The sequence below is a fragment of the Archocentrus centrarchus genome, chromosome 14 (genome assembly GCF_007364275.1).
Source record: "Archocentrus centrarchus isolate MPI-CPG fArcCen1 chromosome 14, fArcCen1, whole genome shotgun sequence".
In the NCBI taxonomy this organism is placed as follows: Eukaryota; Metazoa; Chordata; class Actinopteri; order Cichliformes; family Cichlidae; genus Archocentrus; species Archocentrus centrarchus.
Genome location: NC_044359.1, coordinates 13,986,933 through 14,059,021, shown reverse-complemented (window position 1 = coordinate 14,059,021; position 72,089 = coordinate 13,986,933). Strand labels below are relative to the sequence as shown.

Below are 72,089 nucleotides of genomic sequence, written 5' to 3'. Positions count from 1 at the left end.
AAAAAGAGCAAAGAAATGCACACAATGGACCTCATTAATATACACAAAGTGCAACAATACAGCAAAAATAATCCGATACAGCTGTCCTTAGACTCTTCAGCAGAGGATTAAATTTACTTAAGTTTTCATTTGGATGCATCCAGACAGTCAGTTACATCAGCCTCAAGACGGTTAGACTGATGAGAGCACTTCATGCCTCTGTTGCCTATTTTTTTTTCTTTTTTTTTTTTTTTGCTATTTGTGTGTGTGAGTGTGTGTGCGTGTTAAAAGGAGACAGAGACAGTCTGTCAAAGAAGGTCCAGCATGTGCTTGGCATGCAAATCAGGACATGTCTGTGTCCACTGGATGTTGCTTTTGCTGTCAGAAAAATTTCCTGATTCGATGGACCAAGCTGTCATGCAGCTCACATCAGAGAATCTCACGACCCCGATCGCATGAGACCTGCTGGCTGATTCGCGACTCTTGCTGCATCAACATAGAGATCCCAACGTACCATCACAGGTCATATAATGTAAGCTGTTAACGCCAATGCGAACATGACGTAGAACTGCAAACCTGCTAAAAATAAATGATGCGCAACTACAATATACACATGGATGAATGTAAAGTAATTACAAAAGTCTCCCATCAATGACTAATCAGTTACTGTGGTGAATTCCAGCTTTTCCAGTTGAGTGGCACTGATGTTTTCAGTGCAGACCTTTTCAGCTAAATTTAGGTAATTTAAGCTTACTTAACAAGTGAGGCAACGGGATCAGAAAAGAACAACTCCTCCAGGCAGATGTGATTAAATGCCACAAATTATTTGATACGTTAAGAAGGTCTCAGAAAAAAAAAAAAAAAAAAGCTGCAGTAGTAGAAATGTCTGCTAATTTCAAAGTGCAGCTCATCTGTTTGTTCTCAGCTGCTAATTCAGATCTCGATATGAATATGAATGAACCTTAATTATTTTCAGAAGGAATTAAATAGCACCAGTGTCTGACACGCCTTCTTTCATCACATAATTTGATGAGTAGAGTGCGGTGAAAAATACTGCTGGAGATAAAGTCTGAATGAAGATAGGTGTGACCACAGGGATCGCCCGTGTGCCTGAGATGTTGATATTTTCTGTCACACTTCATTTCATTAACTGTCTCCATCATTTTTCTTATCGAGAAGAAAACATCTTGACTTTTTTTCCCCCTCTTATTGTAAATGGAAAGTCTTTTATTTGAAATCTGAAAGTTGCTGTCAGTAGCAAGAACCATATGTTACCTTGTCAGTAACTTTAACTTAAAACTGAAATATCAGCTGAGGAACTGTTTCACTTCTTGTTAATATGCTGTACACTGTGTACGATATTTAGAATATTATTTATTTGGTCATAATTTTGTGCACATAGTGTAAATTCTACACGTGTGCACATAGTCATCTTTTTTTGTGATCATCTATTTTGTAACCATTTATCTGTTGCGAAGAATCGATACTGCACATGCTGTTATACATGCTGGCATGGAACACATACAATCAATACAGCCAAGAAAGAAAGAAAACCAAAGAACTGATAAATGTTACACCCCTCTGCAACCCCTACTGTCTTTGCAGTGGCAGTCAAAGAGTTTTCAGTTGCTGCCTTGGTTAATTGTTGATTGGCTACACTCGATGAGGTGTGGATGAAGGCGTGCCTGAGGCTGGCTTTGGAGACTCACCACTTCTTGTTCAAGTTTGTTTGCTCTTTGTTTTCATAGATTAGGTGTTAAAATAGCGCCTCATTTTGTTTTATTCCAGTAAGATGCGTTCAGCTGTTCCCGTGTCACAGCAGGTAGCTCTGCATGTTTTATTTGGCAGATTTTTTAAACTGGATGGCCTTCCTGACTCAGACTTCCAGGGATTTGTGTCTCCTCACAGGACTGAACAGTTCTCAGGCAAATGTGTAACCCACTACAATATGTAGCCTCTGTTTTATTTAATTTTATTTTAATGCAGCGATGGGAGGTGGGGCTTATTAAAATAATAACTATATGCTTTTTTCATGGTATACAGCTTAATTATCTAGGATTAATACTATTAGTAATATTATTAAAATATTGGCATGCATTCCCTCCTTGTATGTCTTTCTTTTCCTCTTAATCTAGCAGCACATGGGAGGATAGTCTCTCAGCTATGATGTGTCTCACAGCTCCACACACAACAGGAAGCAGTCGCTTCAGTCTCTTTTGTTTTCTTACATTAGTCCAATATATACAGTATAGTATTCACAGGTGTGGTACAGATGGGGACGAGATAAAAAAAAAGAAAACAGAGTGCACCAGTCAAAGAAAGCAATCAAAATAAACAACAGTAAACTGAAAAAGAGAAAATTAATACCTGACACATATAATAAAAATAATGGACGGAAAAGCTGTGGTGATTACAATAATGGGAACTGACACTATTATAGTGTGTTTATGATGACAGAAATTAAATAAGTAAATAAATACTGACGTCATCATCACCAACAAAGCAATAATAAGAACAATATCGCTAAAATTATAATTCATACTTTTATTGTGTAAATAGTAAATTGTCAATATTAAAAGGGAGGACTGGAATTTTTATGAATAAGTCATTAAAAAAAGTTTACATTGATATTTAGAAGTGATATGTAGTCTTGGGAGGGTTAGGAATTGATTGCAATACAGTGGCTTGCAAAAGTATTTATACCCCTTGAACTTTTCCATATTTTGTCACATTACAACCACAAACATAATTATATTTCACTGGAATTTAATGTGAAAGACCAACACAAAGTGGTGTACAATTGTGAAGTGGAAAGAAAATTATACATGATTCAAAACATTTTTTACAAATAAAAAACTGAAAAGTATGGTGTGCAAAAGTATTGAGCCCCCCTGAGTCAATACTTTGTGGAACCACCTTTTGCTGCAATTACAGTTTCAAATCTTTTAGGGTATGTCTCCACCAGCTTTGTACATCTAGTGACTGTGTGAACAGCAGTTTTCAGATCTTGCCACAAATTCTCGATTGGGTTTAGGTCTGGACTTTGACTGGGCCGTTCTAACACATGAATATGTTTGGTTTTAAACCATTCCATTGTAGCCCTGGCTTTATGTTTAGGGTCGTTGTCCTGCTGGAAGGTGAACCTCCGCCCCAGTCTCAAGTCTTTTGCAGACTCCAACAGGTTTTCTTCCAAGATTGCCCTGTATTTGGCTCCATCCATCTTCCCATCAACTCTGACCAACTTCCCTGTCCCTGCTGAAGAGAAGCAGCCCCAGAGCATGATGCTGCCACCACCATATTTGACAGTGGGGATGGTGTGTTCAGAGTGATGTGCAGTGTTAATTCTCCGCCACACATAGCGTTTTGCATTTTGGTCAAAAAGTTCAATTTTGGTCTCATCTGACCAAAGAACCTTGTTCCACATGTTTGCTGTGTCCCCAACATGGCTTGTGGCAAACTGCAAACGGGACTTTTTATGGTTTTCTTTTAACAATGGCTTTCTTCTTGCCACTTTTCCATAAAGACCGCATTTGTGCAGTGCACCACTAATAGTTGTCCTGTGGACAGATTTCCCCACCTGAGCTGTGGATCTCTGCATTTCAGCCAGAGTCACCATGGGCCTCTTGGCTGCATCTCTGATCAGTGCTCTCCTTGTTCGGCCTGTAAGTTTAGGTGGAGCACAAATAACCTGTTTATAGGTTATTTGTGCTCCACCTGTTTAAAGCTAAAAATTATATTGTTATTTATTAGGCAAATCAGATGTTTTAAAGGACTAGATGTTACAATCCCTGATGATTCAGCTTGGTGTTTATAAGTGGGTTGTGAAGAGACAGCTGAGTTGGGTTAACCTTGTTGATGACCACTTATTGATGCTGACACTGATGATGGCATAACACAACTTTTTCCTCTTGTGTGCGTCATCCTCCCGAGGAACCATCAGCTCAACGACCAGAGAAGCAGATCCGGGTGCAGGTTGGTAACAGCAAATTCTAAAATGAAGGTGAATCTCTGGGTTAGGTTGACACACATTTCCAAGTCCCTAGCTGCATCCAGCGGGCCTGCATCTGATCTGCATCGGATGAAGGTTGTCTGTGGAAAGATAGGCTGGGCAGCTGGTGGAATGGTATTGATGCTGGTTCTTCTGTTCTCCAAGCCAGAGGCTAGACGTTTGAGCACCTGATTGTGCCTCCAGATGTATCTTCCCTGAGTCAGACTGACCTTACAACCCACCAGAATGTGTTTGTGGGTTGCCGGGGGTGCGCACAGGGGACATGCTGGATCCTCTCTGATCCAAAGATGAAAGTTTGCTGGTGAGGGAAGAACATCATATGTGGCCCTGATGATAAAACTTAGCCTATTGGTCTCCAAGTTCCACATCTCGCACCAAGTGATTTTCTTTCAATGCCCTCTCACGGATCCACTGGTCTTGCTGTGTTTGGGAGACTGCTTTGGCACACCTGGAATAAATTCACATTTCTATACTCAAATTTGAGCCGGCACACTGAACTTGTCTGAAAAGTCAGAAATTAATCAAGCACAACATTCAACCACTGAAACTAATTTTTCCTTTCACAAAGGAAAAATGTACCCCTGCTTTCACTGTCATGTATTTACTTTACTATTTCTTCAGTTCTTTTTGTAAAAACATATTTGAACATTCATGGATTACAGTAAAAATCTTATATTATCATTAAAACTATCATTTTGATTAAAAAAGCTTCCATATGCTGATGGATTAACCATTTTGATAGTCGCCAATGCTGTTAATTTAGGGTTGTTCTGCTATGTTCCAGAAATACCTTTTTTTGTCCACTGATGCAAAAATGGTGTCGAGCGAGAGTCTTTCAGCCTGCAGAAGCTAAGCAGGAGGTGGCCAAACGTTAGCAGTTCAATGCTCAGGAGGCAGAGAGGGAAGAGCAGGCTGCCGAGCCCCAGCTCCTCTAGGCTGCATGTCGAAGTATCACTGGGCAAGATACTGATACCCGAGTTGCCCCTAATGCATCCACTGGAGTGTGAGTGTGTGCATGTGCTGCTTAGGCACAGAAAAAATGTGCTTATAATAATGTGAGTGTGAATGGGTCAATGAGGCTTGTAGTAAGAAAGTGCTTTGAGTGCTCAAATAGAGTAGAAAAGCGCTATGTAAGTACTAATCCTTTTACCTCCTTGCTTCCATCCTTCCAGTCGACATGTAGAAGTCTCGTTGGCCGTGATAATGAACCTCAAGAGTCATGAATGAATACCTGCACTTTTGTATTTATCATTTCATTCATAGGAAGAATCATTAGTAAGCACTAAATCATGTACAAGTGCAACATAATTGTTGTACGCATCCTTTTCTGAGCACAAAAAAAGTGAGATGGCTTCCTTGAAAGTCATTGTATAGATTGCACATAGCATTCGAGCATGCACAGATTCATGGACAAGATTAGCCTGGCTGCACATGCAAGGGCACTTTAGTAATTCTGCTGAGACTGCTGTCCATAATTATCCCATGATTTGAGAAAACAAAAGTTGTTTCATTAAGATAAATCGTTAAACTGTTATGAGAAAATGAGTTTTGTCCTCTGGAGATTGCAAAATAACAAATTTGTGATCTTGAGATAACAGTATTAAGAAGAGTGATGGTACATGCAGCACTTCTCTGCTCTGGCACTTTACAGTTAAAGAGTATGAATTATCATAAATCTTTACACTTCACACCTGGTGAGTGGAATATTAATAGCTTTCTAAAAATTGCACATTTTGACTTGCCATTTATTTGTCTTTTCCCTCTTTGGATGAGGAAAAACAATGCAAAGATTTTGGTTATTTTCTGTAATTAAAAATCACACACAGATTTTTATTTTTTTTTTTACATGCATTCAACTGATAAATATAAGTCCAACATTCACTCTGCTAAATGACACTAAATATTCACTAATACTATAATTTATTATAGTATTAGTACATTAATTCATACATGCACACACTTATGCATTCCAGTCTCACTTAAGAACGCTGTCCAGCCACACCTATCCTCAATGATAAGTTTGGAAATTTCTCCTTTTTGCTTTAGTGAAACTGGAGCACCTTTGTACGCTGTAGCTACCTCCCTTCTCTGAGGTAAATCCTTCTATGACTCACCCTGCCCTCGTTTTGCCCTTTTGTGCTCCATGTGTGCTTCTTTCCAATTCAGCCTGGCATCTCCTTTCCACTGAATTTATTTGTCTTCAAGACCAGAAGAAATGATAAGTGAAAAATGCAGCCAAACCTCACTAAAACAACAGTAAATGCCAATTTTTGAAAATGGTGCTGTGGCTTGAAGTGAGAAAATGGTTATGTAGCAGACCTCTTACGGTTGCTTGAATGAATGGACATAAAAAAAACGTTCTTTAAAGAGAAGCAGAAGATGCGCATTTCACGTGGGAGAAGAACACACTCTAATACATGGGAGACATTATGAAAACAAATACTGATTGAAAAAAAACAACATTATAAAAACAATGAATTATAAGTCAAAAAAATAGCTAAATGTGCAAATGCTCCCAAAAAAGAAGAAAGATTGTGTGTGACTCTCAGAGATGGAGAAAGATGTAAGAATGAGTGTCAGTTAGCTTTGCACAATAATAGCTGGTAGAAACGTCCTCCACAGAGCTAATGCTTACTTTTATACTTGGAGTACATTTCTGACCCTGTGCTTTTTCACTTTTACTTCAGAAAAGACACTGAATCAGCACTTCAGCTTTCACTAGAATATGTTTCTAACACAAGCATCTGTATGTCTACTTAAGTCACAAATGACTGCACTTTTGCCACCTCCGCCTGTGGATAATTGCTTTCATCTGTGCCTTGTTCCTCTCCTGTGGCCTGCCCCTAATCAGTCCCCTTTGTGTCTGTATATAGTACTCTTTCTGTTTCGTAATTTCACTCTTTGTGCTAATTTTGGAGTCCTGTTTTTTTGGATTCATGTTCGCTTACTTTTTTGTTCAATTTTTATCTCCCTATTATAGGTCCTCCATGCTATATCATGACAGAGAATTGGCTTTATCTCTGTCTCTCTTTCTCCCTGATTGGGCTTCATTACCAGGTGAAGTGATGGTGTGATGAGACTTGTATGCTGATGAATAAAGGCCGAGTTACAGGATAATTAGAGGCAGAAGAGGAGATAGGATGGGTGCGTAAAGTCACAAGTATTATCTCAGAATGAACACTGCTGATCTGACTTTTAATGAGGCCCAAGCCGAGATTAATGATTTAAATAACATAAAATGTGATGCCTGAAGAAGACTTTGTTGGAAACCAGGGTCATCTGAGATTCCTGATCTGATTTAAAAAAAAAAAAAAAAAAAACTTAGCAGAGATTGTGATTTAATATTTTTGTGGTTTTTGCTTGCATTATAAATCATTTAATATTAGCCAAAATAAATCCAAATGAAAATGCTGCTGATATAGTGAAAGTGTGAGGTGATTATTTCAAGACCTTCTGCTGTTGCATTAAGGATTCCTTTCTAAGCATTAATCTGATTCCTTGGACAAACGCTGCTACCCCTTAGAGCTAACTTCTTAAATTTGTCATTTTGGTGATCAGAGAGCTGTGAACTGCAGTTAAACTCAATCCTGCCTGTGCTGGCAGCTTCAGGCCATAAAGGAAACTAAATCAGAGACACATGAAATTAACACATTTGCAGGCAGCAAGTGCACATGAAACAGATCCAGACTGGTATTTAACATCATCTCTTAGTAATCCCTGCTCTCATGGAGTACAATTTGCTGTCTGCAGCACACAGTGTGTTGGCATCCATTCCTAAATATGACTGACATCTGACCAGGGATTATCCCATTGCCCCAGTTTCACTGGGACAGGCAAACAGAGAGTGCTGTGTTGTAAATAAGCTGCACAGACAAAGATTGGAGCGTGTGTGTGTGTGTGTGTGTGTGTGTGTGTGTGCGTGCGTGTGTGGGTGCGTGTGACCGCCTGAATGTTTGAATCAGTTCATGTCCATGTGTGTTTTTTTAAATGTGCTCAAGCATGAATGTCCAGACATATTCACATTAGTCTTTGCGTGCATATGTTTTTTTTTTGTTGTTTTTTTTTTTTGCTTAGGAGTCATAAGCCGCTGTCTGCTTCGACTCAATGGGTGTCTACAAATATAAAGTATTAACAGGGAAAATAAAGCAGATGTGATAAATTTGTTTGTAAGCCTGTGACCGAATGAGATCCTGAAATAATGTAAATAATATAAATCCAAGGTCAGGACATGATTGAGTCATATTTTCTGTTTTGTGGAGACGGCCTGATTATTATGCTTCCTCTGTAGCTGTTCCCAGAGAGAGCGAGACACACACATCCCTTAACCCAGACATTTTTTTCTAAATAATTGAACTGTGCTCAGTATTTTGAATATTATATGTACCGAGCTCAGCAGGAGCACCCCAGCAGCAGTGAGGGCTTGTGGACTTAACTGACATCTCCTGAATGGATGAGGGGAAACGAGACCAGAACAAAGTACTCTCACAAAGAGAAACACAACTTAGTTGCTCTGATAATTTAATCTTAATATGTTGATTTAGCTAATTAGAATGTTATCCACGCAAAGTACATATATATAGAGATATGATAGTTAGCTTCACACACACACACAGAGCAGGGGACTGATAGGCCGGTGAGTCTTGTAATGCTTTCAAATGAGACACAAATTTATGTTCCTTTGAGATTTCCGGCGCTTTAAAATAAAATATTATCCACTCATCCTAGTACATCATTATGTGTGCAGTGTTCATGAGGATGAACCTTGCATTTTTAATGCAAATGTGGATTGTTAAATATTTTATGATCTTCTTAAGCACTGTATATTTTTTGAATTAGTTGTGGCTGGTTGTTCAAGCTGCTCGCTAACGCGCCCGGCGTTTCAGAGAGACCACCTGCAGCTGATTTTAGATTTCATTTTTCAGAAGGTCATACAGCCAGACAAAACAACACATGCACCACAGATTTCAGATTAAAAAGACGATAGGTTAGGGCACGTACCACATGGACTTAAATGCCCTTAGCAGCTGAATTCGTGCTCTGACTCTTTCTTTCCCATTTGCTGTCTATCTCTACTGCAATATCTGCATAAAGGCAAAAGAGAGAGCCCTTCTTACAATATGCTCAATGCAGTATGAAGTGTTTTTATTTACTTTTTTAAATTAATTTGTTCAAATGCTTAAAATAACCATCATGACATTTCTTTGCTTTCAGACTAAAGATTTTAGTTAACTTGCCTTTTAACGGTTAAAAATATTTTTAATAAACTCAGCACAGTAAGGACATTTGTGTTTGGTCAGTTATTTCTTTGTGGGAAAGATGCTTCTTGGCATTTTATAACATTAAAAAGCCTGTTTATTTCCCCTTAAATGGTGCCACATTTGTATGGAAAATTCATTTGTGGGTTGAGCAGCAGAGTTTTGTGTGTGGGTTGCATCCATGAAAAACTTGCCGAATCTTCTCTGCCAATGCCAAACAGCTTATTCTGCTACTGACTCTTGTTTGGTGTCGTTTATTAGTTTGGATGATTGAAGCCTCAGTGGAAGATGTGGAAGAACCACACAGAGCCACAACAGCCTGGCGCCTCCTCCTCATGCCGGTCACCAGCTTGGTCACACACTGCTGTGCGATGGCATCTCATTCTTCAACCAGCACACCCAAGGTGATCCCACAAGCGTTCACTGGGGTTGAGGTCAGGCCTCCTATGAGACCAGAGATTGGCTGGGTACAGAGCTGTCGGCATCTCATCCTGCAAAACCTGACTGCAGATCTGTAGAAGACTTCCTACAGCGCTGACAGGGTCAGGTCTTCTTGTGGCGTTGTTTTCTTGGGATGCCCACTTCATGGCCTGTCTCTGACAATCCCCCATTATATGAAGATGGCACTAGGTCTCACTCCAAATAATGCTGCAACATTGTTTTGCAGAACACCAGCTTGAAGTTACCGTATGGCACGGGCCCTATCCAGATCAGTCAAACATGGTACGCTTGGAGCAGACACCAACTGACTGCTGTAGCAGGGGCCATGCTCATAGGTGCTGCTAATCAGGTGCCAGTCGACCAGAGAAGATTTAGCAAGTTTTTCATGGGCTCAATCCACATACACAACTCTGCTGCTCAGTGCACAAATGCATTTTCCTTACAAATGGGGTGTCATTTAAGAGGAAATAAACAGGCTTTCCAGTGTTATAAAATGCATCGCCAAGCACTGTTACAACAAAGAAATAATCAACCAAACACAAAAGTCCTTACTTTTTGTGCTGGGGATTTAGAGGGTCCTGATAACTCTGGTTTTGTTATTTAGGTATGTGGTGGTTGCTAAATATGTAGCACCCTTTTGAACAGGAATAACAACAGGGACTCTTTAGAACTCACCAGTGGGTGTAATCCATAGTGCGCTCAGTGTGTGTATTTGATGGTTTTATTTTCAGTCTGAAGATTCCAGTCGATTCCGATGGAAGAATATATTTTTACCGGGCTCGATGCAGAGGCTGATATTGATTCCACCTTGTGAGTCTCTGTGCGTTTGTCTCATCACAGCTAAATGTGGTTCTGAAGGTACTGTCCCAGCAACCATCACAAAGGCGGCTTCGAGCACTTTGACAAGTGTTTATGAGTTTGTCTCTCTGTGGACTTGTTTTCTGAACACATCAGCACTGCAACAGGATGTAGTCACTAAAGTTTAAGGACATGAGTACTGCATACTCACAGCTGCATCTCAAAAATCTGAATATTGTGAAAAATTTAATTAAAAAAAGGTAAACTTTGATGTGTTTTATTTTTATTATAGATGTATAACAGTGAAATATTTCAAGACATTTTTGTTGTACTTTTGATGATTTTATCTTATAACTTATAACAGCCTTGCCTGTCTTTGTCTCCAAACTGCACAACCTGAGCTGTTCTTCTGTTCTTCTTCATTTCTAATCTTGTCCATTCTGGTAATTTCCGACAAAAATCTTAATATCTGCAACTCTGCCACTTCCAGCTCAGCTTTCCTGTCTTTTTATCAGTGCCACCGTCTCCAAACCACACATCCCAGCAGGTCTCACTACCATCTGTCACAGAGCACCCGCTCATTTCTAACTGCACTGTCTTCTTCACTTCTGTTTGCATCGTCTGTTGCTTTGGTATTTTTCTGTTGCCAGGTATATAAACTCATCTACCTTCACTAGCTCTTGGATGATCCCTTTTCCACCTGTCTCACTCTCACTCACACACATGCATTCTGTCTTACTTCTACTGACTTTCATTCCTCTTCTCTCCAGTGCACACCTCCACTTCTCCAGGCTCTCTCCCACCTGCTCTCACTACAGATCACATTGTTGTCTGTGAACACTGTAGTCCATGGAGACTCCTGCCTGACCTCATCATCAGCCTGTCCACCACCACTGCAAACAAGACGGGGCTCAGAGCTGATCCCAACTCCACCTTTAACCCATTGCTCACTCCTACTGCACATACTTCTCTGCCACACCTGACTTTCTCATACAGTGTCACAGTCCTTCCCTTGTAGCTTATGGCTCATAAAAATAAAAAAAAAATCCAGTATCTCAGATTATTAGAATATTTTATTTTGAGTTTGAGAAAGTTACTATTAAAAACACCCAGTCAAGTATCTTTCAGTCTACTTCAGTTCATTCAACTACAATCATGGGGAAGACTGCTGGCTTTACAGCTGTCCAGATAATGCTCATCGACACCCTCCACAAAGAGGGTAAGCCACAAAATATCATTGCTAAGGAGGCTGGCTGTTTACAGAGTGCTGAAGCAAAACATATTAACAGAAAGTTGACTGGAAGGACAGAGTATAGCAGGATAAAGGTGCAGAGGATGGTCAAGAAAAGTTAATTGAAAAACTTGGGAGAGCTTCACAAGAAGTGGACAGTGTCAGTGCATCAAGAGCAACCATGCACTGAAGTCTGCAGCAACTGTTGCATTCTTAATATCACGCCAGACAACATAGGAAGCATCTTACCTGGGCTAGGGAGAACAAAAAAACTGGAGTGTTGCTCAGTGGTCCAAAGTCCTCTTTTCAGATGAAAGGAAAATTTGCATTTCATTTCAAATCACGGTGCTGGAGTCTGAACGACGAGCAGAGAGGCACAGAATTCGAGCTGTTTGACCTTTGATCAACACAGCAGAATGAAATGAAGTCTTTCTCTTTTTTTATGGATTCATTTCATCCACTGATGTTACATTTTGAGGGTGATTCTCCATTTCATCTGTTCTTTTAGGGTCAGGTGTCATATTTGTTACCGTTTATAAGGATTTTTAAACTGTGAATTATGCAACGCTGCTGCAGTAGAGTCCAAGAAGAAAATTTGTAATTTATTGGACTGACTAAAAGACATTAAAAAAAACACCAACACCAAGGGAAAACACGGGTTAATGCTTCAGATTAAAATAACTCAATTAATATCAAGACAAATGCTGAATTCGCCAGCAGTATTGTAAGCAGTAAGGTCAATGGAAATTATGAATGTCTCTTAGGAATATAGAGACATAAAAAAGTATCTAACTTCTTTTGTGTAAAAACAAATCCAGCATCAGCACAAAGATTTCAGAAGTCTTTAAGACCCCCAAGTGTAAAAATGTTGCACATTTCCCTCATATCAAATTATTTTGTCACATACACACATTTGATGACAAACAAATCTCAGTGCAGTAAGCGACAGATCAACCTTAAAGGCTGAATAGAAAACTGTCAACATCTACCAGAGTGCAGCTTTGATGAAACTCAGCACTACTACTCCCCCATCATTTACCTGACTCCTCTCCTCCTCTTGTAATTCCCTGCGGGTCTGTCCCCGCCTCCTCTGTTATTTTTTTCATTTCATTCCTTCTGTTTTCCTCCTCCACTTCAGAGGGACAACTGCTGAGAGGCAGGCTTTCTTTGACAGCAGAGGAGACGGTTGCAGGGAGAGATGGAGGTGTAGAGAATATTACACAGAGAGCCATATGTGTGCAAATACTGGACAGTATGCAGCTTTGTCATCATCAGTTGCTTTGAACAACATTTAAAAATAACAATGAACATGTTTGTTAGAGAATTTTAAAATAAGAATGATTAGAATAAATGCTTTAAGTGCAACTTACACATATTAATGGTGAAAAAAAAATGTGTCTTTGATCAGACTGTATCAGAAGCTGCCATTTGAAATGGCAAGCAGCAGTTATTAGAATATATAGCCAGTCTGTGCAGTGCTTTAAAACCAGTTACTCAGCGTGGGAAATGAGATTTGTCAGTATTGTTTGACGGGAGGGTGGGGCTTGATTTCTAGTAATCAGACAGAAACCTAAGACCCCCATTTGCTTGCTGATGTTCTTTAAATAGATCGGTCTTAAACCGTTGATAGCAATGAGGCATAAGAGCAAATTGGAGCTCAATTATCTGGTTAGCTGCTTCATGCTTCTTCATGCCTGCCATTCTGTTTAGTTTTGTCCAAGTGAGGGGGATACTCACCAGACCTCCTCAACAAATCAGTGGTCTGCAGCAAGTCCAGCATAAACAAACATGCTGCATGTTTCCTCAAATACACTCTTTCTTTTTCATTCTTTTTCATTGGTTATGGGATCATTCATTAAAAGGAGCATATAGATTGTGCAGGTAAGGGCCTTCCATTAGATTTGAGGTTCAGAAAAGTTATATGCCCAAAAAAATGAGGCCAGCTGACAATTTGTATTATACTGAATGACCAGGGTTTTCCATTTTTTCTGTTCCCTTCACAGCACAGGCATGTTCCAAAAGGGTGATGCAAAGATTCAACAGGGTCAAGTAACATGAGACATCATTTTCACACATGTACCAGCCACCAAAGAGTCTAGACCTTAACCCCACTGAGAAGCTTTGGGACGTGGTGGAGAAGCCTTTAACTGTCCAGCTCTCTAAATCGTCAGTACTGGGAGATCTTGGGGGAAAATTAATGCAACTCTGGCTGGAAATAAATGTTGTAACATTGCATAAGCTTAACAAAATTATGCCGTGGCGAATGCATGCTGTCATCAAAGCGAAAAGTGCTCCAACAAAATGTTAGAGTGCGACTTTTTTTTTTTCTGGCCGGTTAGTGTATTTAACCACATCCTTTGATTTTGAACCCAACATTATCAGCCACACACCAACTCTGCATAAATACTTAAGCACTTCCAGCTGTTTCAAATGTGAGAAAAATACTCAAAATTTTCATTACAGTATGTCCATTGACAGTAGTTTAGCTGATCCATCTGTAGTGGATACATAACACTATACCTCCAAACTATCAGTGAAGCTTAATGTCTCTTCTTCTGCTAAGGGACAAGAAGATGCACATATCTGGGTCATCAGTGGAAATGTCAAAAGCGGGTCAAAAGTGCAAATTTTATCCTTTTTTTTAACCCCCTCCTTCTATAAAGGTTGGGGATTTTGGTCATTTGTGTGTCTGGTGTGTTTCATTTGGATCCCCTTTTCTTTGAGCCATCTCAGTGAAGCTTAATTTCTATCAGTGTCAGTTAACACAGATCATTTTGAACCTCTTTTCCTACATTTTTCCCTTTGCAAAAACTATGACCCGTGTGCATCCATCAGTCTTTTGTAACAACGACATACGTCACCAAGGGAGTATGAATTATAGATATTTGCTGTTACAATTAGAGAACAAGAAACATTATAAAGCCAGCTGTCCATTTTAAATAATCAGGTCTTTGAAATGAATGGTCTAATAAAGTCTGATGGTGACTGCAGAAGAAAGCTCTTATGTTAAATAATTCTGCTTAAGCCAGTGAGCTGCAAACATTCCCAAGTTCATGTCACCAAGGTCTGCAGTTAAATGTTCTTGTAACAGTGACAAAAGATGCATTCAAAGATGTTTACAGTTGTTAGTTGGCTTGCTTAGTCATTCTGAGGTGTACCTTGGTCTACTCCCTGATCCTTGTTGACCTGTGAAGGAAACAGATTGCAACTCACTGTCTCTTGGACACGTTAGGTCATCAGCTGCTCCTCTTCACTTAACCCCTCAATTTACAGCATGTCCAGGTTGTGTAAGCACTGCATAAGAGAACATCTGTCCATACAGGGAGTGTTTTTCTCTCTCTCTCTCTCATCAGGTTGCTCATTCTTCTTTTCCTCTTATTGTTCTCTTTGTTTTGTTCTGACTTTTGTACTGACTATTTCATGATTCTGTTACCTCTTCTATCCTCTCCTCCCCTGTTTTTCTGTGTGAATACCAACAATACCTGCAAGATGCAACACAAAAAATGTCAAGTGCTGACTGTGAGAGGTCATGTTGCTCTGGTTTTCTGTTTGGCAGCACACACACGCACACTGGCTAGTTCTTTATGCAATTATATATTTTTTGGTTTAACAGAAAGATTGAGAGAGGTTTAATTTTCAATTTATTCAGATCAACAAACATTTGTGTTGGGCAATTTTGTCTGTGTACACTTGCTATTGTTGCCACGTTGTTTATTCTGTGGTAATTTTCTCTTCTGTGCCCTATTCTAGGTCCATTAAAGCATTTCCACTTCAACTACTTTATTGCTAGGAGGACAGAAAAATAAACGGTTTACGGAGCTAATTATAAGCCAGTTACACCGATCACGCATAACATTATGACCAAATACCTAATATTATGTTGTCCCCCTTTTGCTGCCAAACAGCCCTGACCCATCGAGGCATTGACTCCACTAGACCCCTGAAGGTGTGCTGTGGTATCTGCACCAAGATGTTAGCAACATATCGTTTAAGTCCTGTAAGCTGCGAGGTGGAGCCTTCATGGTTCAGACTTGTTTGTCCAGCACATCCCACAGATGCTCCACTGGATTGAAATCTGGGGGAATTTGGAAACCAAGTCAACACCTCAAACTTCCAGGAAAACATTGTTTTGTCTCAGGACACATTATCATACTGAAAGATGCCACAGCCATCAGGGAATACTATTTCCACAAAAGGTTGTGCACGGTCTGCAGCAATGCTTACTGTAGGTAGGTGATACATGCAAAAGTAACATCCACATGGATGGCAGGACCTAAGGTTTCCCAGGAGAACGTTGCCCAAAGCCTTGCACTTCCTGGTGCCAGGAGTTCCCCAGGTAAGTGAACCACCATCATCTGTTGGATCAGATCACACGGGCCAGCCTTCGCTTTCCATGTACATCAATGAGCTTTGGCCCTCCATGAACCTGTCACTGCTTCACCACTGTTCCTTCCTTGGACCACTTTTGATAGATACTGACCACTGCAGACCAGGAATACCCTACAAGAGTTGCAGTTTTGGAGATGCTGTGACCCCGTCGTCTAGTCGTCACAATTTAGCCCTCGTCATACTTGCTCAAATCCTCACACTTTTTTCCTACTTCTAACACATCAAGTTTGAAGATAAAGTGTTCATTTGCTCCCTAACATATCCCACCCACAAAAATGTCCCATGATGAAGGGATAATCTGTGTTATTCACTTCACCAGTTAGTGGTCATAATGTTAGGTTATGCCTTTGGACTGTGGGAGGAAGCCAGAGTACCCGGTGAGGACATGCAAACTCCACACAAGAAAGGCCTCAGCCAGACGGTGGATTTGAACCCAGGACCTTCTTGCTATGAGGCAATAATGCTAACCACCACAACCCTGTGCTGCCGCCAACAAAAGAATGGTTCAACATTTAATTTTAGTGACAGTCAGCACTTATTTCCTTTAAATAAATTAAATGAATTCCACTTCCTTTCACTCATCATGCTTTTTCTCCCTGGGCATCAAGATGGTCTAATGGCATGCTTCTTCTCTTACATAATGAATTATGATGCCTGCATGTTGATCATCAAATGAACTCAGTGTCATTTAAGCAATCTTCAAGGACATTTCAAACTGATTTTTTTGTGTGTTTATACTGTTTTAGTTGTGTGTAGCCGTCTTTTTGTCTTGTTTTCTTTGCTCTCAAAAACCTGTTAAATTCAGGGACATTTTCACTCCCAAGTGATAAACAGCTGACGGATTCATTAGAATACACACTTATAATTAGGAAAGTCAGATATTCATGTCACTGAAAAAACAGACACTTTATCTGCCATTTCCAGGACTACAGAGACATGAAATATATCCAGCAGCTATTATTCCATACAGGTATTTTTACTAGTTTTTTCTTCTTTTTTTTTTTTTACTGTCAATCACAGGTGCTCATTGTTACAGCAGACAAATTTGCCCCTTAGCTCTGGATGCTTTAACAATATGGTATGAATTTGAGTAGCAGTATGAACGTCTCAATAACATAACATGCTGCAAAAAATCCGTCACCATCACTCTCATTCGCCGCCTTGGGCCCACATTAGATGCCGCGCGAGCGCAAAAGAGACGTGGCGGTGGGTGGGACTGACAGACACACTCAGCACAGGTCACAGCTCGTTTTATTTTGAATTTGAACCAAGAAAAGAGGGACAAGGATGCACACGGATAAATTACACCAGGTATCGCTACATATCAACTAACAACATCACAACATCTCATTAAAGCGCCCTTGACAACAGATCCAACAATACAAAATTGAAAAAAAAAATAACAGGAAGAGAACTTGGCTGCAGTTGAAGCCCATCCATAAACATAACAATACACAGTGGCAAATCAGAATTTTGGCAAGAGACAGTTGTATGCACAATATCTTGTTTCCCATCTGCAACATTGTGTTTAATGAAGCTACAAGACTGGCAACTGAAGCAATATGTAGTTCACATAAAGGATTTGTTAAAAAAGAAGAAAAACTTCCTAAAGCTACTACAATGCATACACACAAAACTAGCCTCAATGCACATTTCTATGTACAGCGTAGCTCACTGGGGTGGGGGGGTGGGGGGGATTTCAGGATGTAAAATGTATGGCACAGCACATTTAAAATTATCTTCTTGTATATGAGCTATTAAACAGCCATGAAGGAGAAAAGTCACTCAGTCAACTCAGAGCTGAAGCGAGCGTTGGCCTCAGACAGCCCAGCTGAAGTTTTGACACATTTTGGGTGATATGCCTGTGTAGTTTTTGACAGGTATGCCTGAGGTTGCCTAGTCTGGACAAAAAGAAAAAAAAAAGCAAGAAAGAAGAGGGGCTGAGAATGACTATACAGTAACTATAGTATACACACTGAGGGGAAAAAAAAAAGACTTCAAACTCCAGAAAATCTCACAAAGTACCGTGAATCTCAGCATCAGCTTGTGCCTTCATACAAAGAGTTACCTGGTAATCACATACAAAACATCCATAGATTACAGTAAAAAATAAATATATGATGAAAATCAATTAATAATCATTTTTGAGGAGGGGAGTAAACAAGATAACGGACTATGGGTGGATGTCAGCAGATGATGATGATGATGATGATGATGATAACCTAAACAGAGTAAGAGATTGGATGCCCCTCAATAAGAATGACGACAAAAGAGCAGACAAGTTAATCTAAATACAAATGTGCTTGTGTGTTTTAATGTCTGCATGCACGATTTCACTCTATATATGTACTCTTGTGTGAATCTGTCTCTTTTGTCTACAATTCTAAATATTCACGGACATGTTGTCGGCCTGTGTCTGCATGTACTTCTTCATGTCTGCATGGGTGTCTTCACATCCTTTAGCCGGTCAGCTACCTCAGTGGCCCTCACCACCGCTCGGGGGTTTGGCGTCACGCCCTCCCGACCCTCCAGGGAGCCAGGGGGAGACGGAGTGCGAGGTGGTCTGCTTGGCCATGCTGTAGTGGCTGATCACTGTATAGAAACGGCCCCTCGAGTTGGCGTCCTGGGCGGCGTAGTAGGCCTCGAGGGAGGCTGGGATACATCGCTTGTGCTGTAGGGCAACAATAGTGAGATATAGTAGGAGAATAACAGGTTAATTCAAAACGCTACTGAATTGTTTTATACAATTACACAATTAAAGGAAAATATTATTAAAATATTAAGATTTGATTACCTGTACTGCAATTTAAATTGAAAATTACAACCCAGTTAAAGCCAACAGTTTTAGGCAAAATGTGTTTATACCACATTCATTAAGTTTTTACACTGATAGCATATGTTGCATTGGCCAGATCAGAAATATTCAAAGTTAACCAAGACATTATAGCACAGTGCTGTTACTGTACTATAATGTCTTGTGCTGCAGTGAGAGCACTGATAGAGAACATATTTCTCCCATATTGGATTCTCTTCATTGTCACGAACTGGGCCGGCTCCCTCTTAATTCCAGAATTGAATTTAAAATCCTTCTGCTCACATACAAAGTCTTGAATAATCAGGCCCCTTAAAGACCTCATAGTACCATATCATCCTAATAGAGCATTCCAAGGTTGCAGAAGAGATAATAGAAAAAAAATTAATAATGCCATATTATTACATAGGTCTTCTCGGGACATTTAACATAATACAGTCAGGACCCAGTGTTATGTATAATAACCCAAAAACCTCACACTGTAGAAGAAAATATATAATAAAAATAATAATTATAATAATAAACATCTTTAAATGTGTAATTTTTATTATTAATGATAAATAATGGCCAACAAGAAATTCATATGATGGACCTTGAATTACCCCCCAAAATAAAAACAAATGTACAATATGCATTTTTTCTTATTTTTTTAATTATTAGAATACTCTGTGCAATATTTTCTGTTATTGGGTAAGTCACTGTGAATCTGTGAAATATTTGCATCTACCTGCTACTCTGTCACATGAACCACTTTTTGTTACAACACCGATGAAATTAACTGATTCGCCCAGTCCGGCCAATCCAGACATCGCATGACTGTATAGACACTCAAGCGAGCTCCAGGCGTTGTTAGCCTGTGTAGGCGTGATGAGAGCTGAGGAGGGCTTTAGCGCTAAACTCATGCGACTTATGCGATCACATTTAATTGGAAATCCATTACAATGGGACCACATTTTTCATCCGAAGTAGGCAAAAATCAGACTTGTATGATCCAATTTAGGTGATGATTTTTATTGTAAGTAACGTTAGGAAAATCAGGACCTGCAGAAGCCATCCGACTAGAGCACAAATCCGATTTGTGCAGCTTTGACTTAGGTGATTTCTACTGTATAGTACTTTTTATATTTATGGTGTATGGTTATGGTGTATGGTGGTGTGACTGTATTTTTGTTCTTTGTTTTTCTCTTGCATCTAAAGGTGTCATTATACATTGTATAATGACAACAAAAGGCTTCTAATTCTAACTAGTTGTAACAAGGAGGTGGCGTATGAAACCATAAGAAGGAGTCTGAAGGGATGGTAAAGTAGCGATGGTAAAGATGGTAGAACATAAGGAGAGGACTGGAGAGTGCATGCATATATTTCCATGTGTTTGAGTGTGCACCCATTTACAGCCTTGCATAGCTGTGCTGTGTGTGGCACATTGTACGAGCAGGCGTGTATTTCTATTGTCACTTTTCCACCTTGTGAATGTGCATGTGACACTGCTAATAATACCTCTGCAGACTGCAGTCAGAGCCCCTGCAGAGGTTGTGGGCCTGAAACTAGATTTATTCCACCTTAAAGACTACATCTGTCTAGAGACACAGACTTCCAAGGTGACCTCTTACAAGGTAAAGTGAAACTTAGAAGTAGAGGGCAGTGGAAGTCAGGAGAGTAGAAGTTGTCTGTATTCATGCACTGTAAAACCTAAAATCAGACTGTTGCATGAGGATAGCCGCGCAAGACATTTTGTTTTATAACCTCAGCCATAATGATCAGGAGTCAGTCGTGATGTAGTAATTACCGTAAAATATTCAGCATGTCTAATTTTTCTGATTAACATATGATGGAGGACTACATTAAGTGTTCTTTTGGCTTCTGTGCTAAGGAATAAAAGCATAAATTACACTAAATTACACTGGTCATAACAAAATCATTGATACCATTAATGAATTATTGCCTGCAAGATAAATCAGCTTCTTCGGTTAACATGACCTCAGATATTAATAAAAGTGGGGCAAAAGTTTCTTTGTTCTTTTTTTTGTTGTTGTTGAATGATAAAAAAAAATTCCCATAAACACTCCTAAACCTTGTGGAAATCCTTCCCAGAAGAGCTGAAGTTGTTATAGCTGCAAAGCGTGGGCCAACATCATATTAAACCCTATGGATTAAGAATAGGATGTCACTCAAGTTCATATGCATGTAAAGGCAGATGAGCAAATACTTTTGGCAATATAGTGTAGGTGGGATGGTAGAGAAGGCAACAAAGAAGGGTGGACAGGATTCAGGAGTTTGGCAGAGCAAATATTTGCCAACACAAGTGTGAAATAAATAAGAGAAGACAAGCAATTAAACATTTACTTAACTGACAGAAAAACCAGACTTTCATTTAGAAAACCATTTTAGGCATGCTCTAGTCCAGGGGTATCCAAACTTGCGGCCCGCGGGCCACATCCGGCCACGCCCACTTCCGGACCGCAAATTGATGTCAAAAATAACATAAAATTTGGCCCTTTAAGTTACTTTTTTGACATTTTGCTTAACCCTCGTAATTGGAGGGGAAGGTGAAATGTCAAAAAAGTAACTTAAAGGGCCAAATTGTATGTTATTTTTGACATCAATTCGCAGGCCAGAAGTGGGCGTGGCCGGATTTGGCCCGCGGGCCGCAAGTTTGGACACCCCTGCTAGTCTCTCCTGCTGTCAAAGGAGAAACTTCAGTAGAGAAAAAAAATTTAAGGAAAATCCTCTTATTATTTTGACATGTTCTAGCTGGACTTTAAAAAGGTTTTACCAGCTCGTGCCTTCTTCAGGATTCAGCACAAATGAGCTGAAGAGGGTATATATACCTGAGAGGCACGAGCATACAAGCCTATAATAAAAACAACAGCTGTTCCATCTCCAAAGCAATTTGATCAGATATTGATTTTGCACATGCTGAGATATCTTTCAGTTACACGGAGGCCCAAAAACAACAGCAACAACCAAACAGAGGAAAAAATGAAGAAATACAAAACACACGTGACACCACAGAAAAAAAAACAGCACCTGACATTGATTTAAACAATAATACACAGAGATGATATAAACTACACAACCATCACTGAACATATCTATTATATCTTTCTTTAAGGACATTTTGGATCTATCTTTCAACTACCAGATCCAAAATGTCTCAGATTGTGTTAATGCCTTCACACTGGATTTTCCACACTTTCAGTATTCCAACTACTAAAAAAATGTGCATCACCTTATCCTCCACTTGGCTATCAGTGCAGAAAAAAAAATAAAAGTGCCAAAAGCTCTGGGGCAGGAACACTTTGCTGAAGGCTGACAGTTTCTTACAAAATCAATATCCTCCTTGGATAGTTGAAGTGTTTAAGTGATGAGAGACTCGGAGAAGCAGGTTCAAGAAATAACATCCAGATTTTGTATCCATGAGCAATAACGGAGGGTGCAATAGCCACTAACACATTTTCAATTTTTTAAAAAGAAAGATTTACAAATAAAAATACTCACATGTCCCGCTTTGATTAAGCAAATCATTCAATCAAGCCCAAACATAATCCCAGGTGATCTGAGGTTAAATAAATCTAGCACAAAAAGTCAGGAAATTTGTGTTTGGTTACACCCAAATTTGCCCTCTGTGGGACAATAAAGGCTGTTTCTTCTTATTCTTCTTGATTAGTTCTTTGTTGTAACAGTGATTCTTAGCAATAAATCTTATACCGAGTTGAGTTTGTGGGTCACATCCATGAAAAAATTTATCATCATATCATCTCTGCCGATGCCGAACAGCTTATTCTGGTATTGACTCCTCTTGTTTGGTGTCATTTACTGGATTGGATGATTGAAGTCTCCAGAAACAAGACATATTGGCAATTTAACAACTCACTCATTTAACAAACAGGGGCCTCAGCAGCATGTGGAAGAACCGTCCACAGTCACAACAGCCTGGCACCTCCTCTTTATGCTGGTCACTGACGTTGCCACACACTGCTGTGGGATGGCATCTCATTCTTCAACTAGAATTTGTCACAAGTCAGCCAATGCAGTTGTGTTCACTTCTGCAACCTTGGAATGGGTCACTCTGCCACGAACAGGATGCCCAAGGTTGAGGTCAGAACTGCAGACAGGCCATTCCATTCTCTCCACTCCCAAACTCTGGAGGTAGTCTCTGATAAACCCCGCTCTGTGGGGGGCGAGCGTTGTCATCTTGGAGGATAGAGTTTGGTCCCAGACTCTTCATTGAGACTGCCTCCAGTGTTGATAAGCCTGATTGTCAGAACCCTGGGTACCAAAAGCTCAAAACATGAGTCAATAAATGGTAAATGGACTAGTTCTTATATAGCGCTTTTCTACTCAGTCAGAGCACTCAAAGCGCTTATACAACACGTTTTTTTTTTTACATTTACCCATGCACTCCCATTCATACAAGCACTTCCATGTTTTTACTAAGCTAAGTGCTTTTAATTAACTAACATTCACACACATTCATACTCTGACGGGATGGTCGGAGAGCAACTTGGGGTTAAGTATCTTGCCCAAGGATACATTGGCATGTAGCCTGCAGTACCCAGGAATCGAACCGCTGAACTTCCGATCAGTAGGTGACCTGCTCTACCTACTGAGCTACAGCCACCCCCAATCCTCAACCCACAAATGTTTTATTTCCCATTAAATGGTACCATATTTGTAAGGAAAATACAGGTTTTCCAGTGGTTCTAAAGATTTATTGCCAAGAAGCATTGTTACAACAAAGAAATTGTTGATCAAACACAAGTTTCCTTACTTTTTATATGCTAAGTTTATATTATATCTCCATCTGAAAGGGAAATGATCATATGTGCTTTTATTTCATCATGGCTAGATTATTGTAATTAATTTATCCTTTGCCTGAGCAAACCATGTATGGATTATCTCTTGCAAAAGGTCCAGAATGATGCTGCAAGGCTCCTCACCAGGTCCTCTAAAAGGTCCCATGTGACACCAATTCTGTCCTCTTCACACTGACTCCCTGTAAAGTTTGGGGCTCAATTTAAGCCTTTGGTGCTCACTTTCAAAGCTCTTCATGGTCAGATGCCTCGCTATATTAGGGAACTTAAATATGTCCATCCATATGTAAATAATATGTCTCTGAGGTTAACAGATCAATGCTTGTTGTTGTGGAATTTGCTCCCATTGGATTTGCTATTGAACATGAATACATAAATAATCTTAACTTACTTTATTAAATAAACTTTATTTACTTAAAAGAAATCTTCCACAATCCCCCTATGACTACATTCAGTAAGGCACCATCCATAAGAGACAAGCTTTTAAGATCTAAACAATGAACATGCTTAAACAAAGAGGTTTTGGGAACCTTGTGAGAATTTCATTTAGACCAAGACATTTGTTACTGCAAAACACAGCAGAGCTTCATCAGTTGCAATCCTCAGTTTATGGTGTTCTACTTTTTTAGATCTGGGTGCTTCTAATATGAACCAAAAGAAAGTTAAGTGAGTGTTTGTGAGGTGAGGAGAGACACTTTGCGCCCAAGTCTTAGCAATGACATAGATTGTCAGTAAGGCTGTTCTTATTGTTTCAGTGCTGTTTTTTAATACTAAAAGGTTTGATTTTCTGTGTGATTTGAAGGTTATGCTATACCCAGTGCAAGTATTTTTTCTTTGTTTTGTTGTATTTTTGAGTATTTGTGTACCGTATTTTTCGGACTATACGTCGCTCCGGAGTATAGGTCGCACCAGCCAAAAAATGCATAATAAAGAAGAAAAAACTTATATAGGTCACACTGGACTATAAGTCGCACTTTTTTTGGGGGGGGGGGTGGTGATAGAATCCGAGACCCAGAGCACAAATTCCATCTTGAACGGCAATTTAAAATAATTTAAAATAATAATGGATTAAAGAACAGGACGAACACGGTTACACCTACGTTATGCTAACGTAGCACATTCAGCTACATGACGCACAACGAACACGTGTTCGGTATGTTAACGTAACATTAAGTTATTCAGATAACCATAGCATAAAGAACATACTAACAAGTTAACCAAACCATCAATCCATTGAATTCTTCATCCTCTGTGTCACTTCTAAACAATTCCGTACACTCCGTAGACGAAGCTCCGCTTCCTCTTCTGTGTCTCGTTAGACAGACTCGTCGTCAGCTGCAGTTCCAATTATTCCAGCCTTTCTGAATCCCAACAGGATGGTTTGTCACTGAAGCCCATGTTTTCTTGATCCATCCAATGACTTCCAGGAAAGTTGGGTGGCGCATTCTCCCAGTTGCCGTTAAGCTGTGCTCTCCATCCATCATCCACTGCGCCCACAGGTTACGCAAGACTGCCTTAAAGCTGCAGTTCACGGAGATGTCAAGTGGCTGGAGTATTTTGGTTCATGTGTTATAAATGTCACATATACGTCACTCCGGAGTATAGGTCGCACCCCCAGCCAAACTATGAAAAAAAGTGCGACTTATACTCCGGAAAATACGGTAACTGTGCATAATTAATTAGACTGAATGTCTAAACAGCAGAACAGTTTTGGAGAATATTTGGTACAACCCTTGCTGATGTGCTTTACTAATTACTAATTAACCATGTATGCATATTTTGATTAATTGATGCTTACTGCACTCTAAAGAAACCACAAGACACTACAGTGCAGCTAAGACATGCCAGTATAATACAAATTTTAATCTAATGACTTGGTTTAGATCTCTCTATTGATTTTGTTCTTTTTTTTTTTTTGCTTAAAAAAAAAACAAATCTTTTGATTTTATCAGCTGGTCTGACAAAACAAAACAAAAAAAATCTGACAAAGTCACCCTTTGATTGACATTTTTCACTAATTTTGTGCATCCCATCACCTTACTCCTTGCCTCTTGCAGGGACTGTGGGGATGAGTTCTAGTTATTTGACTTTAATAACTTGCTGTGTCTGTGATATGTTACCTAAAAAAATAAATAAATAAGATGGACTATCACACCATGGAGGAAAACTGACATTTTCAGACACTTTGAAAATGTCAAACTATGTATGAGATCAATAAGTGTTTCTTTTTTTTTTATTGTAAACATATACTTAGGACTTTAAGTTTTTGGACGATGACACAATGTTTGTAATTTCACCACCACAGTGGATTTTAAATCATACCAGCAAGATGTGACTGCAGTGCAGACTTTCAGCTTTAATTCAAGGAGTTTAACAAAAGTATTACATCACTGTTGAGGAATTATAGCCATTTGACTACACAGTCCCCTACTTCCAGAAGCTCAAAAGTAACTGGACAAATCAACATCATTTTAAATAGACTGTAGACTGTTTAAATGGACTAATTTTTTTTTATGTGGAGCCAGCTTGCACAAAGACAAGAAGAAATCAAAGGAATGGAGGTCCAGTTTGAAAAAGCGCACCTGGATAGTTATCACAAACTGAATTACATTATTGTAGTGGGACTTTAAGGCTTTGACTTGACTTTATATCTCCTTTTGAGATCCTACAAGGTTAACTCAGTGAAGTGCTAAGGAAATAGTGGAAATGTGTTTCCATTTCATATATTACCTCAGAATCTCTAAGACAGGAGAAGACATATTGTAACATCCTTCTACAGTATTGTAGCATACAGCTAACCCTCACAGATGTTGGTTCCACGAAGGAAACAGACAGAACATGGGCCAATATTCACATCATGCATTAAGGGATTAGTATTAAGGTGGACACACACACACACACATACACACACCTAAAATAAACTAAGAAATGAATCATTAATAATAAAATTAGCATTATCTGCAGGCTTACTTAGCAGTCAAGAGGCTAATCTAGAACCCACATTACAGTACAAACCAGCTGCTCTGTTAACCACCTCTCTAAATAAATGTGTTGTTGAGACATAAAACTGAACACTGGCCATTTGTGGGTCTTACCTTATAAATGAATCCATCTGGGCAGGCGTGGTCGTAGGTGAAGGCTTTATAAACCACCAGGAACACAATGCAGGCAAGGAAGGCCAAGGCCAGGATGATCAGAATCGTCACCTGAAGGAAGGACAAACGCTGGTCAGTGTGTGTGTGTGTGTGTGTGTGTGTGTGTGTGTGTGTGTGTGTGTGTGTGTGTGTGTGCGTGTGTGTGTGTGTGTGTGTGTGTGTGTGTGTGTGTGTGTGTGTGTGTGTGTGTGTGTGTGAAAGAGCAATAATAGAGGATTGTAGTTTATGTGAGGCAGGCTTATGGTTAGACAGCAAGAAAGATGGAGCACGTGCACCTGTGTATGCATAGTTATGATAAATGGTAAGATGCTGTTGACTGAGGTCAATAGCTCCTCAAGGCAAGGTGTTCCTGTTGAATTACATGATAAATGATTCAAGTGGTGACACTATTAAAAACTACCTTGTTTCCACGGACACAATGCTGCAAATAGAAGACATTAAGTCAGCGAGTTAAATCACGAGTGCATAAAGATCATTTCTTTGTGCTTAACAGTGTCCTGCTTACCTCTGCTCAGTTTTTTCTGTGTTCACGGATACAGTACATACATATTCTGTGCAAAGACTCACTCACAGTTTGAAACAAGGATCTTTTCTGTTCAAGCATCCCAGTGAGCTGTGACAGGTGTGACAGTGAGCCAACACATACCATCCCTGGCCTGTCCTGCTACATATCCATCTGGATTGCTTTGGTGTGAGTTACCCACCTTCGGAGACCTTTGCTGTAGAAATGTCTGCCCTCTCTTGGTTTATGCTTAACAAAAACAATCCACAAACCTTGTGGGCGATTTCATGTAGGAACTATTCCTACCAAACTACATGCACCAGTTGTATCAGTGCATAGCAGGAAGTGAGCATCTACCCATGACGCTGTGTTCATAACAGCGTGACAGGATGTAAACATTAGCATCCCCACACAGTGGACTTGTAATATTAGCGAGCTGCATGCTTCTTTTGGTTGCCGTGTTGGCATGCGTTACTCTCTATAGCCGAGATCTCTAAAACTGAGCAACCCACAATAGGGTAAACTAAATGGGGAAATAGTACTACAGGTCAGAGGAAAAACAGGCAAAAGTGATTTGGGGGTAACTATCCCTTCAGGTTCCGTCATGTGCTGTGAGCTGAATACAATATAGCACAGCTGTGCTTCCATGGCTTATCATGGCTTGGTGACATTTAATTATGTATTAACTTTCAGTGGCCTCAGTTCATTATTACATTAATTTAACAGGTGCTTCTGGCATTTCACTTGGACACACATCATGCTGTTTTATATATTTTATTTTGTATTCATTTGTGTGCTCTGTGTTCAGATTCTTAAGAGAAACTACACACTTTAGACACTTGATATCAACAATACAGTAAGTTGAGCTCCAGATGTTCCTATTTGCACATAGACAGCCTTCCCACAGGCAGTGGGTATTAGTTATAGATGGTCATTCAGTCTGTTGTTGTTTCTCAAACAAACTATAACCCATGATGTTATTTTCCTGCTTTTTTTAATCCAAGATTCACGGTGACAAGAGTAGAAGATTTAGATTTTTACTGTTTGTGTATGATGTACTGTATATATTGTTTTAGAGTATTATATGTGAAGCAAATTGCCTCACAAGGATATTAACGTGGCATAGATACAACAGGATGCTGGAAACATTACTCAGAGATTTTGGTTCATGTTGACGTGGCAGCATCATCATCGGTGTTACTGCAGATTTTTTGGCTGCACATTCATGAAGCGAATCTCCGTTCCACCACATCCCAAAGGTGCTCGATTGGATTGAGATCTGGCGACTGTGGGGGCCATTTGAGTACAGTGAACTCATTGTTATCTTCAAAAAACCATTTTGAGATGATTTGAGCTTTATGACATGGTGCATTATCCTGCTGTAAGCAGCCATCAGAAGATGGGTACAAATAAAGGGGGTGAACATGGTCAGTAGCAATACTCAGGTAGATTGTGGCATTTAAATGGCTCAACTGGTACTAGAGGCTCAATGTGTGCCAAAAATATCCCCCCACACCATTACGCCACCAGCAGCCTGAACCATTGATATAAGGCAGGATGGATCCATGCTTTCATGCTGTTTACACCAAATTCTGACCATCCTATCTGAATGTTGCAGCAGAAATCAAGATTCATCAGACCAGGCAACGATTTTCCAATCTTCTGCTGTCCCCGTAGATCAGCAGTTTTCCCATTCTCATCCTCAGTTTGAACACAGACACACTCGTGGTCACTTCATTTGATACACCTTATTGGGTGCTGAGCGACATCTCCAATTTTATGATATAGGACAAACAGTATTTTTTTCTTCTTCTTTTTCTGAGGAGATATGTTTCAGGCACTCTGTTAAAAAATGTGATCGATCATTTTTTTGGATGTCTTGTTTGTGAGTCATCAGTCAGGACCCTTCCTGCCACCAAATCTGTGCTGTCAGTGGACTGTAGAGTTAGCGAGAAAAATCAATTAGCCCTCCATTTAATTTCTGAATTTTTCCAGCTGCTCAAAGCAGAAGAAAGAAAAGTGTCTTTGCTGCAAATAATGGGGTGTGCAAAAGAGAATCATAAACTGTACTTTCCGACAGTGCCAGCTTCTCAATTCTTGATATAAATGAAATATAATTAAAAAATGAAACAAAGAGTAATGTTTGGGTTAGTTTCAATAACAAGCATGTATGAAATGCTATCAGCATTTCCTTGGACAAGCACTTGTATGGAATCAAAAACATTATGCAGTGTGAAAAATGCCTAATATCAGCCTAAAGCAGAGCTAATCGAAAATGATGGAAGTAATACATTTATTTCTGCATGCTGATGCAAATGTGTAGTTTGATGTGTGAAATATTCATTTCCCTGGCAGGCTAGACAATGTTGTAGTAAAGTAGATTAACATATAAAAGGATTTGTTTCCTCCTACTTTCTACTTGACACCCTGATTGGGTGCTTCTGAGTGAGCATTTAATTAGAATTATGCAAATCGAGTACAAAGGATAGCTGTAGGTAAGTGTGAGCTGAATGAACATAGCTGTATCGCCCCGCATGCTCAAAAAATAAATAAAAATGAAAAGTTAATATTAAAAGTCAAATTTATCCCAAGGAGTGAGCTGAAATGTGGACTCTTCCATAATGGATGAATATATCTAATTTCCTCTTTTCATTTCTAGACCAGTGTTAAAGTCATTCCCAATTTACTGCTCTCTACACAATCTGTCACAGCGAGGTGTCAGAACAATTACACGCGGGTGTGATCATCAGTCTCCATCAGCGTTATGTGGGTGGACAGGGACACGCAAACTAAGTGACTGTTTATTTGGTGTCAACTGGGGGACATGACTGTCAGCCTTGGTTGCTGCTGACACTTTTGGTAAATTACATCTCCCACGCTGCTATACATTAAAAAGAACCAATCGAAAGTCATGGCTAGCCCGCCTTTTGTGAGCAGCAACAGACGTGGAACGACTGACGGAGGACCCACCCTGACCCCCTTTTTTGAACTGCTAAAGAGCGACGCACATAAAACGGGCTCATTAAGAAGAAGGATTACTGCAAAGCTCTTCATATCATGAAAAAAAAAAAAAAAAGCAATGGGGGGGAGCTCATGCATGTGGGCTTTAAAACTTAAAAACTCTGAAGCATGAAAGGAAGAGTCGAGTCTGAAGAGATTTGCACTTCTGTGTGCAACTAAAATGGAGGGAATATAAAGACTCTTCACACACACATTTGAGTTGTGTAAAATAGTCATTTAGCAGATTATTTACTAAATGACACTCTTAAAATTAGGTCATGACATGTTACATACACAAAACAGATTAGTGGGATTAACCCATGCATGGAGAATGCAGCGTATGCTTATGTTCAATCACTCTTTCATTTTAATTGTTGGAGCAACAGCTCAAGGGAAAATATACCCCACCCTTGGTAGCAGAAATGATCACTCTAAAATTCCTGTTGATGCAGCTGTGGTGTATAAATCCATTAAAAATCTATCCTGACCTTTCTCCATTATTCATAATCTGGCTGAACTCTGCAGTAAACCTTAGAAGGTTCAGCTCAGGGGAGAGGACTCCCTCCATGCATGAAATGGCTTCATACTTTTATTTACTGTCTTACTGCAATATATCTCTGCTCTAAGATAAGACTACTGTACTTATTTATCTCAAAACAGTTGAGCTTAAGCAAATGCAGATTTATACAACAGAATAAAATACACTAGAATACAACAGAACAGAGCACCCACATGAGCGTCATCCCATTTTCTCCTCAGTACACTCAATGTGACTGTTTTGTCACTAGCACTTCAGTATGTGTCACCCTGCACTACTATCACCACCAACACAACCAACATCCTGTTTGCCGTGCATCACAGATAATGGACAAATGCTTGTTTGTCTTGGATGCAGGTAGAGGCACAGCATGTTGTTGCACTTTGGCTAAAGAACAGCGTGTCTTTAACAACAGCTGGCTTCATAAGCAGCGGTGGGATTGACTGCAGGTAACTGTGCCCACTGGGCTTTAATCATTTCACCGAATCCACCCAGGGCTGCCTGAAAAAACTCGTGTCTATTTAGACAGATTAAAAAAAAAATTCTGATTGCATTTAAAGTCACAAAAAAGTTAAAAAAAAAAAAAAGACACTTTATCAGGCACACCTCATTGATACCAGTGTGTTATCCGGTTAGAGGCAGCCATCAGAATATGGGCACCCTGTGGTCATAAAGGGATGGACATAGTCAGCGACAATACTCAGGCTGTGGTGATCAAATGATTATCAGCTGGTATTAAGGGGCTTAAAGTGTGCCAAGAAAATATCCCCACACTACTACACCATCATCACCAGCTTGAACTGTTGATACAAAGCAGGATGAATCCATGCTTTCATGTTGCTTATGCCAAATTCTGACCGGACCATCTGAATGCTGCAGCAGAAGTCGCAACTCACCAGACCAGGCACAGTTTTTCCAAACTTCTACTGTCCAACATTGGTGAGCACATGTGAATTGTAGCCTTATTTTTCCGTTCTTAGCTGACAGAAGTGGTACCCGGTGTGATTTCTGCCGCTTCAATGTTTGATCTGTTGTGCGTTCAGAGATGCTCTTCTGCACATCTTGGCTTTTAACAACTACTGTTGCCTTCCAATTCAAACATATGTGGCAAGGGAGCAGCAGAAAGTAGCTTTTATGTTTATTTATTCGTAGATAGTGAATATGCATGGGCTGTGTAATGAAGAACAGAAATATCTAATGAGTTAAATAAAGGTAGGAACTACATTTGCTACCTACTCCTTTATGAACAGGAAAACATCATATTTTATGTGTTGATTATTGTTTTTATTACAGTCCTTAACATTTGTTACTTATATGTTCAAAATAAAGATTGTATTCATTCATAAAAAAAAAATCAAATAAAACAAATAGAGTCAAAAATTATGGATTTGCTGCATTAAAAAAATATCACCAAAGGTTACTGACATCACCTCCTCGGTGAATCTGTCTCGCCAACATTTTAAAAATGGTTTTACAAAGAATAAACTAGAATGTAAAACACTGACTGGTCCTAAATTGTTAAAGGCCATCCACTCAAGTGAATTCCCACAACTGAGAATCTGGAACTGGCTAGCGTTTCTGCTCAAAATGGCTTGTGGGTGATTTTTCTTTCAGTCAAAAAAAAAAAAAATTATAATATATATATATATATATATATATATATATATATATATATATATATATAAACAAACAAGTATTTCTCTGTCTTTTATTCTTCTAAACAACAGGCAGCTGCAGCTGTCAACAGTTTTGAATTTCAGAGAAAGACAAACAACAAAGCAGATTAAAAAAAGATACATTAGGATTGTTCCTGTGCTGCCCGGCTTTCTCATCTCTGACTGCAGATTACGCATCTACAGTTTACCTATTGTTTACCGCATCCTTCATAACACACGCACGCACGCACACCACCTGCTCATTTTCTCAAACACTGACTCCCTCTGGATTTTAGAAAATAATTGATTGCAAGTGCGATATATTCCACAAAATACATTTCCCTTTTATTATTTACGGCTGCACGGTGCATCACAAGTTCAAAGGCAGTGAGATTTCTAAATAGATGTGCTTCTTCACAGCGTGTTTTCCCACCATTTGACATATGATTTCTTTCTCCTTTTTTTTTTTTTTTTTACACCGTGCTAGGTTAGAATGCAACACACCACCCACACTCTCTCTGCTGTAAGTTGACAGGCCATATGGGGGGAGCAGACACCTCCTCACATTCGAGGAACAGAGGAGAATATGTAAGTGTGTCTGAGCAGAAGAGAAAAGAAAGGTGGGTGTGTGACAGGAGAGAGAAATGGCGCTGATAAAACAGATAGCTAAGTGACAGAGGGAGCAAAGTGTAAAATAAAGAAAGAGATGACAAAGGCAATAAAGCAGCAGGCAAAAGGCAGAGAGCGAATGACAGAGATCCAGGGGCAGATGGAGAATCTTGTTCCCTAGTTTGGAAGCAGGTGGCAGAGACAGACAGACACACAGAGAGGTAGGCAGGAGGGCAGCAAACGCAATGGGATATCAGTTGTTGCGCCGATCGATACAGTGCTGAAGAAAGCAGGAATAACTGCTTTCCATTCATCTTCCTATTACCCTTCTGACATCTTCTCAAGAGCGGCGCAAAGGAGGCTCAATCCCCAACATTTTCATCTATTATTTTCTGCTCAGCTGTGAACTCAATGAATCTGCACGCGCAGGGGCACGTCACGCTACAAGCATTAAAAAGAGCTAATGATATCGAATGAGAAATGAGCTCATACTAAAATGTTTCACCGTAGCTGTGATATCTTACTGTAACTGCCTCAAGGGAAATTTGTTGATTAATGAAATTAATTACTTTGGTGACAGGCTGAGCTAGTGTAGAGTGAAAGCCTCTCCTCCAAAAATAAATGAATGTAACAAAAAAAAGAAAAGCTTAAAAAGGTCTCTGGTCAGCGGTAAATGCCAGTATGTCAATCAGACTCAGCATCCAAAAGTAAAGTATGTAGCGAACGCCCCCTTAAAAGACTAAATCTGGCTATAAAACTTCAGTTATGAATTCTCTCCCATTGTAACACAATGCTGTGGGCTTATCGCTGAAAGAGCATCACTGGAAAGAAATTAGAAGAGGCAAAAAAAAAAAAGCAATTAGATGATTTAAACGTCAAATGTAAATATATCCATGAAGGTTTCCAGATCAAATTCTTCAATATTGGCCTGCGCTCCCTCACCGTGTGCAGTCTCTCCTGTTTGATGAGGCATTCTTACCAGACACAGACCACAACTACTGTGATTTAAGTACAGGCGGTCTTTTCCAAATCCCTCTGGAGTTGAAGTGATCTTTCCCAGCAGTAAGTTTCATCACCTCGGTGAGTACAAATGTATCACTAATAAAGCTGAAATAATAACGCAGAGATTTACTGGAGATTTTTGATTTTGTGGCAGCAGATCAAAGCCAGAATCATCTGAACTTGCCAAGCTCGGACATCCGAGGAACTTGGCTGTTTTCAGTTGGCTCTAAACGTTTATAGAAGTGGCTCGAGTGCACATCAACAGTATGAATAACAGTTTACACACGTGCAATCAGTAAAGGCAGTGATGAAATGATTGGTCACTGGAAGTGGCCTACCACTAACACTGGCTCGTAGCAACAGAGTGGATTCTATGATTTCACCTGCACTTTTCCCCACATGTCAAAAATGTAATTAGATGAAGCGTTAAAAATGTCTTTCATTCAGGCTTCTCAAAAAACTTGAGAGGCTTTTCAAAAATATGTGAATTTTTGATGTTCCTAACACCATCACAGCTTCTGAGCCTTCGTTCTCCATAACCTGATCATAGTTCAGTATTTAAAAAAACACAATTTAGTAAAGATAATCTTAATTTATTTTTCACAAGTCTCTGGAAACATATGAACCAATGTAGCCTAAAGATAAACATCACATGCACTTTAAGACTTTAAGCCAAAATCAGCTACCTACATAAAAATGTAAATGAAATATTCTCTTGTCCTCTTGAGGCTGTTTTGTAAGGCTGAAATTAATAAAATGTGTGGACAGATACCTTCAAGGGCATGTGATTGGAAGTTATCACTGATAACTGAAAGGTCACAGGTTGAATCCATCAGTGTCCTGGAGCAAAATACAGCCAACTTAAACATACTCTGCCACCATACATGGAATATAAATGTGCAGGATGTGGACGTGGCCATTAAGTAAATGATGACTGAAAATTACTGGAATACATCATCACTGTAAAGATGCCAGGTGATGTGGTGAAAAATCAAAACAAGAAAAGAAAGGCTAGGATTCAAGCTAAGAGGTAAATACTGAGTTTTTAATCATACTAAAGTAATAATATCAGCACCTGTAACTACAATATCATTCAAGATTTCAGTATTAGTATTTAGTTGCATGCAGAACAACTGCATCTTATAGCAAAAGTCAGTTACCATAAATTTGACAATTACAAAGACACGCCTTTGTCCGTTCTTAAAAGCCCAAAGTCACCCCCTGCCAGGCAGCAGCAGGTTTAGTTCAGCTGCAGAGCAGCTGCTCAACAAGACAGGTGAAACCAATTCAGCTGTTTAGGACACAACGAGTAAGAACCAGAGATGCGCTGGAATCGGCCAATTTTCAGCGTTCTTGGCCTGAAACTAGTGACCGTCTGGTTCAGTGTCGCATAGGTTTGATAACAAGTCGGTCCCCAACACTCTCATCCACACGCCAACGTGTCGTCAGTGTGTAAGCTCTCCGCTGTGTGCAGTTTTAAAACTCTTTTTTTCTAAGTATAGCTGAGCCATGTTGTGTAGTATTTAAGAAGAAGAGCTCTTCTTTCACCGATTTGCTTCCGCTTGGCTTTTTGCAATTGTGCCTTCTAATCCTGTACGCTGTTGTTTCTTCCAGAGAAACTCAGAGAAAAAAAATTTGCTTTGTTTTTAGTGAGTAGAACAAAGGCAAGTCTCAAAGCCAGCGCTGCTCGGGAAGCCTGCTACTTCAGAGCAGAGTATCTGAGACAGGGCAGAGGGATGTCAAGGAGACCGTGTAGAGGGATTTGGGCTCTTAAGGATGGGTTATCGGGCTGAGACAAGCGCAGCTTCAGTAGTGTGGCAACAAAGCCCTAACACTCACACTGTCAAGGTGCATCGTGTCTTGGACAAAAACACAAACTATTAAAATGCCAACCTGAGAAAACGCAAGATTTTGCTCTGAATTCAGGTCAGCTGAGGTCTGCACACAGGAGCAAATCCCCCACCCAGTGCACCGATTCCTTGAGGGAGGTCAACAAGCTATACTTGTTCACCCTTTCCCAAAAACAATGACTAGAACATCTGTGGAATGAATATTCATGCAGCAACCCTGCTGTTTTCCTTTCTATGTGAGGGGCATTTATTATAGATCTTAAATAAAGGTCATTTAGCTGCCATGAAGGAAACAATTCATTAAATAAAGTCCCATCAGATTCTGTATATTCATGACAGGAGGCATTGATCACCAAACTCAAGGATTAGCAGTGATACAGAAAGGTACTGCAAAAACTGAAAACCTGCATTCTGCCTGATGTGAACAAATATAATCTCCTTCTCTCTGACTGTGCATATCCAGGGATGAATGAGTTGCAAACATCTTACACTTGAATGTCCACTGCAGCCTCCTATATTAAAGCACAGCAATAGCTGCTAAATTTCCTTTTTAACTTGACCAGCCTGCCGGTTGCACTGGATTGCAGGAACACCATGAAGGCTTTGGATCCCTCAGATTATGTGCTGAAAGAAAAATACACAAGCCAAGTACAGGCTAGAGGACTTTTAAAATCCTACCCTCCCCCCGGTGAACAGAACGTCAGACGTGTAACAACTGCTTTATGCAGACTATAGTCATCACAGTTTGAAATTTTCATCTTTTAATCATTTTAAACCACAGGATACACTTGCATATTAGTCAATTCCACTCATAACAATCAAACATTTCTGATGTAATCTCAAAAGTTCCAACAGATCTCATGTTGTGTTGGAAGATTTATATTCTGCTCACTAGAAGATAATGTGCCAGTGCCCACAGCCCATTTTTCTAGAGCCATGCAAAGTGTCTTTACAGGCTGAAAAATAAGGTCTTTAAATGGGAATATTAGGATTGTGGCTGGAATAATGTTTTACTTCCTTGTCTGTCTGCAGTAAGATGTTTCATTAGAGAGCATCAAAATTTTTCTCACTCAGAATCCACAAGCTCAGTAGCGAGTGTGACAGTGCATGTTCAGCAGGAGATGAGTGCTAATTATGATAATGCATCCCAATTAAGTGAAGTCTCTATGGAGACAAAACTTCAAACGTTCTGTCTGTATGCACAGCGTATTAATTAGAAATGCCACATGGAGGAGAAGGCACTTAGGGTATAGACTCCAAATCAAATAGCAGGAAAGATAGCAGTGAGAAACAGGAAGTGACAGAAAGGGTGAAATAAAATGGATAAAAGAAAACAATGAATCAAAGTCAACAAATTAATGATACTCTGATGTCCCCAAAATATGAGTCTACAGCCTACTGGAAAGAGAACCACTAATCATTTATGACAACAAATCTGAATGCATCCTCAATAATATGAAGACACATAAATACCTAAATGCTGATCATGAAACCATAATAAATCTCCAAGGAGACAAAAAAAATTCTCGATTAGATTTGCTAATCAGCTCCTACTCTGCTAGATGAAGATGCTGCAGGGGAGGAGATATTATTAACGATGGGACCTGCCTGCCAACACCTCTAAACAGCTGTTTACCTCACAAGACAAGGTCCATTACTCTAATGTATCCCCAGCTCGCAGTCTCCTGGGTAATTTTTATGTTCCTGCATTTGTTCAGCATGTACACGTGTGTGCACGCATTTGTGCGCAAGTGTTACACGGTGCAGGTGAAATGTATTCATTCCCTGTGGAATTTATATGCATGAAAAGTAAATAAATAAATACTTGGATATGGGACGATGCTAAAAATTGTTATCAGATTATTCAACACTCCCAAATCAAACATGTGGCGCGACCCCTGGTGAATAATGGAGCAGCCAAAAGTAACTTCTATACTCATTTGTAACAGTTACAATACTGACAATGCCCTCTTTGACCCCTCCAGCTGACACACAACTTCACACAGCCCCTCCTCCCAGTAGCTGATACTCATAAACACTCAACACTTTAACCTGGCCAGCGAACACATTAACATTTTATTTTATTTTTTAGACATTAGCAGTTACCCAAAAGCTACATTAACCATCTGTTATCGTTAAGGTAGTGGCTAGCAGCTATGGCTAATAATAAATGGTAATTTTGATATCGAAGCTAGGCGGCAAACATCATCAGCCCTGCCGTTCTGTAATGTTAGTGGATGCTGTTAATTTAACACAATAGCACAATTATTTGTGTCAATTATTTTCTCTTAAAGTTCCAGAATGAGGTTGAGAAAAGTCTGCTAGCAACTACACGGAGACAGTGGCAGCCTACTTTTCAACTCTATTTCTTTAGAAATCAAACTATGGTGTTGTCATCAGAAGCACAGCACAACCTCAGACAACTTTCTGTCGTTTTGAATCACCTAATATAAAACATGGACTTCCAGGTTGGAAAAATCCTGTCAGCTGCCAGTGCTGCCCCTCAGCCTCCTGGCAGCAGAATATTTAGGTGGCACAAATCCCCTGGAAGTGAAAGTTTTAGAACACATAATTAGCAGGTCTCAGTAGATTGTACCTGGATGCATAAGAGCCTTAGTGACACCATATCGATTCAAAAGCAAATGGCTCAGTAAAAACCAGGAATAAGAAATACTATTACTATTTTTGCGTTACAGTTTCTGTCATATCTTTTGGCAGGTTTTAAGATTTTGACTATACGGTTGATTAATTAAATTCAATTCAATTTTATTTATACCGTGCCAAACCACAACAAACAGTCACCTCGAGGTGCTTTATGTTGTAAGGTAAAGACTCTACAATAATTACAGAGAAAACCCAACAGTCAAAACGACCCTTTGTGAACAAGCACTTGGCGACAGTGGGAAGAAAAAAACTCCCTTTTAAGTGGAAGAATAATAACTAATGATTAAATGCAGAGTGGAGTATAAACAGAGTAAAAAGAGGTGGATAAGAAGAAACACAGTGCATCCTGTGCTTATTTGTAATTATTAACAAATGTCTGAAGCACTTAAATCTACGCACCATTTGAGTCAGTCCTTTGAACCTCATCATCATTTTGACTACAAACTGCAGCAATATTGACAGAACGCTCCAGGCCATGTTTACTTAAAAGAAAAAAAATCAAAAGTGAAACAATGAGCATAGAACAGTTTTAACACTTCTAGTATCAAACTGTACCCTGGCCTGAAAATCCATGAAATCACAGCAATCTGACAGCAGAAGGGTTATTATCCCTCTGGGATCAATAAAGTACTTGTGATTCTGATCATTATGAAAATTCACTGAATGCAAATTGAGAAGAAGCTTTGACTGTCATTCTGTCAAAAGACTGAAACAGTGGCACTAGTATAGATACATATTATACTGAGCCACTGAGAAACCTGAAACATAAAAAAAAAATTGCATGAATTGTATCACAGTTGCCAGATTCCAAAGTGTCAGAGACTGTTAATTGATGCAGCTAAGCTATCAGTATGAGAAGGATACCTCCTTCTCAAGCGATTTTCAGTACACTTGACCTTTGACTTTGAGGTCAAGGTCACCGAGGTTCAAACTCGTCTGAGATTTTTAGTAAAATGGTAAATGGACTGGTTCGTGCAGCCCGCCCGTTGGGCTGATGACAGCACCCTATAAGCCTGAAGCCAATGCAGAAGTGCCTTAAACCTCCATTCTGTCTGAAGGCCACCACATGCCTTCCTGTCTTGACCTCAGTAAACACCTTCCTGCTGGGTTTCTGGTCTCAGTCACTCATTTTGGGTCAAACTGAATAAAAAATTGAGTCTACTACGTTTCAAAATGAGTAGTATGAAACTGCATGTTCATTGGCTAACGAGCTACCTGTACCAAGTAATTAGCCAATGAGCGTGCAGTTTTACAGTCATCAGCAACATCAGTACACTCCATAATGATGACTTCATCTTTTATATAATTTTAATATTTTTTCTTGTTTTCACATTATAAATTTCTCTCTTCTATTAGAGATTTTTTACAAATATATTAAATCTTAGTACCTTGCTTTTACTTTCTCTTTCTGCTTTGCATCATGAACCTCTCTCCTGTCTTCCAATGTTCTCCTTTTTCTTTTCTCCTTCCCCTCAGCCCCCACACTACTCATGGCAGATGGCTGCCCCTCCCTGAGCTGGTTTGTTCCTATTACAAGGGCATTTTTTTCCTTCCCACATCACAAAGTTCTGCCTCACAGAAAATTGGCTTATTGTTGGGGTTTTCTCAGAATAGTGAAGGGTCTTTATCCTGCAGTATAAAGTGCCATAGGACAACTGTTGTTTATGTTGTTTGGATTTAGTGTTATAAAAATAAACCTAAACTGAATTAAATTCCCTCTATTTCTTGTAAAACTGCCTTAATTTTTATTAATGTACGACTTCTGATTTCCCTTACTATAATAATTATTACAGTGAAGACTGCTTATGTAATCTTAAATATTTTACCAGTGAATACCTCTAATAGTAAATAATTACTTCTTCTATGTTCTACACTGATAGCTTTACTGATGCAATAAGAGTGATACCACTGATGCCTGGACTCCATGAGTAACACACACGGAAGTAAGGGGTGGATCGATTTGGAGGACAGATGTTAAAGTGAGAGGAAGCAACAGAGAAGTAAGAAGTGGAGGGTCAGACTAGTCATCTGCAGCCTGTCTGTGTCCTAATTGCTCCCATGGCTCAGCTTGTCAGAACACCAGCAGCCAAGAGGACAACTCGGGCTGAGGACAGGGAGCACAGTGACCACTCACTTTCTTCCTCCACTTGATTCCCCCTCCAACATGGAAACATCAAAGCCTGGCTTTTTCACCAATTTAATCTCTTTTTTTAGGTTTTTAGTGCTGCACAACGTGCAGAAATTGGCAGGCTGTGAACCTGATCAGCTGCCACTGAGAAGTCAAGATGCAGCAGAAATGTGTTCTTTGGAGGAGTCTTCCTGGCCTTGTAGTGCTGATCATATAAATTACATTAAAATCTAGCATTTGGTGTGGAAGATAACAGCATGCACCCCTGTACTAACAAGACTGCATCATTCACTGTGCCTTCTAAAGCTGAAACAAATTCCTGCTGCAAATTTAAACACTGTTCTGATATGAGACCATGATGGTAAATGGTAACAAGAATAATATGCTTTAGGTAAGAGAAAACCATGGTTGTGATCATATTTTAGGAACAACTGTGTATCCTTATTAAATTACTTCTTTTTTTTTCTTTTTGTTTGGTTTTAAGGATAAAAGTATGAAAGGTAATGATTTATATCCTATTCAAATATGCTGTAGAAATAATTTAGTTTAATGCTCACAATTCAGTTGCTTTTGCAGACTCCTGAGGCATTACTGGCTCTCTGTACTGGTAGCTGCATTTTAAAAAACTGAAATAAACCAGCCTTAAAAATCTTACTAATTTTCCAGCACAATTAGGGATTTGTGTTTTTTTGTTTTTTTACTTGCATTCAGATCCAGATTTAGAGTCATGCTTTTAAAAGAATGAATGGCCTTTTTCCCCCATGTGAAGAAATCCTTTTAAAACCACTAGATCAGCACCAAACAGTGACTACTCTTCCTGGGGCAATGGAATAATTTTCAACCAGATTTCATTATAATACGCAGACACATTTTTCCACCTATCAAAACAAAAGAGAGAGATGATAATTATGCTCGCTGGCAATCTCCAACCAACATTAAGCCTAAAGAAACTTAATTCGACATCTAAAACTGAACTGGAATGGATTTCATAGTGATTACCTCATCTATTTCCTGCTGTTTTTGTACTGTGGTGGATTTAAAAACAAAACAGGAAAAATACAGAACATTTAAACAAGTCAGGCTGAATATGAATACCAAGAGATTTGTTAGTGTCAGACTGCATGCACTTGTTGGCCATTGATCAGGCTCAGAAATCCTTTTTCGTCTTTGCATCCCCTTACAACTGAGTTATTATGAGCAACAACAGCAGAGTATAAATGCAGCTGCCTCTGCATCCTTGAACAAAAAAAGACAAGACAGTCAAAGTTAGATGGATTCAGGATTCCCTTTCTGTAATCTCAAATTGGATTGGTTCATTGCCTTGACCTTTAAGATAAGGACATGCGGCTGATTGGATAAGAGAGATGATATATATATATATATATATATATATATATATATATATATATATATATATATATATATATATATATATATATTCACATCTGCTGAAATTGATAGGAAGACAGTGTTTGAAGTATGCTGTCCTTTGAGGTACTGATTGGTATGGGAACTGAAACTAGAAGTAGAGCAGAACGGAAGCCATCTGGACTTCTAAATCATCCTAAATATCACTCACAGAGCAGCGATGTCTGTCCGTTGTTATCTGCCTATCTTCCTTTCTCTGCTGCCATGAAGACTTGAAGTTGTCTGTGTGTCCAGCCTGTTTGTCAGTGTCTCATATGGCAGCTGACGCAGGGGACCTGCAGTATTTGCAGTGACAAATGGCTGACCGGCAGACTGACCGAACCAGGACAGAATTGGTGGTCCAAAGGAGACATGCGTACATCACAATAGGGCTGTACGCTAGTTAGCTTGTTAACAGCATCCTCTTCCTGTCTGTTTTGCACTGATAACAGATTTTCTTGCTCACATCAAGCTAATACAACCATCATATACTCATTTCAGGCCCAAAATGAATACAGCAGCCTGATCCAATTCATAGTTTAACAATGACAGTCTTAAACTCAAGTACTTCAGGTGTGTGTGTGTGTGTGTGTGTGTGTGTGTGTGTGTGTGTGTGTGTGTGTGTGTATACTAAGGATCTAGGTATCACATCTGGCTCATTTCAGCAGAAGCCAATTTTGAATAATAAGGTGTCTATGATAATCTGCCAGCAGGAGCTGGCACAGTTATATGTGTGAGTGTGTTTGTGTTAGAACTGCTGCAAATTGCTTCCCAGCAAAGAGTTTGATGAGAGAGTGTGAGCACGCTGGTGCCAGTAGTTGGTTAGTTATGAAACGATGGAAAGGGAGTGAAAAAAGAGGAAGTAAGAGGAAGGAGTTGGGGGGGGGGGGGGGGGGGGGGGGGGGTCCTGAAGTGGAGCCAGTAGTGCAGTCTTGAGTAATCAAGGATGACAGTGAGGTGCTCACTAGCAACAGTTTTGTAGAACGCGGTCATTTTAACAATCCACTAAAATTTGATTTTAGTGGATTGTTAGGTTCGACTTTAAGATTTATTAGTCAAAAATTGACTGAAAGGCTTACAAAATAAAAACTATCATTCTTAGAAGTGTGGTGTGCTTTGTCAACATATAAGAAAGTACTATATAATGACTTAAAATATCATGTCACATTTGACCTCTGACCTCTGCTTCAAGGTCAATAGATTGATCTGAAGGTCAATGTGATAATGCTATATAGAGTTATTTAAAACTATGTTTTTTACTGCCATTGTTTGTATTGACAACATATACCTAGATATATATATGAATGATAAAACATCCCAAAGAATGACAATGAATGATGGGAATTCTAAATATCATCTTACTTTGGACCACTGACCTATTCTTCAAGGTCTTACAAGGTCAAACATTCATAAAATGTCTTTTATCTTTTTTTATTGAAACTCCGTTTACTGCCTTTGTTTGTACAGTATTGGCAACATTTGTTTTATTGGCTTTGTTATAACTTGTTACTGTCATGTACATAACTGCTTGAATACATAACAATTTGAATACATGTATAATGTTCCTGAATAAGTATTATTTTTAAGAAACCAAAATAACTTGTGATCAAAAACCTTTTTCACTTGATATTTATTACTAAACATTTAAATGAATTTACTAAACAAATGAATGCTACACGTGTACTATATCCACATAAATTAAAAAAAAAAATTATATTCAAATTAGGGGTGGGACTCGATTAAAAAAATTAATCGAATTAATTACAAGCTTTGTAATTAATTAATCGAAATTAATTGCATTTTAATCGCATTTCAATATTTGACATGAGAAATATTAATTTAAGTTTAGTTGATGAATGAATCAATATACATAAGCTTAAACTTCAAAATTTTGTTTATTTTCCCACCAGTCTACTACACAGACCAATGAAGGGTGGAAGTGCTCCTGTGATAAACTCCTGAAATTAAAGTTAAGCATCGTAACTTAACTTTAATTAATTTATTCAACATTAATGTCTCACTTAATATAGTTGGAAATTAATCATTCTCTCAGCTGTATTCCTTGATGTTAAAATGTGTCATGCTTGTTTTAACAGCTTATTTTCAATTAAAGACTTAAAATTAAACCACAAAAAGGAGAAAAAGTTCGTTCTCCGTTTAACAGCTGCTTTTACACAGCTGTGCTTCACACTCACGGTTGCTAGGCTACATGAGCTACGCAGAGGTGAGGACAGGTGACGCTGATATGAAGGCTAGCCGCTCACGTCCTCCCTTTGCGGTCTTCGTGGGCCGGGTCCTTCGCAGGATGCGGCCCCTGAATTTGGACATTGTGCGTCGATATAATCTGTATGCCTGGAACTCGTGCACTGAGAAACGTTCCACGGTGCAAAGTGCGATTAAAATTTTTAATTCGTTAATTTCCCCGTAATTAATTAATCGAAATTAACGCGTTAAAGTCCCAGCCCTAATTCAAATTAATGTCAGATTAAAATGGGTTTCAACAGGGCAAATAACAAAAGCCTGCACTTTGCACTTGTTTTTAATTGCACTACAAACCTATTAAAGTACGTTTAAAAAGAACAAAGAAAACAAAATGAATGTAAACAAAATCCAAAACTATTCCCTTAATATAAAGAGTGCCCAGAGAGTGAGCTGACGTGGCAGATGTTTGCGTTCTCAGAGTGCTCCTTATTTTTATGGTAATGTTAATGAAGAGAGACAGAATATCAACCAAAAATCCAGAAAAAAAAATTACATAAAAGTTATAACTCGATTTGAATGTCATCGAGTGACATAAGTATTTGATCACCTACAACCCACTCTGGCTCCCACAGATTGGCCGTGTCCCCAAACGTACAACTTCAGCAAGGACTCAAATAATTATTTCCCCCACTGTATGTATATATGTTTATTCTTGTTATTGAGGTTTACATTAATAAGGAAACTGGATAAGTAATAACTGAGGATTTATGGAGAAGAGTGGGATTAAATAAGCACATTTCTTCCCACTCCTTTTGGGATATGCAAGCTAAACCAGCAAAGGTGGAGGGATATTGTAGTTTATTTCGCCTTATTTTTGTATGTACTATGTATTTTTTCTACTTTCTCCTAAATTACTTTCCGAATACTGTTGACATCAATAAAATAAATTAAACAAAACAAAAACAAAACAATATATAATAATATATTAGAAAATGCACTAAAAGACTCTAGAAGGCACCAACACCAAAACACAAAAACACAGTTGAGAAGTCCAATCATATAACTCGGTGTAGCTAGTGAGACTTAGACAGGATTTATACTTCTGTGTCAAACCTGCGTCCTTCTGAAACCCTACCCTGTGACCTATGCTGTAACCTGACACACAACTCCCTAAAAACTGATCACGACAAAAAGTGGGGACCTTGTGCGGTCATTCAAGAAAGTGCAGCTTTTGGCACTTGTCGGTTTCTTTTTATTTCTTAACCTCTGGAAGCTGCCAGTCAACAGATGACAAGTGGATGACACAGAGAACAACGATGTGAAGGTCAGGGAGGGATGGGTTGCACAACAGAGAAGAAGAGCAGAAGCAGAAACAACACTTAGTCGCCAGCGTGAGGCGGCTAAGTTCAGTCCCTGAACACTTGCACTTTGGCCACAAAGCTTTCAGCAAACCACAGCTGCTGAGGATGACAGATAATAATGATGCAAGGCTATTACTCCATTCATGTCAGTTTGGGACTTGTTAAAATGAAGTGTGAATAAAAGCGTGTAGAAGCATAAATAGACAGCCCTCAGGCATACATGCCTTTAGCTGTCTATTCATAAAATTATTCACCTAATACATTTCCTTTTTTGCCGTCATCATTTTTTCTGATTTCTCTTTAACAAAACACATTGGATATTATATGATGTGAAAACAGAGTTGCTGAAAGTCTGTATTTTATATGCAAGTTGTATCTGATTGCAAATATTATAGTTTAGCTGATTTAAGAGCCCATCATCAGAAGCTTTCCTCTGAGCATTTTCCTCTTAACTTCTTGTAGGAAATGTGTTCCTATCAGTTCTGCTTGAGCATGACTTGAACAACTTTTGGGTTTGAACTGTACTTGAACAGCACTACTTCTCTCACAAAATATGCTTTCTACTTAGAAAAAAAAAAAAACAACAACCTTAATGCCACTCTTTAAAGAGTAAAGAAGTTTACATCCACTTATCACTGGCATGAACGTCATGGCAATTTGGTGTTTTTGATTATTCCTTTGAACTGTTCATTTTCCAGAGTGGAATGACTGTACAGCATACATCTTTAATAACTTTAAAAAACACAAATTGAGTGCTAAAGTGTGAATCTATTTTAGATTTTCTCTAATCCACACAAAAAAAAATATACATACAGGCTCAAATATATACATACACCCCCACTATTATTTGATTAAATGTCCCTTATCAAGCTACACCTCGACCAGAAGCTTTTGGCAGCCATCAACAAGCTTCTGGCATCATTCTGGCTGCATATGTGACCGCTCCTCTTGGCAGTGAGTTCAGTGAAATTGGTTGGTTTCCTTGCACAGACCCGGGTTGAGGTCAGGGCTTTGGAAAATCAATTCCACTAGCTTACTGTCAGCCTGCTTTATCCATTCCAAAACCAGTTCTGATGTGTGTTTGGGATCATCATCCTGTTGGAACATCCAATTGTGTCCAAGTGTCAACTGTTGATTTGATGTGAAGTTGAAGAATTTGGAGGTAGTTCTTTTTCTTTATTCCATCCACTTTGTGCATTGTACCAGTACCACTGACAGCAAAACAGCCCCAGAGCATGATGCTGCCATCCAGTGTCCTTATGTTTGAAAGCCTCACTTTTACTTCTCCAAACATACCTCTTGTCATTGTGTTTAGATAGCTCAATCTTTGTCTTGTTTCATCATAAAACTTTTCACCACAAGGCATTTGGCTTGTCCAAATTTCAGTCGAGCTTGAAGGTGCTGATTTTGGAGCAAGGACTTCTTTCTTGTTTGGCGCTCTCTCGGTCCACGGCGATGCAAAACTGGCTTCTCTGTGGACGGTGAAGCTGGTGTTCATGGCAGGCTTGAGCCTTGATGGTTCCTAAACATCTTAACCAATTTCCTCTCTTCTGTGGGTAACTATTTGGGTCTTCTTCCAGATCTTGGCAAAGTGGTGACACATCTGGATAACTTGCAATTATGTATGATTATTTGAACTGATGATCCTAGAATATGCAGTTGTTTAGAAATAACTTCAAAAGACAAGAAGTTAATAGGGCTTGGCCACATCAAGTTAAAAGACACTGCAGAACCTTCAGCACCGCTTATTAAAAGATGTATATATTTGAGCCTCGATGCATAATTTTGACCCTGTGTGGATTTGGGAAAATCCAAAAATTCAAATTTGTGCACCCAATTCTTGTTTTTTATTGTTATTAAAGATGCATGCTGTACAATCATTCCACCCTGGAAAAAGAACAGTTCAAATAAATCATTAAAAGCCCAAAATTACCATGACATTCATGCCCATGATGATTTCTGACCACAACTGTACTGCAGATTTTTTTAATAGTAGATGACAGCAGCAATTGATGCTCATACACATTATTAACTGTGCTTTGGGATATTTCTTCCTAATCAACAAAAACCCATTTGCCCTCCCTCCCGCATGTTCTCTCTCCTTAAACAGTACTAAAGGTTGGGTGTATAATACTGAGGAGGAATTAGTCGTTCGAAAGTGTGTGTGTGCATCAGTGTGGGTGTTTAATCAAACTAAGGCTGCAAATACTCCCTACAATCAGTGTACTATTAGTCATCCGTACAAAACAAGGAAGAGCGATACGTGGAACAGGAGGTCATGCAAGGTTTCAAACCACAGCAGTAATTACTTCCAACCTGACTAACAGTGAAGGCCTTCTGTGGAGGCGGCAGAACGCAGCAAAGCTTTTATCAGAGGCAAAATTGAGGTAATAATGGGATAATTGTTCTGGACGATAGCTGCCTCTCCCACTGCTACCTGCACAGGCCTGCTAAATTCTGCTGGCACCAGGCGTGTTCGGCTTGGCAGTCATGGCACAGTCATGATCCACAACTATGCATGTGTGTGCTTGTGCACGAGGAGGGTTGTGTTGGCATTTATCTGGGAGTGTGAGTGTGTGGGTCCTTGATGTATGCGAGTGGGTTTGAAGTGTGTGTAAGGAGGAAAAAAGCTGGCCAGCTACACCATGTTTTCTGAACAAGTGAGCCAGAAACCATGCTGGACAACACAACTCTCCCCTTCATCAATCTATACACCTGCATCTCTCAATCCCTGCCCCGCTGTGCCAGACTAATCCTTTCCCCTATTCCAATCCACGCTGCCAGAGATGATCTTCATACCATCATTTTATGAGACAGTCTGCAGCTGAGAAAAAATGGATCTTTTGCAGCAAGGCTTGTAAGGTGGATTCAAATCCAAAATGCTGTAAATGCATTTTTAAATTTACAATCCACCCTCTTGACTGCAGGCGTTGATTTCTGTGTACAAATCTGTGTTCATGTGATCAAGTTACTGTGTCTAACATGCACTATAAAAGAAGCTCAGGAGAGTGAACTCGACAATGCCCTGTCTAAGACTGTATGATAACTTATAATTAAAGCTCTGAATCAGAGTGCACTTAAGTGCACTTTACTACTCATCTTTACTGCTATCTTTGTTGATGTCACGCAGGCACAGTACTGTACAGATATTTGTCTTAGTATTACAAAGCATGGCTAAGGACAGCTAGGAGCTACACAACCCATGCCATGAAGCTCCTGGTGCAGTTTTTGTGCTGATGTTAATACCAGAGGAGGTTTGGAGCTCTGCAGTCATTGAGTCAGCAGAGCGTTGGAGACTTTTAAGCACTATGTGCCTGAGCACTCGGCAACCTCGCCACTGTACTGCTACTTTAATGTTCCCATTTTAATCTTCATAGACAGTGTATTACCATAAAATGTACAACTCCTAATGAGCTTATTAGGAGCTAATGTGCTAATGACTCTGTGCAGGCCAGTCAAGTTCTTCCACACCAAACTTCCTCATGTCCATGTCTTTATGAACCTTGCTTTGGGCACTGGTGTTGGAACAGAAAGGGACCATCCCCAAACTGTTCCCACAAAGTTGGGAGCATGAAATTATCCAAAATGTCGTGATATGCCGAAGCATTAAGAGCTCCTTTCACTGGAACTAAGGGGCCGAGCCCAACTCTTGAAAAACAACCCCACACCATAATCCCCCCTCCACCAAATGTTACACTTGGCACAATGGAGCCAGACAAGTACCGTTCTCCTGGCAACCACCAAACCCAGACTCATCCATCAGATTGCAAGATGGAGAAGCGTGATTCATCACTCCAGAGAACACATCTCCACTGCTCTAGAGTCCAGTGGATGCATCTAGTTCTTTGCATTGCCTTTGTGATGTAAGGCTTGGATGCAGCGACTTGGTCATGGAAACCCATTCCATGAAGCTCTCTACGCACTGTTCTTGAGCTAATTTGAAGGCCACATGAAGTTTGGAGGTCTGTAGTGAGCGACTGCAGAAACTTGGTGACCTCAGTATCTGCTGACCCCACTTTTACATGGCCTACCATTTTGTGGCTGAGTTGCTATCATTTCCAATTGCTCCCACTAACAGTTGACTGTGGAACATTTAGTAGTGAGGAAATTTCAAAACTGGACTTGTTACACAGGTGGTATCCTATCATGGTACGACGCTAGAATACACTGAGCCAAGTCTGGAAGCCAAGGTGCTAGGTACTTTTGGCAATGTAGTGTGGGTGGGTGGATGGCATATATTAGGATAAAAGTGAGCATTTTATCCTCAAATGTGATGTGTTAGAAGCAGGAAAAATGGGCAGCATAAGGAGCAAATTTGACAAGGGCCAAATTGTGATGGCTAGATGACTGGGTCGGAGCATCTCCAAAACTGCAGTTCTTGTGGGGTGTTCCTGGTCTGCAGGTGTCAGTATCTATCAAAAGTGGTCCAAGGAAGAAACAGGGGCAAATCAGTGACAGGGTCATGAGCATCCAAGGCTCACTGATGCATGTGGAGAGTGAAGGCTGGCCCATGCGGTCCGATTCAACAGACCGTAGCTCAAATTGCCAAAAAGGTTCATGTTGGTTCTGATAAAAAAGTGTCAGAATACACAGTGCATCACAGTTTGCTGTGTATGGGGCTGCATAGCTGCAAACCAGTCAGGGTTACCATGCTGACCCCTGTCCACCACTGAAAGCACCAATAATAAGCATGTGAGCATCAGAACTGGACCAAAGATCAATGGAAGAAGGTGGCCTGGTCTGATGAATCAGGTTATTTTTTGTATATCTTACCTGGGGAACAAGCACTAAGCACTAGGATACACTATAGGAAGAAGGCAAGCTGATGGTGGCAATGTGATGCTTTGGGCAATGTTCTCCTGGGAAACATTGGGTCCTGCCTTTGACGCATACCCCCTACCTAAGCAGTGTTGCAGACCATGTAGAACCTTTCATGTAAACTGTATTCCCTAATCTCTGTGGCCTCCTTCAGCAGGATAATGCACCCTGTGACAAAGCAAAAATGTTTCAGGAATAATGGAAGAGCCGGTGAACACCCAGAGAACATGGGAACATGGAAACTCCGCACAGAAAGGCCCCGGCCAGATTCAAACCCAGGATGCTCTTGCTGTGAGGCAAGGGTGCTGATCACCGTGCCACCATGCTGCTTCCACCTCCAAAATTCCCCATAGCGCAATCCAATGGAACATCTGTGAGATTTCCTGGACAAACGTAGTCTGATCGCAACTTACAGGACTTAAAGGATCTTTGCTAACATCTTGGTTTTATTTATATTATATTATATATAAATATATATATATATATATATATATATATATATATATATATATATATATATATATATATACACACACACACACACACACACACACACACACACACACACACACACACACACACACACACACTGTATCACAGCACACCTTCAGAGGTGTAATGGAGCCCATGCCTCGATGGGTCAGGGCTGTTTTGGCAGCAAAAGTGGGACCACACAATATTAGGCACGTGGCAATAATGTTATGACTGAATGTGCAGTATTGGTACTTGATGACTTGATGTTGCTCAGATGAATCAAACTAAAGAGTGTGACTAAATCAAAAAACTAAATATATTTCCTAAACTCTCCCACTTTGCAATAACACCACTTATATTTGATTGTGGAATATCTAGGAGGGAAAATTTTCACAAACTGACTTTTTGCAATGTGGCATCCTATTGCAGTACCACAGTACCACACTTGGTACTTTTTAAGAAAGTACCAAGTACTATTCTTTAAGAATGGCCCATTCTTAAAGAAAAGTTTGTAAAGGCAGACTGCATGGCTAAGTGCTTGATACTTTATATACCTTTATATACCTTTATACAATGGGACTGAAAATACCTAAATTCAAAGATTAAGTGGTGTGGCCTGTTACTTTGGCCCATAACATGTAATTTGCTGCTTGAAGACATTCTCATTTACAGTATTCAACCATATTATGATGGCTCAAAGGTGTTGTTGGCCATTCCTGTTGCACTGCTTGGTATGTTTTATCGTCAAAAGTATACTTATACTGACTTTTGTGATGAGCTAATATCATATAGTCAAATTGGTTCTTGGATTTCCTATAGCGTCAACTACTTCCTTCTCTATCTAGCAGGGGCATGCAGTGAAATTCAGAAACCTATTGTCCATATTTTTTTAAGCTAGCTAATGAGGTGGGAAAGGTGCCCTCCTCAGTTCATTCATGGAACAAAACAGCTACAGGGAATATACTGCAGCTCATGTCTGCTAGGAGTAATCAGAAAGACAAAGGAAAAAGAGGGAGGGAGGAGGGTAAAAGACAGACGGCAAGGGATAGAACAAGAGCAGGAGGAAAGGAAGAAGGCCAGGACAGAGGAAACGATGACACATAAACCCGTTCTAAGGGATGAATCTTTGAGAATCAAAAGGCTGAAGAGGAAGATATAGACAAGGAGAAAGTAGGATGGCAGGATGAAATCATTATCAAATGTATCTGTTATAATGTTCGTGAAACACCAAATTACAATCTTTCTTATATTTTATGTTTTTTTTCTTCTTCTGTAACAAAAAAAAATATCAAACATTCTCCCCAGATTGACCATCCTTCATTCACTGCCCATGCAACTGAGGATAGCAGGCGAGTAACATCTTAAAAATTCTAAAATAAACAAAAGCTTGTTTAAATCAAAAGAGAGAAAAAAAAAATCAGTCCTGCAAGCAAAAAGAGGCAAGGAGAAGAAATACAGAAGCAGGAGCAGGATGGTGAGTGGTAAGCAGAAACAAGGTGGTGGTGGGTGGGGGTGGGGGGGCAGATTAGAGAGCATTTTAAACTCTGAGCTCTTCATCCATCAACACAATCTGCAAAGCTTTGAAGAGGAAAGAGATGTGCAAGCTTTTCATCCAGAAATGTTTGCTCTGCACTGCACAGCGTGCAGCGCTCTGCTCTGCATATATGCATGTGTGCGTGGCTGCAGAATCAGCTCTGTCAGTCAAACAAACCGAGCGGTTCAGTCGAGCACCCAAAACTAACCGACATCCCATAAAAAAAATCACATAGACTGAAATGCATATCTACCTAACAAAAGCTGACATAGTGTGTTGAGCCAGGGATGAGTGTAAAGTCTGCCGCAGCATTCTGGACAGCTCAGATCAGCAACAACCTCACCATGTACACTCCTGAGATCGTCCTGATTGGTTTCCTCTATGCTGCAAGGAGTCACACATTCAAAGGTTTGCAAAAGACCTGTCCAGTGTGATATAAAAACCATTCATAACATTTGATGGAAGATATCATAAGGTCAAAGAACGCTGTGAAGGAGAATTCCAAAAAACTTGGGAAAGGAAAAAGAGGTTGCTCAGGGAATTTGACTACTTAATTATGTAACTGCAGATGTTAATGCTGTGGGCCTGCCATGGTTAAACTGCAATTCTTTGTTACCAATGCTGCAATAACAACAATCCTTAACATAATTAGCACTTTTCTAAACTTTACTCAAGTTACCAGCTTTATGAATTCAATTTCAATATATTGTCAGTACTAAAAACATCCCTAATAAATGATTTGCTATGGTAGGTAGTTTATTATAATTGGGAGACATACGTAGACAGGCCTATGTTTTTCAATGAAATTTCTAAAATGTGACTATATGTAAGGAGAGATCATTTTAACAAAAAAGGGATATTATATAGAGTATATTAACACAAAATATATTCACACCACCCCATTCTGCACATGCGTATCCATTAAGCATTACTTAAAATGCAACTCGCAAAAGACCTTCAAGCCCTTTAAATGGCTTCTCGAGAACTGGTACGTGAGTCCAGGGGCAGCTGCACTGAGTCGATATCGTGAACAAAACTGATGTCTGATGTTCTACCCGGACACCCAGCTCATCCCGTGGCTTTGGGATACTGTAAAAGCACCTTATTTCTACTGAACCTTGGCAGCTTCAGTACAGTCTGTCTCATGTTTTTCACTCTCTAATTCTCTTCTCTCTTGCTTTGAAGGACCAGTATTGCACCTCATTTACACACCCTCACCTACACTTAAACATTCACACACCTCTGCTTCTGCACTTTTTCCTCCTCTTTTGCTCCCTGTCAGGGTTGCCATGGAGGGAGGTTTTCTTTGCTGCCATGACAACATGAGATCTCTCTGTTCTCCCCTGACGACAGCGAAACAGAGCAGACAGCGCCCGTAGATGATTTTTGGAGCGCTGTGATTCACACACATACTGCTGAAGTCACCTGTTTTACCCCGTGGCAAAGAAGGGTGGTGGTGGAAGAAGCTCCATTATTTTGGTTAAAATATCAATAAATTAATGTAACAAATACTCCATTAGAAGTAAAGATCAAATTCAAGAGAGGTGAGACTCTCATTCACGTTGAATATAATACGTGTAAAGTTATAGCAGGTAACTCTTACCTCTGTACCTGTCAGTCCGGGTAGTTACCACCTCCAAAGGGTTTCTTTGTAATGGAATAATTTGCATGTGGTTGTTTTTCTTTCTTGAAAGGCCACAGTTGCTTTTGTTGAGGATTCCATATGCCATGTTGTTACTGTTTGAATAGTGTGCTTTCTACCTTGTCACTGTGCACTGGTATATATAGATTAAAGAAATAAAAAGATCAATACCAACAGCCAGGCAGTTATGTCCAGTGGTTATTAACTCGGATAGCTCGGCTGGCTCATTAGATTACTGATATTATTTACATGAAGTAAAGTTTTTCTTTTTCTGGAATAGTAAGAAAATCTGTTTTTGTTGGAAATGCTGACAACTACATTTCTGAAAACATGGCAGATAGCCCCATCCAGAAACACTGGATTTAAGGCCTGGGTAGACAGCAACACTGGCAACATCAGAGAAAAAAAAAATCTAAAATAATGTTTCAGCGCATTGAGAAAATACAGTCATCCACCTCCTCTCAGCTTTAAATCAGCCTTTCACTGTCTGTCTGCCCGTCACTGCAGACTTTGGCCTTCCAATTCTATAATTATTCTACAACTGCAATGCCCATGAACATCTCTTAGCATGGTTTAAAGTCTAATTCAGTACACTGCAAAGCAAACCGAAAGGAGAAGAGAGACTTATCAACAAAAAGAGAGAATAAATGATACTAAAGCACTTTAACACATCAGTATTGGCAAAGTGTAATGACACAACAGGAATTACATCCTGTTACTGCTGTACGCTTCTCCTAGCTAACCTCATCCATATGTTTTGTAGTGGTTGGCAGGCAAAGTTACAATGCAAGCAGCCAATAACTGACTATCGTGAATGTTGCAGCGCAGCAGCAGCTGTGGCTAACTCAGTTTCCTGTGAATGTAGTGTATGAAGCCTGTGCATGTTTGCTTGTCAGATTTCTGTCAGTGACAGCTTTGATCTAAACAATGTGTTGTGTATTGAAGTTAAAATCTTCATCATTTGCTGTGCTTCATGTTTTTTTTGTTTTTTTTAACTTTGGTATAGTTATTATTGAACCTACTTTGTTTCTTTCAATCACTGGGGGAGATTGTGTGTTTGCATGCAAGTAAATGTGAGAGATGGATATAGAAAAAAAACAATGAGGCTTATGTGTGCATGAGCTGATCATAACCCCAGTGTATTCATTTGTTTGTCTACCACCTGAGTATTTACACTACGATTGCAGGCGCATTCAAACTGGTCACATGGATTTAATTTGGATAAGCCAAAGGGGAGCATGTTGATGAATCAATATTCTGCATGTAATTACAGCTGTGAGGACAAAATACCCAACGGACACCCATTATTATAATTATTATTTCTGCATGGCAGGCCCTTAAGATAATTAAGCACACTACGGGGTTTTATTGTATAAATTCTTACCTTAAGTCTCTCGGAGACTCCATCAGTAAAACTGATGGTGAACTCCTCTACTTTGGGCACCTTCAGCCGCTTCTTCTCTGTCTGGTACTCCGTTCGAGTTTTCACCACCACCTGAAGAAGAGGTGAAGTTAAAGCAGTTAATTACTCACAGATGCTGAAGGCAGTGAAGGGTTGATGGTATCACTGTGGAAAGGGAAGGTTAATTTACATTTTATGTGTTGCCACAAAGGTCTCGCACACTGCATTAAATGGCAGGAGGTTTTATTTGACAAAATCAGATCACTCAAGTCAAGTGCAAAAAAGGTCAAGAACCAAACACGCTTGCTCTATAAGCACTGGGTCAAAGTGCAGAATCATCTTTGTCTAAAATCTGTAGCAAAATACATCCATATAGACTGTAACATACACTATGAAATTATTTGTCCAGAAAAAATGTGCAATAAGCGATTGGAAATGTTATTTATTTGCTATTGTCTTTATTTAGCATAGCCTCCAAAATGAAATGATTAGATATAAAAAATGACTGCTTAGTTGCTGTGCTGACTTTAGATAAACACTGAGCAGCCACAACATTAAAACCAGAACATCAGCGACACTGCAGCTCATCCAGCTCATGATCCATCAAATTCAGAGGTCAATATAATGTGTGAAGTACAGAAAGAAGGTTTCCTTGCTGCTGGTTATCGATATTGGACAAAGTAACTAAAGAACTAAAGAAGTCAAGGAAGATTGCAAGCAGCTGTATTAAATTAACGTCACTGCACTAAAATCTGAGTGATTCTTGTGACGTGTGGAGGGGACGGCAGGATGACGGATGCCTCGCCATCACAAAAGCTCACCGGTCCTAACGGCTGACAGGTGACATGATTATCACTAATCACCTCATTACAATGCAGTGTTGTACAGGCAAATCTGGATGTTAACAGGACACGTGGCACCCACTTAAATATTGCTGTAGACAGAAATGCCACTCCCCAACAGCAGCAGCCTCTCCCAGCAGGAAAACTCACGCCCCGTGTCCATGCCTTAGCAGGTCAGAGCTGTTTAGAGGCGCGAGAAGACCTGCACAATATTAAGCAGGTGGTTTTAATGCTGCAGCTGGTCAGTGTGAAAGACAAAATTCAGGAGCTCTTCTGAGATATTTTGACAGTTGACATTTTCTTGGTCACAAAGAGTTTTTTTTTTTGTGCACTGGTTACAAATATTATGCTAATATTATTAATACATTATTCACTAGCACATTTTTTTTAAATGTATAATAAAAATGTGTCCTGTAACGCTTCCTCTACAAAAAAGGATAGCCAAAGGAATCTTGAGCCATATTCCTGCATAAAGATATGACAAAGGAGTCACATCAAGCCCCCTCGGGCATCTTTTCTCTGTAAAAGGCAAAAATGTCATAAGAAGTTTTTTTAAAAAGCGAGGTTCATACGAGTGCATCTTTCTAACCAACAGCAGGGCAAAGGGTTAGAGAAGAGTGGAGGTTGCTATTAGTGGATGAGATGATAGCATAACAGTCAATTTTTCAAGAACTGTGCACAATAATGTAAGGAGGGACTCATCTTAGCTCTCTTATTTTGGCATTGGATAATAGCTTGTATTTAGAGTGCTGATGTCGGACACCTGTTAGCTCTTAATGAGGTCTGTTACACACAATCATAATCTGAAAGCGGAGCACTGTACTTTCTGCTGGCAGCTAGAACAAAACGAAACAAACTGTCCCAGTAGTGTCAGTTTTACACTCCTCAAGCAAACAGGTTTCCAGCCGCAGTCCAAACACTGAGTTTTCAACACTCTTGTCTGTTTTGCAACTTCCAGTTGTGTTGTAGGAGGTCCCGGCTGAAAACACGTGGGTGGAGAAAGCAGATGGGATTTCCTTCGTAATGTAGAAATTAGAGCTGAGCTTCTCTTGATCAAGATATCAACCCACACAAACTCAAACATAACAAACACAGTTTGCATTGCATGTCTCATTTCTGCGGTCGTGTCTGTTTGCATGTATGTGTGTAAGCTTTTCTTCTGGAGGCTATATTTGCACAGTCCCCTCTTACTAATTTTGATTCCTCTGGGGTGCTTTTGTGGCACCGGTGTAAATGAACAACAAACGAAGTGCTTTTACCAGGTTGCACTTTACCGCTGCAATTACTAAAAAGACAAAAGTGTCCCTACTGTTTTGTGCGTTTCCTGTATACTAATGCACAGCAGAGGACAGAGCAGGGAATAGTGTACAAATGAGAAGGTGGATGGAGAGAAAAAGAACAAGAACAATGTCTCAGTGTCCTTGGGGCTAATTGTGCCGCCTCTGAGCGGCTCTCCGTCACTTTGAGACAAAGCCAGGAACTGCTGCGCACACAAACCGGCTCCACTATCTGAATAACAAAGCTGTCAGTTGGCTGTAGAAGGCTCTTATCTAACAGTTGAAGGCCACAGCAGGCGTACTGAATACCATGTATTTGATTGGACCCCTGAGGCTCCGGTGCCCCAAGGCTTTCAGCGCAGTAACACCAGACGTCAGGCTTGCCACAGTTGTAACTAATGTCTCAATTTTGGCTCAACTTTCTCATTCTCCAACTCATTTCACAATAACATGCTCAGGGCCTCTAGGCTCAAGCACACCAGTGCTTTATGTTGCTTCATTACTCTTGCCTCTCTTCTGCCTCTCACTCCCTTATTTAATGAAGTGGCCATCAATCAACGTTGCCTCATTTACACAGCTGTTAGCTATCGGGCCGCTCGTAGATACCTGCTGAACAAAGTGGCACCTTCTCTGATTAGACAGGTCTAAATCCTCTCTGGGAAACGTTAAATTTATGAACAGAACTTGACGTAAAAAGAAATGTGTGAAAATGAGTGAAAAAAAAAATAACAATTACAGCTTGACAGCGGAAGCAGTGTTTTACTTTTCAATTTATTCACGTCTCATTCTGTATGGTGATACATTTTTTTTGACATAGATAGCAGTGCAGCGTCTAGGATAGCAATGAAGATCAGGTAGTTGGCCAGAATTAAATATCTCAGCAACTATCAAATAAATTTGCATGAAATGCTGCTAAATCCAAATGGCTTTGTTGACACATTCACTACTTCTTTAGCACCACCATGACTTGGTCAGCCTTGATTTGAAGATGAAAATATGGCAAACTATTGCATGGATTACCATAAAATGCCGCAGAGATGCTTAATATTTCCCAGAGGATCCTCCAAGAACCAAAGCCTCATTTTGCTGATACCCTCATATAACCTGTACCACCATAAGCAGCTTGATATGTGAAATAGTATTTGCCCTCTTCTTGACTTTTTATTTTTTTGCATATCTGTCACACTTCTAAAACTAATAATTGGTTGTGCCACTTTGGCAGCAACAACATGAGGGTGGCATTGCCCGTTATTACAAATGCAATCAAGTGTTTGTGACAGCTGGCAATGATTGTTTCACATCACTGTAGAGGAATTTTGGCCAACTCTTCTTTACAGATTTGTATTAACCACACTGGAGGGCTTTTGAGCATGAACGGCCTGTTTAAGGTCATGCCAAAGCATCTCAATCACACTGAAGTCCAGACTTTGACTTGGCCGCTCTAAAACCTTCATTTTGTTTAGTTCAGAGGTGGACATGCTGGTGTGTTTGTGATAACTGTCCTGCTGTATAACCAAAGTGTGTTTGAGCTTCAGGGCATGAACTGATGGGCGGTCCTTCAGGATTTTCTGGTAGAGAGCAGAATTCATTTTGGCAAATGTGAGACGAGCCTTTGTGTTCCTTTTTGGTCAGCAGTGGTTTTCTCCTTGGAACCCTCCCATCAATGCCATTTTTGCCCAGTCTCTTTCTTATTGTTGAATCGTGAACTCTGACCTTAACTGTGGCGAGTGAGGCCTGCAGGTCTTTACATGTTGTTTTGGGTTCTTTGGTGACCTCCTGGATCGTCATCGATGCGGCTGGTGGACCATTTCTGGGAAGGTTCACTGCTTTGTCTACCACCTACATACACACATAGTTTTCTCTATGTGTGTATTTTGTATTTGCTCGGGGTATCTCTGCCTAATATTAAAATTTGTTTGATGATCTGAAACATGTAAGTGTGACATATGAAAAAAATGAGAACCCGGGAAGGGAGAAAATACTTTTTTTCACAGCAGTGTATGTAATAATGGCCCTGAGCAAAAAGAGCAAACGTTTCTTTTTATTGTGTTATCATTCAATATGGAATACAACTATCATAAGCTAGTATGTGAAAAACACATATGCAGAGGGAGAGCAGTCAACCTGCTCAGTCCACTTGTAGTCGTACTATTGACACATCCCTCATTATTCCAAGACTGTTCAAGCTTCCCACCCCAAAGCGCATTCTCTGCCTTTAGCAGTGGTGCGGCACATCCTGCAGCTTTGGCAGCATATTGTAAGTGAAAACCACAATTTTAATTTCCAGTGTTGTTAAGTCAGTTTTACCCAAATTCTGAGTCTTATTTCCCACTTTACGTAAGAAAAAATATTTATTTTAAATACTTAACTATTACTGTTTCATGTCTTGCACTGCATGTGTCTGAATAACATTTCAAGTTGAACCACCTCTATTAAACAATAACATCATAACACCATGACTTTTCTACAGCACTGCTTTAACATATCACTGGCAGACTCTTCTACATCAGGAACAGGCAGGTTAATGATTCCACCACCTACATGAGCCCGGCCTCTGCAGCAGTTTCCTTTGAGAAGCTATTTACAGATACTGAATTAGTCATGTATATTTTATGTAAACATCCTGACTCGCTGTGACCTTTTAATACCTCTGTGTCTGACTCAGAGTCACTTTTTGATCTGTAATATGTTTCTGTGCAGTAAGCTGATGACTGCCTCCCAATGTGGCGACGGACACTTCGACTGCCAACAGAATTTATAGATATGTGTTTAAAAAAAAAAAAACACACACGCATCTATATTTGAGTGAAGGAGTAAGTGATTGAATAAGGCGTGAAGAAGCAGAGAAAGCGCAGTTCAGAAAAGACGCTTTAAGCTCGTCAAACTCAGCCTGCCGATCCTTCTTTGTGTCTCCCCATCGTTCGATTGCCAGCCACAGTTTTGTGTGTGTGTGTGTGTGTGGGTTTTTTTTTTCTTTTCAGATTTGATATCCCCAGTGGAAAAGCTGTCAAAACATTTCTTCTTTGCCCATCTTCCCAGTATATGATTCCTCAGACCTGTTATCACAGTGAATACCGTTTCATTTTTCATCCCTAAAAACTGAGCTGTGGGAGAGTTGATCTTTGGTGAAGTTTCGGTGAGGAAGGCACCTTTGATCTTCGTGTATCCATGAAAATAAAATATTGAATGAAATCCATTAAAAATAACAGAAGGAATCCATCTATGTGGCAGCTGTATTTGTACAACACGAGTTCTGACAGGAGGACATGATGATATAATCAAAGGCGATGAATATTTGATCAGCTCATCTTTTAATGATTGGTTAAGGTAAATGACAGCAGGCATTCCTGTAAGCATTTTTTTTTTAACTTGGTTTAACTAAAGTTAAATTTGTGTTACTCTTCTTTTTTCCTGTTGGAGGAGAAGATCAGCCCATATTAGTTTGAAGTCTAGTCACATTTTAATTCAAATATAAAAATAATTATGCTCCTCAACACATAAATATGGGATCTCTGCAAACCTGCTATGAGTACAACACTGACATATGATCTTTTAACTTTATATGACAATGCAAACCCACACGTCATGGAAATATATAGAATAACCATCACTCGTTTGGCGTTAAGTTTTGTGCACCTTGTTAAACCTCAGTCATAAAGAATTAAGGCAGTCCTGAAGGCAGAAAGGGTGTGCAACCCGGTAATAGCAAGGTGTACCTAATAAAATGTCTGGAGAGCGTGCAAGCAGATAAATGCTCCACTGTGTTAACCAGGCAGTCTCTGGTATCTAAAAGGTCTGTGTGCTTTAGAGGCTTTTTTTCCTTTTCTCTGACATGACGCAGGTCATAAAACTGACTGAAGGTTTTATCACAACAACAAAAACACCTTTAACATGATGTAACCCACAATCATGTCTGCTAATGTAAAAATAATAATCATGGTGACTTATAAAAGGAAAGCTTGAAAGCATTACCATAACCAGCAATCTCTAAGCGTGAGCACTGCCGGTCCTCTTATCATGTAAGAGCAGTTAATTGCATTCCCCAGAATCAGAAGTAGAAATCAATCTGTGGTTACACAGAAAGAATATAAACCAGGAGGGCTTAAAGTCCTGAGGGGCACCAGCTCAGCCAACCGGCAGCACTGCAGTGCTGCTGGACTGCGTAGTGGGAAAAAAATATATGAGCCCTGAGTGGCTGCTACAGTATAAAATATACATATAAAAGTGTATATTTAGACATAAAAGTGCATAACTATTGAAGTCAAAACATGCATATGTGTTTTTAATTCACTTAAATATTAAATATATACTTATACTATTATTTTCTATTCATTTTAATGATCCTTGATTAAACAAAATACACTTTGAAAATATAAATGATGAAATATTTAGTTAATTAATTAATTGATTAATCAGGAAAAGGTATTCAACAACTATTTAGGGAACTGATTTGCAGCCTAAACAAGTGTTCAGTCACAACAGCAGCAGCTGTTCACTCTATTATGAGGACCCACTGTGGTATGTGATGGTAAACTGACTATTTTTAGAAATGTCACCCTGAAATTTTAATTCTCACGCATGCTTTCCATTATGTTACGACAAATAATCGACTAAATAATGAGTTCCTTCTTTTAGAAAATACTCTACATGAATACAGATTGAATCATAAAAATAGGGATCTCTAAACGGTCCGCTGCTGAAGCCCGTTCTTCAAAGTGTCGAGCAAAAACAGAGGCTGCGCAGGCTTTGCGTTTCATAAACAAGTCACAGCTGAACTGGCCTGCAGCCTCTGCTCACAGCCAGCCACATAAATGTGTAAAGAATGTATTTCTAATCTGTAGCAATTTGTCAAATTAAACATGAGCGATGGTCCATCTAGTTAGGAGGCCTAACGTCATCACAGCGCATAAGAAATCATCTGCTGATCCATTACTGATTTGACTGGCTGATGGAGGATTCTCGCTACCAGGAATTCCTCCTTATTTTATGAGGACAAGAACAGAGAACCATAAAGAACGACTGAGACTTGAAAGCCACTCTGAACTGAGGGAAGAGAGAACAATAAAAGAATGAGATGTGTTAAACAGGATAAGAGTCTTATCTCTGTAGCTTAGCTTTGTTCTCAGAGGAATGGCAAAGAAAGGATGTGCATGTCTTTCTGAGAGTCAGTCTACCTCTCTCCACCCTCCTCTGGTTGTTGTTGTTTTGTCAAACTAGCAGAAATCTAATCAAGATATCGGTGACCCAGCAGAGGCTGTGATGCGTTCCCTGCTCAGATGGAACCAAATCTAATGCTTTTCTAATGCCTTTGCCTCTGTAGGCCTCAGCAGCATTTTCCTGTCATGTGCTTGTGTGCCTGTAAGTGTGTGAACTTCACTGTCACAAAGTTACCCTGCCCCTGCAAATATCCCTGGGTAACCCTGTAGCCGGCGAGGTCACACAGTCATCAGACAGGGGATCAGAGTGAAAACAGCTGGATTTGTATTTTTAAAGCTGCTCAGAACAGCATCGCTGATCTGGGATCTGGGGCACTGGCCGGGTCACGTGACCTAATAAACCTCGCTTTAGCTTTAAAGGACAAAGAGAACAAAACTGGTCACAGATCAGATTTTGAGAGGTTGATAAAAGCTGATTACCAGTGAACTCTTTCTGGGTAGGGCAAGTGGCAAAACCAGCAATATTCAGTGAGATTATGAATATTTTAATCACAATCATATTGATATCATCGGTGTCCATCTTTCTACATAACTACCACAGTTCTTGACGAAGATATAATTAATGTCAAATAACAAAATGAAAACCAGTATTGGGATTCTTACTCAAAAAGGTGTTTTGGTTTTTTTTTCTTTGTTTTTTATTTAATGAACTCAATTACTTAATGACTCCCTGGAGAAAGTAATTCATTACACTACTTGTTACACTACTTTGAGTTACTCTGTAACTTGGCCTGAAATGCACTGTTACATAATTACTGGTTAATACAAACCTTAGGCTACAGTCCCATACTCTGGCACAAACCCCTAAACTAATGAGGACATACATATGATCTTTCTTTGAGTGTTTAACTATGGAGCCAAAGCAGACAACACACAGTAAAGTGTGAAACCAGCCTAAAGAAACTTCAGCGTGATCACCACTGTGACTCTACTGCAGAAACATGAACAGGCAGAAATGGAGGCGTCAATGCTACAAGTCAGACTGCTCATCACTGCTGCTGCTAAATGTTGCTGATTGGGCTCTGGCTGCTGGACTGGGCTCGGCACACACTCAGCTTTAAAGTCACTCTGGGTTCTTCGGTGGCTTTGTCCTAGCGTGCTGTCTGTGCAGATGCTTGCAAAGAGCTGAGGTTGTGTTAGCAGTACAATGCAGTTTGTTTCTGTCCTGGGTGCAGGCTGCATTTTACCATCACGCCCTTGTATTTGTGTGCAAAAAAAAAATGAAAGTGACGTCCACATCTCCACCCCTCAAAAGTCTATGCCACCATTTTCTTCCTCCCCGCTGAACTGAAATCAGCTGATTGCAGTGCAGGAAGAAAAAGGGATGTTTTATGGGTTTTTTTTTCCTTTCTATCTGCCCATTGTGCAGATAATTGAAGAATGTAGTCTGTTACATTACTCTGTTACTGCAAAAATGTAATGTGATTACAGTAACACTTTCCTTTGTAAACCATTACACCCAACACTGCGAGAAACAGGCCGGCTGCTCCTCTGGGCTTTCCAGAGCTGTGTAGCAAGCTTCAGCTTAATGTTATCAGTCTGACCAACAGCTTTACTGCTTTGAGTCTCATGCACAAGACTGCTGACCTAATGCAAATCAGGTGCCAAAGAGAAGAGGACTCCAAATGAATAATAATGTTGCTGTATAACAACTTAAAAAATAAACTGATGAGTTTGCTAAAGAGGTCACTGTATATGCTTAAAATGTAAGATTAAGTTCGATGCTTTAAATTAACTGTGCTAGCAATCATCAAAACTCCCTAAAATCTGATGTATATTTAAAGATTTCATTATTTCTCGGCCTCGCTTGCATTCATGCAGGGAGACAAATTCTCACACTTAGAGCACCAAACACTCTGAGATTAAGCAGCAAGCTGACCTTTCCAGCTCCCACACTGTCCTGACTGTTAGCAAATGGATGCACTTGCATTTGCATAATGACATATTAAAACGATTCAAACAAAACAGAAACAAAAATCTGGCATGTTTTTTTTTTGTTTGCTTAGTGTCCGCGTGCATAGTCAGAATCAATCAGTGTAACTCAAGTGGCTGAGCTAACAATTTCTCAGTCCTGTGAGCAAGCCAGCAAAATCTGCTTTAGCTGTCAGCGGATTTATCCAAAAGCAGCAAGAAACTGCAATCTTTGTGGATGCATCTCCTGGGGCATGTAAAAATTCAAAAGAATAAAAATAAATAAATAAATAAACAACAAGCCGCCCTGTTTGACCTCTTTTCCTCTTAAATGTCAACAGCAATAAGTCACTGGAGGGGGACTTGTTCTCAACTCAGGTTATTCTCTCTGTCAGTCTACCTTTGCAGGTAATCAACAGAACTAAGACATATTTGTGCAAACGCAGTACATTAACACAGCAATGCGTGTGCGTGGTGTGTGTGTGTGTGTGTGTGTGCGTGTGTGCAAAGGCAGCTTCAACTACAGCATGTAGCACTGTTCTTGAGTCTGCTGGGGCTGATTTTAATGAGAGTACAATGACTGACAGCTCTAAGAGCGCCGTGTCACCAACCGGTGATAGAAACGCCCTGTCACTTACGCACGCGTGCACGCGCACGTCCCTTTATCGGACGTACGCGCCGCTAGAATTCTCACAAGCACCACCGTGAAAGGAAGTGTAAGTGTGTGCGTGTCAGCACAGTGAATGGCAAGTCTCTTGAGTTAACAGGTAAATGAAGCGGAAAGAGACTGTGCTTCCCTCAGCAGAATCCACGCTGTGGGCTTCAGGCTGTGCCGTTTGTTCCTGCGTGCAGCGGTGCAAGCGGGAGTTCATTTTGTCCGGGGGAGTTTTGTGTGAACCCTCAAAAAGATAAATCCTTGATCACGCATTTTCCAAAATAAGGTGACCGTGACCGTGACATGAGGAATGCGACCACAGCTGCAACTTCAAATTTGAATGCACGGCATAATCCTCTTAAATTTGCCACATTCACTATAAAGTTCCAGCGAAATGACATCTGCTTTAATGTGACTATTCCAGCTTTTGAGTTTATACTGTTGAAGCCAGATACCCATTTACACATTCAGCTGTTATTGCAGCAACATTTTCATTCATTTGTCGTCATATTTCTGCCCATGCAGAGCCAATATTCACTCTCTTTGAGGTTAAATGTTCTCCAGAGGGAAATATCCCGCTCCTAAATGCTCCAGTCCACTACCAGCTAGTTGTTTCATGTCTGTCATAGTGACATACACAGAGTACATTTGGTTATTAGAGCCTTTTTCCCTACAAACAGCTGAACAGCATCTAAATAGGGGGATTAAACATGCCATAAAAGCTCCTTGCAGCTACAGATTAAGTTGACAGCTCTGTTCGTTCACCAACTGAAATAAGATATGAAAATATTTTATTTACAGTAAAACATTATGGAGTTAAGGATTTTCAATAAGTAACAACATGTGTATAAAAGGTCTAACTATATCAATCGCAGAATTGATCTAATTTTTTTTCTTTTACAGTAAATTGGCCACTTGCTCAGAGGAGAAATATGGATTAAAATAGCTGGAAAATGGAATCATGACAGCCAAACAGTGTAACACACAATCCACAATAAAGCTTTCAAATGTGCACAAAGTGACAATGAGCCTGCCTTACTGTCTAAATCCATTCATTCTTATAATGCGCAATCAGTGCCGCTCTCTCTTCTAGCCCAGCACATACACCAATCGGCACTGCACTGCCACCATGGTAACTGGATTAACGAGCGGCGGTGCAGTTACTATGGGATGTCAAGATGACAAATGACAGTCTGTCTGACACCAAATCTGTCTCCTAATCTCAGCTGGAAAACAAAGGACATGGCTGGGAGACAGATGAGATGAATGAATGTGTGAATAAATTAGGGGGAGAAACACTGTAATACACACACACACACACACACACACACACACACACACAGATGGATGGCAAATTAAAGGAAAAGAAATTCAACAAAATAAATCACCATGATTTTTATACTGACAAAACACTTAGTGACCCCTCGTGCCCTAAGCATCAGAGGTGTTGTTATCCTGGGGTAACAGGAGACCGCTCCCATCAGGATAGAAATACTTCCTCCCCAGATAAAGGTGAACACTCACATCAACTTTGTATTGATCTGCAGTGATCGTTCCCTCAGGGCGTACAAGTGGATCCAAACCATTAGAGCAGAATGCCTCCCACAGCTTAACAGTGCCATCATATCACATTTGTGCTGTGTTTGTCTGTGTGTGGGAGGATGGCATAGGTCAAAAGCACTGAGGTAATGGCAACAAAGGCAGGTTTAGAAAGAAGATGCACAGAGCTGGTGGGCAGTCTCTCACCTTGTCAGGTGCTTGGCTCTGGAGGCTGCCAACATCCAGTGGAGTGATGAGGGGCACATTCTGAAAGCCGTCCTCCACGCTCACAGGTTTGGCACCTTTGTCTTGCAGATTACTCCCCAGTTTCACCATTTTCAGCCTTTAATATTCCCTTATTTCCCCCGAAGACTGCTTCTGAAAAGAGGTTTTATTTTATTTGTTTAAATTTAAAACAAGATGATGTTTTTACCTTTACAGTCTCTCAGGTCAATGAAAGCTGGCAAACGCGGGTTATTTGATGGGGGAGATTTTTAATGTAACAGCGGATAAAATGTTGAATTGACTGGACTCTAGCCCTGAAGTGCCCTACACACAAAAAGTGTTTAAAGGATTGTTTTGTTGAAATTATTTCCGGAGCATAAGATTAATTAGTGAACGATTAGAGTAAAACAGGAAAGGGGGGATTATTTTTGGTTGCATTCCAAACATGCCTCTGACTGAAAACTACAGAAAACCAAAGCAAAACCAAAAATCACAACAAAGCCAACAGAAAATGAACGGAAAACGCGTAAAAAGGCTGTTACTTACCGCTGCTCGTCCTTGTCCGCCCGTTTCCTCTGCGCTGCGGCACCGTTTGTGTGTGCTGGACAGAGGCGGAGGGAGCGCAGATGAGAAGCAGGTGAGGCTGGAGGCTGCTCTGCGGTGTCGCTGCTGCTGATGCTGCGGGAAAGCGACGCTGCACCGCCGGAGACGAACTGGACGTCTGGCGGCAGGTTTCCTACCAGCAGGCAGCCCAACCCCCTAATCCAAACAGCCTCTTCCTCTCCGAGCTGCTAACGCCAAGCCGCTGGAGTTGCCGCTAGGGGGGATGTTTTTTCTCCTTTAGGGAGTCTCGTTTGTTTTGCCAAAGTGGAAGCTGGACTAGTGTTGCCTTTCAAGTTACCTCGTAAACGCCGGCACCTCAGGTGCGTATTCTGTTTTTTTTTTTTTTTTTAAGCAACACATTTTGGACAGTTGAGCCAATTTCGTTTGTTAAACTAATTAATAGGATCAGGATCAAGCATTGTGAATTCTCAGATTAAATCCGAATAATAAAACTGGACTGCTTGGGTCGGATTAACTTTTAACAGCAGTGCTCTGCGCCCTCTGAACATCACATCCTGATAGTTTAGCAATTGTTATGAATTCTCATTTTCCCAGTTGTGAAACTGAAATTTTACATAACGAAGCAATATTTCCCGCATCACGTGAAGGCAGCATAAAACATGCGGGACTCAAACTGGTTCTTTTGGTCCTATAGCTCCACCTGGCGGTGCAACAAGTCACTCACACACACACACACACACACACACACACACACACACACACACACACACACACACACACACACACACACACACGCACACACACACACACACACACACACACACACACAGACTTAACAGTATAGCTGATATTTAAAGGCAGGGTGTGTCCGTAAAAAGTCCTTTATCAGCTGGAGACACAACTGGACAGGGTAGAAATACTACTACTAGTACTACTAATAATACTTCAAATACTGCTGCTAATCACATGAATAGTACTAATACTACTGGAGCCAACTGGCAATGTGCAAATACTGCTAATAATAATACTAAAACTCATGCTACTGTGAATAATCATTATTTCTCCTAATCCTACCAATAAAAATACAAATAATACTAGAAAATTGGCAACGTATACATATTGCAAATGCTAATAATAATAATCTATTATTACTACCAAAGTTTTAGTAGTATTATTTATTATTTGCTATGATAAAGTGTGTAAAGTGTTAGCACTACTGCAAATAATCACTACTTCTGCTAATCCTAAAACTGACACTACTGCAAATCGATCTACTAATCCTATTAAGAAAAATATCAGTGCTACTACTAATACTAATACTGCTGGAAACAAGGTACTAAAAATATTACTACTAATACAACTGAAACTAACACAGCTTCAAATAATCACTACTTCTACTAATCCTATTTATAAAAAATACAAATACTACTACTAATACTGCTATATACATCTGGCACCGTGCAAATACGAAAAACTAACACTACTGCAAATAATCACTACTTCTACTAATCCTACCAATAAAAGTACCAACACTACTAGTAATACTGCTTGAGACAACTGGACAATGTACAAATGCTGAAGATACTACAACTATACTGCTACTAATACTGCTATTAGTGAGAGGCTGTGTGGTGTAGTGGTTAACACTTTTGCCTTACCTGAGAAAGATCCTGGGTTTGACACCGGGTCACAAATAAATCATCGAACATGCGGCGACCACTGGGGACAGGAGGAGCAGCTGAAATGACCTGTGGTGTAGAACCACAAACATGCTGTAAATTCCCCGTATTGCCAAAAGTGTTCACTCATCCCTACGGTGGCCCAGAGGTGGCTTTTGTATTTGTGTTGCGGCTTTTGTATTTGACCTGACACCTCTGGGCCACCATACTCATCTGCCTTCACACACATATGAACTTGAGTAACATCCCATTATTAATCCAGGGTTTAATATGATGTCAGCCCGCCCTTTGCAGCTATAACAGCTTCAACTCGTCTGGGAAGGTTTTCCACAAGGTTTAGGAATTTTTTTTTTATCATTTGTGAGGTCAGACACTGATGCTGGACGAGAAGGCCTGGCTCACAGTCTATCAGATTGATGTCAGGACTCTGTGCAGGCCAGTCAAATTCTTCCCCACCAAACTGGCTCATCCATGTCTTTATGGACCTGCTTTGTGCACTGGTGTGCCGTCATGTTGGAACAGGAACTGGCCCCAAACTGTTCACACAAAGTCGGGAGCATGAAATTGTCCAAAACGTCTTGGTATGCTGAAGCGTTAAGAGTTCCTTTCACTGGAATTAAGTATGGGGCTGAGCCCCAACTCCTGAAAAACACCGCCACACCATAATGCCCCCCCTCCACCAAACTTTACACTTGGTACAATGCAGACAGAAAAGTACTGTTCCCCTGGCAACCTCCAAACCCAGACTCATTCATGGTCTTACCAGAAGTGTGATTCATCACTCCAGAGAACCGTCTCCACTGCCCTAGAGTCCAGTGGCAGCCTGCTTTACACCATCCGACACTTTGCACTGCACAGTGATGTAAAGCTTGGGTGAAGCTGCTCGGCCATAGAAACCCATTCCACGAAGCTCTCTACGCACTGTTCCTGAGCTAATCTGAAGGACACATGGAGTTTGGAAGTCTGTAGCCACTGGCTCCGCAGAAAGTTGGAGACCTCTGTGCACTATGCACCTCAGCATCCACTGACCCCACTCTGCGATTTTACATGGCCTACCACTTCTTGGCTGAGTTGCTGTCATTCCCAATCACTTCCACTTTGTTATAATACCACCAACAGCTGACTGTGAAATATTTAGCAGTGAGGACATTTTATGACTGGACTTGGTCTGCATGCCTTGGTGCTTGGTTTCATACACCTGTGGCCATGGAAGTGATTGGAACACCTGAATTCAGTGATTTGGATGGGTGACTGAATACTTTTGGTAATATGGTGTTTGTCTGTGTAAGAAAGACATATATTTATATTATTATTATGAAGGGCTGAACATCCATGCATTTCTCCACTGCCACAACTATTGATAAATATTCAGAAGTTTTAGCTGAGCATGATCACCCTTTACCCTTTTGTGGTAACCCTGTTATTCACTGATATAATCTGATGCCCATTTCTGTATACTTACAGTATGTTTCCTACTGTGTCCTCCCAGGTTTAGGAAGCAGCTCCTTTTATGGTTCTCAGAGAACAGACTAAAGCAGGATAATTGGCTGCAAGCGAGACACAATACACCTTAAGTGATTTTGCAGACATTTCTTTCAACCATTACATCATCTCCTATTGTGAGAATCTCAAAGCTGAAGCTCTGTTTGCAGTAGAGAGACATCATCCTCTGGCTGCTCTGCCGTATGAGGTAATACAAATTATTTTTTCATACAATTTCCTGACACGATCTAACAAGCTCCGTTTGTTTGTCCATAGGAATCAGATGATGTCTTATTGATTTTTACCCTACAAGCAGCACCAGGACAGTTTAATCCTGCAGTGATCTTGTTATATTCATAATGCTGGGTGTGGAGCAGATATGTTTTATGTTATTCTAACCTCCACTTCCTGATAATAACTTGCTCTTTCCTCTTCCTTTTTTTTTTTCTTTAAATAGTGCCTAGTCTCACAGCTATCAAACATGTAGAAATTACTCTGTGAAATCTGCATTTCTTTGATCAAAAATGATCCTTTACATGGAAAGAGCTCCTCTACAAATCAGAGCAAGATGCAGCCAGCTGGTGGTGTTACTGAGCTGCCACACATTGAGAAAACAATAGCGAACCCAGTCATCACTGGGCTCTTTGATTGGTAGCTACAGGTCTGGTATTAATGGATTCACAAAGTGAAAGTGTAAACACACTCCTTTTATATATAGATCTGGAGTCTATAACATACTAAATAAACAGCGAGGCGTGCTCAGCATGGGTCTAATGCAGGGCTCTTCAACTCAGGCCTCGAGAGCCCCTGTCCTGCAGGTTTTAGATGTGTCTCTGCTTCAACACACCTGAGTCAAATATAGAAGTCATTAGCAGGACTCTGGAGAACTTGACTGCATACTGAAGAGGTAATTCAGCCATTTGATTCAGGTGTGTAGGATCAGGGACACATATAAAACCTGCAGGACAGGGGCTCTTGAGGCCTGGAGTTGAAGAGCCCTGGTCTAATGGGTACTGACCCACTAAAAA

General features: G+C 40.0%; 1 protein-coding gene across 3 annotated transcripts; it reads right to left on the bottom strand.

The window, feature by feature from the left end:
• Positions 1-17,336: 17,336 nt before the first annotated feature.
• nsg2 (neuronal vesicle trafficking associated 2) lies at positions 17,337-68,163 on the bottom strand. Of its 3 annotated transcripts, none has more exons than XM_030746779.1 (5): positions 67,883-68,163; positions 67,319-67,483; positions 55,654-55,764; positions 26,824-26,934; positions 17,337-18,773 (listed from the first exon to the last, which is right to left on the bottom strand). In XM_030746779.1, exons 2-5 carry the CDS (start codon positions 67,445-67,447, stop codon positions 18,579-18,581), a joined length of 546 nt encoding a protein of 181 aa, XP_030602639.1. In that variant the 5' UTR covers positions 67,448-67,483; positions 67,883-68,163; the 3' UTR covers positions 17,337-18,578. The 3 variants fall into 3 exon arrangements, with proteins under 3 accessions (XP_030602639.1, XP_030602638.1, XP_030602637.1); XM_030746778.1 differs by having other exon boundaries at positions 67,319-67,486; positions 67,883-68,162; XM_030746777.1 differs by having other exon boundaries at positions 67,319-67,489; positions 67,883-68,161.
• Positions 68,164-72,089: the final 3,926 nt, after the last annotated feature.

Bases quoted from the DNA above. Each gene is read 5' to 3' on its own strand.
- nsg2 (XM_030746779.1), bottom strand. From the start codon at position 67,447: ATGGTGAAACTGGGGAGTAATCTGCAAGACAAAGGTGCCAAACCTGTG. The intron at 55,765-67,318 runs GTGAGAGACTGC...CCTCTTCTTCAG, and splicing joins AGAGCCAAGCACCTGACAAG to GTGGTGGTGAAAACTCGAAC. The intron at 18,774-26,823 runs GTAAGACCCACA...GTTGCCCTACAG, and splicing joins CAGATGGATTCATTTATAAG to CACAAGCGATGTATCCCAGC.